Source organism: Taudactylus pleione, unplaced genomic scaffold (assembly GCF_031769625.1).
Source record: "Taudactylus pleione unplaced genomic scaffold, aTauple2 ptg001518l, whole genome shotgun sequence".
Taxonomy (NCBI): domain Eukaryota; kingdom Metazoa; phylum Chordata; class Amphibia; order Anura; family Myobatrachidae; genus Taudactylus; species Taudactylus pleione.
In genome coordinates this window covers 364,671-436,759 of record NW_028285916.1, presented here as the reverse complement: position 1 = coordinate 436,759, position 72,089 = coordinate 364,671, and the positions used below count along the sequence as shown (strand labels likewise).

General features: G+C 47.7%; 1 protein-coding gene across 2 annotated transcripts; it reads left to right on the top strand.

The window, feature by feature from the left end:
- The first annotated feature begins 17,757 nt into the window (after window positions 1-17,757).
- NR1I2 (nuclear receptor subfamily 1 group I member 2) lies at window positions 17,758-65,456 on the top strand. Of its 2 annotated transcripts, XM_088463952.1 has the most exons (9): window positions 17,758-17,894; window positions 32,576-32,854; window positions 40,545-40,675; window positions 43,281-43,468; window positions 46,876-47,018; window positions 47,596-47,741; window positions 52,250-52,366; window positions 54,093-54,201; window positions 60,211-65,456. In XM_088463952.1, the coding sequence occupies exons 2-9, from the start codon at window positions 32,664-32,666 to the stop codon at window positions 60,353-60,355; spliced, it is 1,170 nt and encodes a 389-aa protein (XP_088320078.1). In that variant the 5' UTR covers window positions 17,758-17,894; window positions 32,576-32,663; the 3' UTR covers window positions 60,356-65,456. The 2 variants fall into 2 exon arrangements, with proteins under 2 accessions (XP_088320078.1, XP_088320079.1); XM_088463953.1 differs by lacking the exon at window positions 17,758-17,894 and having other exon boundaries at window positions 32,696-32,774.
- The last annotated feature ends 6,633 nt before the right edge of the window (window positions 65,457-72,089 follow it).

Here is a 72,089-nt window from a genome sequence, read left to right as displayed (position 1 = left end):
GGCCATAGCGTCTCCGTACGTGCCTTCCGGTTCCTGCTGTATGGATTCTGTCTCTGCATTATTGTGTCTTCACCACAGTCACTCCAGGCCACATCAATACCACTGGCTGTACCAGCCGCATCACGGCTAACTTAGCCGCACCACGGTCACTCCAGGCCGACTCAGTACCACTAGCTGTACCAGCCACATCACGGCTAACTTAGCCGCACCACGGTCACTCCAAGCCGCATCATTTCCACTGGCTGTACCAGCCGCATCACGGCTAACTTAGCCGCACCACGGTCACTCCAGGCTGAATCAATACCACTGGCTGTACCAGCCGCATCACGGCTAACATAGCTGCACCACGGTCACTCCAAGCCGCATCAATACCACTGGCTGTACCAGCCGCATCACGGCCAACGTAGCCGCACCACAGTCACTCCAGGCCACATTAATAACACTGGCTGTACCAGCCGCATCACGGCTAACGTAGCCACACCCCAGTCTCTTCAGTCCACATCAATACCCTTGGCTATTTCAGCTACATCACGGCAGACAAAGTCACATCGTGGCATTAGTCACACTCTGGCTCTTTTAGCCATCTCCTGACTCTTTTTAGCCTTACCAGAGCCTTACCAGCAGTTCCTGTTCTCCTGTCACTCCCCTTATAGGTGTCACATATACCTTGGTCTTCCTAGGATTTCTGTGTAAATTGCTACTACCCCGAGATTAAGTCCAGGCGGCCACCTAAGTACCAGTGAACATATTCAGTTCTCAGGGAACAGCAGGTGGCTGTTATTGGCAGGAGACCCCTCCTTTGTGGTTCTGGGGGTTAACACAGTAAGTCCTAGGGGACCGTAACATTATAGCCGGCCAAACAATTGTGACACGAGTGGATCTTTCACAGAATCCAGCTCAGATGCTTGCTGGTCAGATTCAAGTCCTTACTCAGAAGGTGCAGGAACTTTCCCTCAGAGTTGAAGATGTTTGTTCCACTTCAGTTCAGATGAGCCTCAAGGAACCTAAGATGAACCTTCCCAACCGGTTTTCAGGTGATCATGAATAGTATCTCAATTTTTTGGGAGAGCTGTAAACTCTATTTAGATTACGCCCTATTTCTTCCGGAACTGAGATGCAACGCATTGGGTTAGTCATCTCATTACTTCAAGGAGATCCTCAAACCTGGGCTTTCGGATTACTGTCCACTCATGAGGCCCTTCAGTTTGTGGATGCATTTTTTAAAGCGTTAGGTCTTCTTTATGATGACCCAGATAAAGCTGCTATGGCTGAGGCAAGTCTGCGCTCTCTTAAACAAGGACAGAAGGCAGCAGAAGACTACTGCACAAAATTTCATAGATGGGCAGTAGACTCTGGTTGGTATGATCCTGCTCTTCATAGCCAGTTCCGCTTAAGGCTTTCTGAATCTTTGTTCAACATCCTGTTTCTGAAACCCTGGACAATCTTATGCACTTAGTCATCCAAGTAGATCGTCGCTTACGTGAATGTAGACGTGAGAAGGATCTACCCGCAAGGGCTTCTAGATTCTCCACTTGGGTTCCTCCTCCTGAATTAGAAGAACCTATGCAGATAGGAGCCTTTTGTCTGCCTCCAGAAGAAAAACATAGCAGGCGTTCTTTAGGACTTAGCATGTACTGCGGTGGCAAGGGACACTCAGTTAATAATTGTCTTTGAAACCCTGGGAATTCCTCCTGTCCCTCTGGATCACACCATTTGCATTTGTGGTTGGGATGGCCATATCTTCTCAGATGGTGTTGTTGCATTTCGGTCACCACCTTCCCGTTTGTCTATTGGATTATTACATTCTGAGAAGATTTCTTTTTTAGTCATACATTGTCCATTGGCTCCTATCATCTTGGGTCTCCCTTGGCTCAGAGATCACAAGGCCTGATTCAGCAAGAAACACACGCTAGCAGCCGCACGCACCCAGCCGCTGCGGGCATATGCTAATCAATGCGCACACACGGAGACCGCAGCATAAGATGCAGACACCCAGCCCCATATTAAACCGCCCATCTCCCTTTACTCAAAGCCTGATGAGTATGCAAGATAGTGTAAACATTGAGAACCATTGACCACATTTGCATAATAGTGGTTTACCAGACCTCGCGCAGGATCTTGGCAACTTCCTGTGTGCATGGAGTTTCATCACTGCATGTTTCGTCACACTCGCTTAATTATGGACGCCCCTAAAACGGCATCCCAATGCACAGACAGCGTTCGCCCGACCACTCCCCGTCACCACACACAAAACTTCCTGGCATTCAATATAAGAGGGGTCTGCATATACGTTGCATGTATTCTGCGTACGCTTACCCGATCACACTGGCTAGTTCGAGCACGCGCAGTGCGATGCGTGCGCAATATGGAAACCGGCCCAGTGCATGCGTTCTCTCCTGTGCGTTCCTTGCTGAGTCAGGCCCAGAATCCTGTTATTGACTGGCAGACTGGTGAGATCATTAAGAGAAGTTCTAGATGTCATTCTATGTGCCTCTCTGTACCTATTCATATGTTACAACCCTCTGTTTTGGACCCTTCCTCTGAGATTCCTCTTCAATATCGTGAATTCTCCGACGTTTTTTCCAAACAAGGGGCCGATATCCTTCCGCCTCACTGGCCTTATGACTGTACGGTCAACCTCATTCCCGGTGCTAAGTTACCTAAAGGTCGTTTGTATGCCTTGTCCATCCCGGAGAATAAGGTCACGGAGGAATATATGAAGGGTGCACTAGCCAAGGGTTTAATCCGCCCTTCCAAGTCTCCAGTCGGGGCAGATTTTTTTTGGTTGAAAAGACAGACAGGTCGCTTAGACATCGTATTAACTACAGAGGTCTAAACAACGTAACTATCAAGAACTCTTATCCTCTGCCTTTAATTTCTGTTTTTTTTTCACCAGTTATGCGAAGCAACCATCTTCTCCTAAATTAATCTCCGAGGAGTTTACAACTTGATCCGGATTAGAAGAGGAGATGAGTGGAAGACAGCTTTTAATACTCATTCTGGACATTAGGAGTACCAGTCATGCCTTTCGGACTTTCCAATGCCCCAGCTGTCTTTCAAGATCTTATCAATGATGTTCTCCGCAAGTTTTTGTGTATTTTTGCTGTTGTATACCTGGACGATATTCTGATCTTTTCCCAATCTTTGGCTCAACATCTTCAACATGTCCGGCAGGTACTACAAAAGCTGCGAGAAAACCATCTATACGCTAAACTCGACAAGTGCGAATTCGAAGTGACAGAAATTTCCATTCTAGGATATATAATTTCCTCTCAGGGCTTCTGCATTGATCCTAGTAAGGTCAAAGCTATTCTGGACAGGGTTCAACCCACAACCCTCAAAGCCATCCAATGCTTTCTCGGATTCGTAAACTATTACCGGAGGTTCATTGATTCTTTTTCTATTGTGGCCCCGATAGTGGAACTGACCAAGAAAGGAGCTGACACCTCGAACTGGTCCTTCAAGGCTGTGCAAGCTTTTGATAACCTGAAAGTTGATTTCATTCATTCCCCGATCCTTTGGCACCCTAAACTGGATCTACCATTTGTTGTCGAAGTAGATGCTTCTGAGATTGGAACTGGAGCCATATTATCCCAGAAGGATCCCCAAGACAATAAGTTGCATCCCTACACTTTTTTCTCTCGAAAATTTGCTACTGCTGAGAGAAACTACGATGTGGGCAATCGTTAGTTACTAGCAATTAAATGGGCTTTTGAAGATTGGAGGCATTGTTTAGAAGGGGCCAAACATCAAGTCGTTGTTCTTACCGATCATAAGAATTTGGCATACATTGAAACAGCAAAAAGATTAATCTCCAGACAGGCACGTTGGGCTTTATTTTTCATCTGCTTCAATTATATCATTTCTTTTTGTCCAGGGACAAAAATTATCAAGGTAGATGATCTCTCCAGATGTTTTTTTCCAGTCCAACAAACTATGGAATCCGATGAACCTATTGTCCCTAGTTCTCGTATTAATGTGGCTGTTACACATAGTTTGGCTGTTTCCTTCCAAGCTGCTCAGTCGGAAGCTCCATCTGGAAAACCTGCAGAGTTTTGTTCGACTCCGGGAAGCAGTTCTTTTGGACTTCCACTCCCAAAAAGCCATAGGTCATCCTGGTATATCCAAGACGAGGGAATTACTCCGCGTGTATCTCCATCTGGTCTGCTACCTTTATCCATACCCAGTAAACCCTGGACGCACATTGCCATGGATTTTATAGTTCACCTCCCTACTTCTCTGTGGGCCTGATTCAGAGCCGGACGCTCTGAATCAGGGCGTTTTTTTTTTGGTGCGTCCTCCTGGACGCTCGCATAGCTGTGGGTTACCACCCACAGCTTATGTGAGCGTCCATGATGATGGTCGCGATGGTCAAGACCATCGGGCTTCCGACGAGACCCTGCGGTAGGGTCTCGCTGCCGCAAGCCCTGGAGTGATTTTGGCTCTATTAGAGCCAAAATCACTCCCACTGACATCACTAGTGGGAACGCCTCCGTCTGGGCAGGCACGCCCACCAAAGGGGGCGTGCTGTCACTCACCATTGACAGCACGCCCCCTTTGGTGCGAGACCTCGAGCGACGGCTTCCCCGTCGCTCGCCGGGTCTCGCGCATGCGCATGACGGAGCAGCCTCCGTCGTGCGCATGTGCATTTGGGTACCATCGACCCGCTCGCGAGCGGGTCTGAATGAGACCCTATGTTCCGTGATCTGGACTGTAGTGGATCGTTTCATTAAAATGACACATTTTATTTCTTTGCTCAAACTTCCCACTGCCAAGAAATTTTCTACGTTGTTCCTCCAGCATATTTTCGTCTCCATGGGTTACCTTCAGATATTGTATCCGAACGGGGAACACAGTTTATTGCCCAATTTTGGAAGAATTCCTGTTCTTCATTTGGCATTAGTCTCATTCTGTCCTCTGGTTATCACCCTCAGTCTAGCGGCCAGACAGAACGCGTCAATCAGTCCTTGGAACAATATATCCATTGTTACGTTTCCAAATGTCATAATGATTGGGTTACTCATCTGTCTCTGGCGGAGTTTGCTTTCAATAATTTGCGTCATTCTGCTTCCTCAGTTTCTCCATTTTTCTGCATCACTGGACTACACCCCAGAGTTAATTCCTTCGAACTCAATACCAAGGGGTCTGCATCTCCATTTTCAGTCTCTCAGCTGCGCTCCATTTGGAGCAAGGTATACCAGTCTCTTTTTAAAAAAAAAAAAAATACTTTCCCAACAAACCAGGTTCTAGGGGTTCCTTAACCCCTCGTCAAGGTGGGGTACTGTTACAAGTCACCGGCGCGTTTTGTCACTCTCCAACACTACTGTGGTCTCTCCTACTACTTCCATTTGCCGTGCAAGAACTGCACCAACTGTTGTTAGGCAATCTGGATGCCAGATGACATCACGTGTTACTGGGAGCACGGGATGATGGTCCATGACTCTGATTGGTTCCTCACCTTTTTTATGCCTAGCAGCGTCCTCACGGCTTTGCCAGCTATAGCATCTCCGTATGTGCCTTCCGTTTCCTGCTATGTGGATTCTGTCTCTGCATTATTGTGTCTTCACCATGGTCACTCCAAGCCGCATCAATACCACTGGCTGTATCAGCCGCATCATGGCTAACTTAGCTGCACCACGGTCACTCCAAGCTGCATCAATACCACTGGCTGTATCAGCCGCACCACGGTCACTCCAAGCTGCATCAATACCACTGGCTGTACCAGCCGCATCACGGCCACTCCAGGCCGCATCAATACCACTGGCTGTACCAGCAGCACCACAGTCACTACAGGCCACATCAATACCACCGGCTGTGCCAGCCGAATCACAGCTAACTTAGCCGCACCATGGTCACTCCAGGCCGCATCAATACCACTGGCTGTACCAGCCGCATCGCGGCTAACGTAGCCACACCCCAGTCTCTTCAGTCCACATCAATACCCTCGGCTGTTTCAGCTACATCACGGCAGACAAAGTCGCATCGTGGCATTAGTCACATTCCGGCTCTTTTAGCCATCTCCTGACTCTTTAGCCTTACCTGAACAGGTGGGAGATGGAGGGGACAGAGATGAGAGACAGGTGGGAGATGGAGGGGACAGAGATGAGAGACAGGTGGGAGATGGAGGGGACAGAGATGAGAGACAGGTGGGAGATGGAGGGGACAGAGATGAGAGACAGGTGGGAGATGGAGGGGACAGAGATGAGAGACAGATGGGAGATGGAGGGGACTGAGATGAGAGACAGGTGGGAGATGAAGGGGACAGTGATGAGAGACAGTTGGGAGATGGAGGGGACAGAGATGAGAGACAGTTGGGAGATGGAGGGGACATAAATGAGAGACAGGTGAGAGATGGAGGGGACAGAGACGAGAGACAGGAGGGAGATGAAGGGGACAGAGATGAGAGACAGGTGGGAGATGGAGGGGACAGAAATGAGAGACTGGTTGAAGATGGGGGGGGCAGAGATGAGAAACAGATGGTAGATGGAGGGGACAGAGATGAGAGATGGAGGGGACAGAGATGAGAGACAGGTGGGAGATGGAGAGGACAGAGATGAGAGACAGATGGGAGATGGAGGGGGCAGAGATGAGAGACAGGTGGGAGATGAAGGGGACAGAGATGAGAGACAGATGGGAGATGAAGGGGACAGAGATATGAGAGAGGTGAGAGATTGAGGGGACAGATGAGACAGGTGGGAGATGAAGTGGACATAAATGAGAGACAGTTGGGAGATGGAGGGGACAGAGATGAGAGACAGTTGGGAGATGGAGGGGACATAAGAGACAGTTGGGAGATGGAGGGGACATAAATGAGAGACAGTTGGGAGATGAAGTGGACATAAATGAGAGACAGGTGGGAGATGGAGGGGACAGAAATGAGACAGGTGGGAGATGGAGGGGACAGAGATGAGAGACAGGTGGGAGACGGAGGGGACAGAGATGAGAGACAGGTGGCAGATGGAGGGGACAGAGATGAGAGACAGATGGGAGATGGAGGGGACAGAGATGAGAGACAGGTGAGAGATGGAGGGGATAGATGAGAGACAGGTGGGAGATGAAGTGGACATAAATGAGAGACAGTTGGGAGATGGAGGGGACAGAGATGAGAGACAGTTGGGAGATGAAGGGGACTTAAATGAGAGACAGTTGGGAGATGGAGGGGACAGAGATGAGAGACAGTTGGGAGATGAAGGGGACATAAATGAGAGACAGGTGAGAGATGGAGGGGACAGGGATGAGAGACAGATGGGAGATGGAGGGGACAGAGATGAGAGACAGGTGGGAGATGAAGGGGACAGATGAGAGACAGGTGGGAGATGGAGGGGACAAAGATGAGAGACAGGAGGGAGATGAAGGGGACAGAGATGAGAGACAGGTGGGAGATGGAGGGGACAGAGATGAGAGACAGGTGGGAGATGAAGGGGACAGAGATGAGAGACAGGTGGGAGATGGAGGGGACAGAGATGAGAGACTGGTGGGAGATGGAGGGGACAGAGATGAGAGACAGGTGGGAGATGAAGGGGACAGAGATGAGAGACAGGTGGGAGATGGAGGGGACAGAGATGAGAGACTGGTGGGAGATGGAGGGGGTAGAGATGAGAGACAGGTGGGAGATGGAGGGGACAGAGATGAGAGACAGGTGGGAGATGAAGGTAACGATACTTGATCAGAACCTCTATACACACCTTCCTATACCTTCTAATGTCCTGCCTATACCTTCTAAGGATGACACTAATTTGCGTATGCGGTCACACCATAAATAAAGACTTAGACGTGGAATCTGTGGTTCCAAAGCACAAGTGATATTCAGGTAAAAGTTCAGACAGTTACACGCAATTGATCAAGACACAATTTAGGCGCAAAAGGAAATTATACAGACCCAAGTAGAGTATACATAAGCAGGCGCTTCCGGAACCAGAGATAGGCATCATCAAGAGACCCCTCGTCATTCAGCACGAAGACTCCGAATCAGCGTTCGTGCACTTATATTTATACCCCCCCAGAATAAACAGGACAATAGGGAAGTCTGTTGCTGATATCATTGGTTCTCAGGGGTGAAGCAGCTGTTATAGCACATTTAACAGGCTGGTTCAAACAGACTCTCCCTGCCTCTAACAGCTGGGGATCTTCCTCTTCATGCCTCCGGCAGCATCCTAACAGTTGTTTCTAAAATATACATTTTGTTGCTTGTAGGCTCTGCGATCCATAACTCGGGAATGCATGATGCGATCTCCCCACCGATAACACCGGAAAACTGTGAAAAGAGTAGGCATCAGTACAACTCCAAACACGACTGGTTTAGCATGTATAATACCTTAGTTATCAAATATCTTTATTTCTCAGCATTTAAACTAACTGAACCAACTTAAGTCATACACTTTAAAGCTTATTGAACCTTATGTGTGAATAAGTAATGTGTGGGTATCCAGGGTTTGATATAAGGACGCTAGTTATCTTGGGGCAGATGCGTGCGCATAAAGCTAATAAAACCGGTTTCATACAAAGTCCTATGCATTCGCTAATATGCGACTAGTTAACAGCGCTATTGTATGTATTAATGTGCGTATGGGAAATGATAAAAAATGCAATCGCAGAGTGCTATTAGTATTATCGCCACATGTACTAAAATGTGAGTTTACCTAAAATGGCGCTTAGGCGGCCATTCGCAAAATGGCATCTTGTGATCTCATTTTCAAGATGGCGTCTTGCGGCCAGTCGCAAGATGGCGTCGCCACGATTAAAATTCTAAACTGAACTTGTCTTAGCCAATTATTCAGCTTCGACAGGGGACAGAGATGAGAGACAGGTGGGAGATGGAGGGGACAGAGATGAGAGACAGGAGGGAGATGGAGGGGACAGAGATGAGAGACAGGTGGGAGATGGAGGGGACAGAGATGAGAGACAGGTGGGAGATGGAGCGCTCACTCTTTGCGGACTGTTGACGCCTCTATGTCTGAGCGAGCGAACGAAACATGCGCTCGCTATTTTGTAAAGACGCCCCCTGGCCGTTCGCATCACACGTTATCTCCGCTATTTATTAGATTAATCGAGTACATCGAAAGGCGTCTGAATTGCTCGCAGTGCTGGTGGTAGGTTTTTCCTACTGCAATCACTGCGAGAAGTTCAGGCTAAAAGACAACCAAGTGACGTGATCGATGACGCTCCTTTACCAATTATGCACTCCCATTAAACGCCCGTTTTGACCCTTTGGCACACCTGTGTTCGGATCTCCACTCCCCGTTTTCAAGCACCTTCCCCTGTTACCACCCACAAATGGTACATTCTGTCACTCAAATTAGCAGCCCCTCGCTGTTTTGCGAGCGCACGATTTCCGACTGCAATGACTGGTTGGCGCATGCGCAGATGTGCGAACATCGCTCGGAGCGAACGAGCGGCCACTTACGAGCGGTTCTGAATCAGGCCCATAGACTGAAGGGGGGGAGAGACACACTAAGCGTCCCATTTATTAACAATCGCATTTGCAATGCGATTTGGGCATGACATTACCACCCATGATGGGATTGCACAATGTGATCATATCACCTGATTGTACCCTTTGGCACATGCAGGGACAGGGGCTCCGAAAGGATCCCGTTCCTGAGATGTGCCCGGAATGTGCTCCCGGGACTGCTGCGTATGTGGAATCCCACGGACTGCACAAGCACGGTCGCCTTTGCCAGGGGGCTAATTATGGACAGTGTAGCCCATGGGCTATAGCGGCTAACCCAATCTTCAGTTGGCGTTAGCTGCGGGGGACAATATGCGGAATGCATCACATTCCGGATGTTGGTAAATCTGGCAGCATCGATGGGGCTGCCAGCGAGAATGGAGGGAACGGAGATACCTGCTGCCGTCTCCTTCATACATCTAGGGGAAACATAATATATACAGTTATGCATCTATTACAGGTGTTTTCAGGGATTAAACCGCAATATGCAATGATAAATGGTCAGCAGCTACGTAATATACAGTAGTTATCATCACCACAGCAGTATGTACTAGTATAGGGCAGCAGGTATGTAATATACAGTAGTTATCATCAACCCAGCAGTATGTACTAGTATAGGGCAGCTGGTATGTAATATACAGCAGTAGTGTACTAGTATAGGGCAGCAGGTATGTAATATACAGTAGTTATATCATCACCACAGTAGGTATGTACTAGTATAGGGCAGCTGGTATGTAATATACAGCAGTAGTGTACTAGTATAGGGCAACAGGTATGTAATATACAGTAGTTATATCATCACAGCAGTATGTACTAGTATAGGGCAGCAGGTATGTAATATACAGTAGTTATATCATCACAGCAGTATGTACTAGTATAGGTCAGCAGGTATGTAATATACAGCAGTACTATGTACTAGTATAGGGCAGCAGGTATATAATATACAGCAGTAGTGTACTAGTATAGGGCAACAGGTATGTAATATACAGTAATTATCATCACCACAGCAGTATGTACTAGTATAGGGCAGCAGGTATGTAATATACAGTAGTTATCATCAACCCAGCAGTATGTACTAGTATAGGGCAGCTGGTATGTAATATACAGCAGTAGTGTACTAGTATAGGGCAGCAGGTATGTAATATACAGTAGTTATATCATCACCACAGCAGTATGTACTAGTATAGGGCAGCAGGTATGTAATATACAGTAGTTATCATCACCACAGCAGTATGTACTAGTATAGGGCAGCTGGTATGTAATATACAGCAGTAGTGTACTAGTATAGGGTAACAGGTATGTAATATACAGTAGTTATATCATCACAGCAGTATGTACTAGTATAGGGCAGCAGGTATGTAATATACAGCAGTACTATGTACTAGTATAGGGCAGCAGGTATATAATATACAGCAGTATGTACTAGTATAGGGCAGTAGGTATGTAATATACAGCAGTATGTACTGGTATAGGGCAGCAGGTACGTAATATACAGTAGTTATATCATCATCACAGCAGTATGTACTAGTATAGGGCAGCAGGTATGTAATATACAGCAGTATATACTAGTATAGGGCAGCAGGTACGTAATATACAGTAGTTATAGCATCACCACAGCAGTATGTACTAGTATAGGGCAGAAGGTATGTAATATACAGCAGTACTATGTACTAGTATAGGGCAGCAGGTATGTAATATACAGCAGTATGTACTAGTATAGGGCAGTAGGTATGTAATATACAGCAATACTATGTACTAGTATAGGGCAGCAGGTATGTAATATACAGCAGTACTATGTACTAGTATCAGTAGGTATGTAATATACAGCAGTATGTACTAGTATAGGGCAGCAGGTATGTAATATACAGCAGTATGTACTCGTATAGGGCAGCAGGCATGTAATATACAGCAGTATGTACTCGTATAGGGCAGCAGGTATGTAATATACAGCAGTATGTACTCGTATAGGGCAGCAGGTATGTAATATACAGCAATATGTACTCGTAAAGGGCAGCAGGTATGTAATATACAGCAATATGTACTAGTATAGGGCAGCAGGTATGTAATATACAGCAATATGTACTAGTATAGGGCAGCAGGTACGTAATATACAGTAGTTATATCATCATCACAGCAGTATGTACTAGTATAGGGCAGCAGGTATGTAATATACAGCAGTATATACTAGTATAGGGCAGCAGGTACGTAATATACAGTAGTTATAGCATCACCACAGCAGTATGTACTAGTATAGGGCAGAAGGTATGTAATATACAATAGTTATATCATCACCACAGCAGTATGTACTAGTATAGGGCAGAAGGTATGTAATATACAATAGTTATATCATCACCACAGCAGTATGTACTAGTATAGGGCAGCAGGTATGTAATATACAGTAGTTATATCATCACCACAGCAGTATGTACTAGTATAGGGCAGAAGGTATGTAATATACAATAGTTATATCATCACCACAGCAGTATGTACTAGTATAGGGCAGCAGGTATGTAATATACAGCAGTATGTACTAGTATAGGGCAGCATGTATGTAATATACAATAGTTATATCATCACCACAGCAGTATGTACTAGTATAGGGCAGAAGGTATGTAATATACAGTAGTTATATCATCATCACAGCAGTATGTACTAGTATAGGGCAGCAGGTATGTAATATACTGCAGTATGTACTAGTATAGGGCAGCAGGTACGTAATATACAGTAGTTATAGCATCACCACAGCAGTATGTACTAGTATAGGGCAGAAGGTATGGAATATACAGCAGTACTATGTACTAGTATAGGGCAGCAGGTATGTAATATACAGCAGTATGTACTAGTATAGGGCAGTAGGTATGTAATATACAGCAATACTATGTACTAGTATAGGGCAGCAGGTATGTAATATACAGCAGTACTATGTACTAGTATCAGTAGGTATGTAATATACAGCAGTATGTACTAGTATAGGGCAGCAGGTATGTAATATACAGCAGTATGTACTCGTATAGGGCAGCAGGCATGTAATATACAGCAGTATGTACTCGTATAGGGCAGCAGGTATGTAATATACAGCAGTATGTACTCGTATAGGGCAGCAGGTATGTAATATACAGCAATATGTACTCGTATAGGGCAGCAGGTATGTAATATACAGCGATATGTACTAGTATAGGGCAGCAGGTATGTAATATACAGCAATATGTACTAGTATAGGGCAGCAGGTACGTAATATACAGTAGTTATATCATCATCACAGCAGTATGTACTAGTATAGGGCAGCAGGTATGTAATATACAGCAGTATATACTAGTATAGGGCAGCAGGTACGTAATATACAGTAGTTATAGCATCACCACAGCAGTATGTACTAGTATAGGGCAGAAGGTATGTAATATACAATAGTTATATCATCACCACAGCAGTATGTACTAGTATAGGGCAGAAGGTATGTAATATACAATAGTTATATCATCACCACAGCAGTATGTACTAGTATAGGGCAGCAGGTATGTAATATACAGTAGTTATATCATCACCACAGCAGTATGTACTAGTATAGGGCAGAAGGTATGTAATATACAATAGTTATATCATCACCACAGCAGTATGTACTAGTATAGGGCAGCAGGTATGTAATATACAGCAGTATGTACTAGTATAGGGCAGCATGTATGTAATATACAATAGTTATATCATCACCACAGCAGTATGTACTAGTATAGGGCAGAAGGTATGTAATATACAGTAGTTATATCATCATCACAGCAGTATGTACTAGTATAGGGCAGCAGGTATGTAATATACTGCAGTATGTACTAGTATAGGGCAGCAGGTATGTAATATACAGCAATATGTACTAGTATAGGGCAGCAGGTATGTAATATACAGCAATATGTACTCGTATAGGGCAGCAGGTATGTAATATACAGCAGTATGTACTCGTATAGGGCAGCAGGTATGTAATATACAGCAGTATGTACTCGTATAGGGCAGCAGGTATGTAATATACAGCAATATGTACTAGTATAGGGCAGCAGGTATGTAATATACAGCAGTATGTACTAGTATAGGGCAGCAGGTATGTAATATACAGCAGTATGTACTAGTATAGGGCAGCAGGTACGTAATATCCAGTAGTTATATCATCATCACAGCAGTATGTACTAGTATAGGGCAGCAGGTATGTAATATACAGCAGTATGTACTCGTATAGGGCAGCAAGTATGTAATATACAGCAGTATGTACTCGTATAGGGCAGCAGGTATGTAATATACAGCAATATGTACTAGTATAGGGCAGCAGGTATGTAATATACAGCAGTATGTACTAGTATAGGGCAGCAGGTACGTAGTATACAGTAGTTATATCATCATCACAGCAGTATGTACTAGTATAGGGCAGCAGGTATGTAATATACAGTAGTTATATCAGCACCACAGCAGTATGTACTAGTATAGGGCAGAAGGTATGCAATATACAATAGTTATATCATCACCACAGCAGTATGTACTAGTATAGGGCAGCAGGTATGTAATATACAGTAGTTATATCATCACCACAGCAGTATGTACTAGTATAGGGCAGAAGGTATGTAATATACAATAGTTATATCATCACCACAGCAGTATGTACTAGTATAGGGCAGCATGTATGTAATATACAGTAGTTATATCATCACCACAGCAGTATGTACTAGTATAGGGCAGCAGGTATGTAATATACAATAGTTATATCATCACCACAGCAGTATGTACTAGTATAGGGCAGAAGGTATGTAATATACAGTAGTTATATCATCATCACAGCAGTATGTACTAGTATAGGGCAGCAGGTATGTAATATACTGCAGTATGTACTAGTATAGGGCAGCAGGTATGTAATATACAGCAATATGTACAAGTATAGGGCAGCAGGTATGTAATATACAGCAATATGTACTCGTATAGGGCAGCAGGTATGTAATATACAGCAATATGTACTCGTATAGGGCAGCAGGTATGTAATATACAGCAGTATGTACTAGTATAGGGCAGCAGGTACGTAATATACAGTAGTTATATCATCATCACAGCAGTATGTACTAGTATAGGGCAGCAGGTATGTAATATACAGCAGTATATACTAGTATAGGGCAGCAAGTACGTAATATACAGTAGTTATAGCATCACCACAGCAGTATGTACTAGTATAGGGCAGAAGGTATGTAATATACAATAGTTATATCATCACCACAGCAGTATGTACTAGTATAGGGCAGAAGGTATGTAATATACAATAGTTATATCATCACCACAGCAGTATGTACTAGTATAGGGTAGAAGGTATGTAATATACAATAGTTATATCATCACCACAGCAGTATGTACTAGTATAGGGCAGCAGGTATGTAATATACAGTAGTTATATCATCACCACAGCAGTATGTACTAGTACAGGGCAGAAGGTATGTAATATACAATAGTTATATCATCACCACAGCAGTATGTACTAGTATAGGGCAGCATGTATGTAATATACAGTAGTTATATCATCACCACAGCAGTATGTACTAGTATAGGGCAGCATGTATGTAATATACAATAGTTATATCATCACCACAGCAGTATGTACTAGTGTAGGGCAGCATGTATGTAATATACAATAGTTATATCATCACCACAGCAGTATATACTAGTATAGGGCAGCAGGTATGTAATATACAGCAGTATGTACTAGTATAGGGCAGCATGTATGTAATATACAATAGTTATATCATCACCACAGCAGTATGTACTAGTATAGGGCAGAAGGTATGTAATATACAGTAGTTATATCATCATCACAGCAGTATGTACTAGTATAGGGCAGCAGGTATGTAATATACTGCAGTATGTACTAGTATAGGGCAGCAGGTATGTAATATACAGCAATATGTACTAGTATAGGGCAGCAGGTATGTAATATACAGCAATATGTACTCGTATAGGGCAGCAGGTATGTAATATACAGCAGTATGTACTCGTATAGGGCAGCAGGTATGTAATATACAGCAGTATGTACTCGTATAGGGCAGCAGGTATGTAATATACAGCAATATGTACTAGTATAGGGCAGCAGGTATGTAATATACAGCAGTATGTACTAGTATAGGGCAGCAGGTACGTAATATACAGTAGTTATATCATCATCACAGCAGTATGTACTAGTATAGGGCAGCAGGTATGTAATATACAGCAGTATGTACTCGTATAGGGCAGCAGGTATGTAATATACAGCAGTATGTACTCGTATAGGGCAGCAGGTATGTAATATACAGCAATATGTACTAGTATAGGGCAGCAGGTATGTAATATACAGCAGTATGTACTAGTATAGGGCAGCAGGTATGTAATATACAGCAGTATGTACTAGTATAGGGCAGCAGGTATGTAATATACAGCAGTATGTACTAGTATAGGGCAGCAGGTATGTAATATACAGCAATATGTACTAGTATAGGGCAGCAGGTATGTAATATACAGCAGTATGTACTAGTATAGGGCAGCAGGTACGTAATATACAGTAGTTATATCATCATCACAGCAGTATGTACTAGTATAGGGCAGCAGGTATGTAATATACAGCAGTATGTACTCGTATAGGGCAGCAAGTATGTAATATACAGCAGTATGTACTCGTATAGGGCAGCAGGTATGTAATATACAGCAATATGTACTAGTATAGGGCAGCAGGTATGTAATATACAGCAGTATGTACTAGTATAGGGCAGCAGGTACGTAATATACAGTAGTTATATCATCATCACAGCAGTATGTACTAGTATAGGGCAGCAGGTATGTAATATACAGCAGTATGTACTCGTATAGGGCAGCAAGTATGTAATATACAGCAGTATGTACTCGTATAGGGCAGCAGGTATGTAATATACAGCAATATGTACTAGTATAGGGCAGCAGGTATGTAATATACAGCAGTATGTACTAGTATAGGGCAGCAGGTACGTAATATACAGTAGTTATATCATCATCACAGCAGTATGTACTAGTATAGGGCAGCAGGTATGTAATATACAGCAGTATATACTAGTATAGGGCAGCAGGTACGTAATATACAGTAGTTATAGCATCACCACAGCAGTATGTACTCGTATAGGGCAGCAGGTATGTAATATACAGCAATATGTACTAGTATAGGGCAGCAGGTATGTAATATACAGCAATATGTACTAGTATAGGGCAGCAGGTATGTAATATGCAGCAGTATGTACTAGTATAGGGCAGCAGGTATGTAATATACAGCAGTATGTACTAGTATAGGGCAGCAGGTATGTAATATACAGCAATATGTACTAGTATAGGGCAGCAGGTATGTAATATGCAGCAGTATGTACTAGTATAGGGCAGCAGGTATGTAATATACAGCAGTATGTACTAGTATAGGGCAGCAGGTATGTAATATGCAGCAGTATGTACTAGTATAGGGCAGCAGGTATGTAATATGCAGCAGTATGTACTAGTATAGGGCAGCAGGTATGTAATATACAGCAATATGTACTAGTATAGGGCAGCAGGTATGTAATATGCAGCAGTATGTACTAGTATAGGGCAGCAGGTATGTAATATACAGCAGTATGTACTAGTATAGGGCAGCAGGTATGTAATATACAGCAGTATGTACTAGTATAGGGCAGCAGGTATGTAATATGCAGCAGTATGTACTAGTATAGGGCAGCAGGTATGTAATATGCAGCAGTATGTACTAGTATAGGGCAGCAGGTATGTAATATGCAGCAGTATGTACTAGTATAGGGCAGCAGGTATGTAATATGCAGCAGTATGTACTAGTATAGGGCAGCAGGTATGTAATATACAGCAGTATGTACTAGTATAGGGCAGCAGGTATGTAATATACAGCAGTATGTACTAGTATAGGGCAGCAGGTATGTAATATACAGCAGTATGTACTAGTATAGGGCAGCAGGTATGTAATATGCAGCAGTATGTACTAGTATAGGGCAGCAGGTATGTAATATGCAGCAGTATGTACTAGTATAGGGCAGCAGGTATGTAATATGCAGCAGTATGTACTCGTATAGGGCAGTAGGTATGTAATATACAGCAGTATGTACTAGTATAGGGCAGCAGGTATGTAATATACAGCAGTATGTACTCGTATAGGGCAGCAGCCGCCGTCCGTGACCGAAACCTGGGTTATATATCACCTGTGCGTTGGTGACGTCAGTCATATATTTACATAACCCAACCCGAGAGTCAGTGATTGGAAGCTCCCGTTCATTGTCCCGCCCCTTCTCCCCTATGATTGGTTGCAGTAACTACCCGCTGCCTCACGGTGCTGTCCGCTGTCAGTCAGGGGATCCGGGCGGCTAGGGGAGATCCCAGGTGGGAGGCAGCCGGCAGCCCGGGGTACGGAGACCCGACCGCCGCCACCCTGAACTGGAAGGTGAGTGAGGAAGTCAGGAGCCTGCTTACCTGTACTGTAACTACCTGTGTCACCCCTACCTGACAGCGCTCCCTGCATCCGGGGCCACACTCCTACCTGACAGCGCTCCCTACATCCGGGGCCACACTCCTACCTGACAGCGCTCCCTACATCCGGGGCCACACTCCTACCTGACAGCGCTCCCTACATCCGGGGCCACACTCCGACCTGACAGCGCTCCCTACATCCGGGGCCACACTCCTACCTGACAGCGCTCCCTACATCCGGGGCCACACTCCGACCTGACAGCGCTCCCTACATCCGGGGCCACACTCCTACCTGACAGCGCTCCCTACATCCGGGGCCACACTCCTACCTGACAGCGCTCCCTACATCCGGGGCCACACTCCTACCTGACAGCGCTCCCTACATCCGGGGCCACACTCCTACCTGACAGCGCTCCCTACATCCGGGGCCACACTCCTACCTGACAGCGCTCCCTACATCCGGGGCCACACTCCTACCTGACAGCGCTCCCTACATCCGGGGCCACACTCCTACCTGACAGCGCTCCCTACATCCGGGGCCACACTCCGACCTGACAGCGCTCCCTACATCCGGGGCCACACTCCTACCTGACAGCGCTCCCTACATCCGGGGCCACACACCTACCTGACAGCGCTCCCTACATCCGGGGCCACACTCCTACCTGACAGCGCTCCCTACATCCGGGGCCACACTCCGACCTGACAGCGCTCCCTACATCCGGGGCCACACTCCTACCTGACAGCGCTCCCTACATCCGGGGCCACACTCCGACCTGACAGCGCTCCCTACATCCGGGGCCACACTCCTACCTGACAGCGCTCCCTACATCCGGGGCCACACTCCTACCTGACAGCGCTCCCTACATCCGGGGCCACACTCCTACCTGACAGCGCTCCCTACATCCGGGGCCACACTCCGACCTGACAGCGCTCCCTACATCCGGGGCCACACTCCTACCTGACAGCGCTCCCTACATCCGGGGCCACACTCCTACCTGACAGCGCTCCCTACATCCGGGGCCACACTCCTACCTGACAGCGCTCCCTACATCCGGGGCCACACTCCTACCTGACAGCGCTCCCTACATCCGGGGCCACACTCCTACCTGACAGCGCTCCCTACATCCGGGGCCACACTCCTACCTGACAGCGCTCCCTACATCCGGGGCCACACTCCTACCTGACAGCGCTCCCTACATCCGGGGCCACACTCCGACCTGACAGCGCTCCCTACATCCGGGGCCACACTCCTACCTGACAGCGCTCCCTACATCCGGGGCCACACACCTACCTGACAGCGCTCCCTACATCCGGGGCCACACTCCTACCTGACAGCGCTCCCTACATCCGGGGCCACACTCCGACCTGACAGCGCTCCCTACATCCGGGGCCACACTCCTACCTGACAGCGCTCCCTACATCCGGGGCCACACTCCTACCTGACAGCGCTCCCTACATCCGGGGCCACACTCCTACCTGACAGCGCTCCCTACATCCGGGGCCACACTCCTACCTGACAGCGCTCCCTACATCCGGGGCCACACTCCTACCTGACAGCGCTCCCTACATCCGGGGCCACACTCCTACCTGACAGCGCTCCCTACATCCGGGGCCACACTCCGACCTGACAGCGCTCCCTACATCCGGGGCCACACAACTACCTGACAGCGCTCCCTACATCCGGGGCCACACTCCTACCTGACAGCGCTCCCTGCATCCGGGGCCACACTCCTACCTGACAGCGCTCCCTGCATCCGGGGCCACACTCCTACCTGACAGCGCTCCCTACATCCGGGGCCACACTCCTACCTGACAGCGCTCCCTACATCCGGGGCCACACTCCGACCTGACAGCGCTCCCTACATCCGGGGCCACACTCCTACCTGACAGCGCTCCCTACATCCGGGGCCACACTCCTACCTGACAGCGCTCCCTACATCCGGGGCCACACTCCTACCTGACAGCGCTCCCTGCACCCGGGGCCACACTCCTACCTGACAGCGCTCCCTACATCCGGGGCCACACTCCTACCTGACAGCGCTCCCTACATCCGGGGCCACACTCCTACCTGACAGCGCTCCCTACATCCGGGGCCACACTCCGACCTGACAGCGCTCCCTACATCCGGGGCCACACTCCTACCTGACAGCGCTCCCTACATCCGGGGCCACACTCCTACCTGACAGCGCTCCCTACATCCGGGGCCACACTCCTACCTGACAGCGCTCCCTGCACCCGGGGCCACACTCCTACCTGACAGCGCTCCCTACATCCGGGGCCACACTCCTACCTGACAGCGCTCCCTACATCCGGGGCCACACTCCTACCTGACAGCGCTCTCTACATCCGGGGGCCAATATCTGTGTACACTGCTACTACTCCTATCCTGTCATATCTGTGTACGCTACTACTACTACTCCTGTCCTACCTGTGTACACTACTACTCCTGTCCTGTCATATCTGTGTACACTACTACTCCTGTCCTGTCATATCTGTGTACACTACTACTCCTGTCCTGTCATATCTGTGTACACTACTACTCCTGTCCTGTCATATCTGTGTACACTACTACTACTACTACTCCTGTCCTATCTGTGTACACTACTACTACTCCTGTCCTGTCATACCTGTGTACACTACTACTACTCCTATCCTTGCATACCTGTGTACACTACTACTACTCCTATCCTGTCATATCTGTGTACACTACTACTACTCCTGTCCTATCTGTGTACACTACTACTCCTGTCCTGTCATACCTGTGTACACTACTATTCCTATCCTGTCATATCTGTGTACACTACTACTACTCCTGTCCTGTCATATCTCTGTACACTACTACTACTCCTGTCCTGTCATATCTGTGTACACTACTACTACTCCTATCCTGTCCTATCTGTTTACACTACTACTACTCCTGTCCTGTCATACCTGTGTACACTACTACTACTACTCCTGTCATATCTGTGTACACTACTACTACTACTCCTGTCCTACCTGTGTACACTACTACTACTCCTGTCCTGTCATACCTGTGTACACTACTACTACTCCTATCCTGTCATATCTGTGTACACTACTACTACTACTCCTGTCCTGTCATACCTGTGTACACTACTACTACTCCTATCCTGTCATATCTGTGTACACTACTACTACTACTCCTATCCTGTCATATCTGTGTACACTACTACTACTACTCCTGTCCTGTCATATCTGTGTACGCTACTACTACTACTACTACTCCTGTCATATCTGTGTACACTACTACTACTACTCCTGTCATATCTGTGTACACTACTATTCCTGTCCTGTCATATCTGTCTACACTACTATTACTACTGCTCCTGTCCTGTCATATCTGTGTACACTACTACTCCTATCCTGTCCTGTCATATCTGTGTACACTACTACTACTCCTATCCTGTCCTGTCATATCTGTGTACACTACTACTACTACTACTACTACTACTACTACTCCTGTCCTGTCTTATCTGTGTACACTACTACTCCTATCCTGTCCTGTCATATCTGTGTACACTACTACTACTCCTATCCTGTCCTGTCATATCTGTGTACACTTCTACTACTACTACTCCTGTCCTGTCATATCTGTGTACACTACTACTACTCCTGTCCTTTCATATCTGTGTACACTTCTACTACTACTACTCCTGTCATATCTGTGTACACTACTACTACTACTACTCCTGTCCTGTCATATCTCTGTACAGTACTACTACTACTACTACTCCTGTCCTGTCATATCTGTGTACACTACTACTACTACTCCTGTCATTTCTGTGTACACTACTACTACTACTCCTGTCATATCTGTGTACACTACTACTACTTCTCCTGTCATATCTGTGTACACTACTACTACTACTCCTGTCATATCTGTGTACACTACTACTACTGTCCTGCCATATCTGTGTACACTACTACTACTCCTGTCCTGTCATACCTGTGTACACTACTACTACTCCTGTCCTGTCATACCTGTGTACACTACTACTCATGTCCTGTCATATCTGTGTACACTACTACTCCTCCTGTCATATCTGTGTACACTGCTACTACTACTCATGTCCTGTCATATCTGTGTACACTACTACTACCCCTGTCCTGTCATATCTGTGTACACTACTACTACTCCTTTCCTGTCATATCTGTGTACACTACTACTACTCCTATCCTGTCATATCTGTGTACACTACTACTCCTGTCCTGTCATATCTGTGTACACTACTACTCCTATCCTGTCATATCTGTGTACACTACTACTACTCCTATCCTGTCATATCTGTGTACACTACTACTACTACTCCTCTCCTGTCATATCTGTGTACACTACTACTACTCCTGTCCTGTCATTTCTGTGTACACTACTACTCCTATCCTGTCATATCTGTGTACACTACTACTCCTATCCTGTCATATCTGTGTACACTACTACTACTCCTATCCTGTCATATCTGTGTACACTACTACTACTACTCCTATCCTGTCATATCTGTGTACACTACTACTACTACTCCTATCCTGTCATATCTGTGTACACTACTACTCCTGTCCTGTCATATCTGTGTACACTACTACTCCTGTCCTGTCATATCTGTGTACACTACTACTCCTATCTTGTCATATCTGTGTACACTACTACTCCTATCCTGTCATACCTGTGTACACTACTACTACTCCTATCCTGTCATATCTGTGTACACTACTACTACTCCTATCCTGTCATATCTGTGTACACTACTACTCCTATCCTGTCATACCTGTGTACACTACTACTACTCCTATCCTGTCATATCTGTGTACTACTACTACTCCTATCCTGTCATATCTGTGTACTACTACTACTACTGTCCTGTCATATCTGTGTACTACTACTACTCCTGTCCTGTCATATCTGTGTACTACTACTACTCCTGTCCTGTCATATCTGTGTACACTACTACTCCTATCCTGTCATATCTGTGTACACTACTACTACTACTCCTGTCCTGTCATATCTGTGTACACTACTACTCCTATCCTGTCATATCTGTGTACACTACTACTCCTGTCCTGTCATATCTGTGTACACTACTACTACTCCTGTCATATCTGTGTACACTACTACTCCTATCCTGTCATATCTGTGTAAACTACTACTCCTATCCTGTCATATCTGTGTACACTACTACTACTACTCCTGTCCTGTCATACCTGTGTACACTACTACTCCTATACTGTCATATCTGTGTACACTACTACTACTCCTATCCTGTCATATCTGTGTACACTACTACTCCTGTCCTGTCATATCTGTGTACACTACTACTCCTGTCCTGTCATATCTGTGTACACTACTACTACTCCTGTCATATCTGTGTACACTACTACTCCTATCCTGTCATACCTGTGTACACTACTACTTCTCCTATCCTGTCATATCTGTGTACACTACTACTCCTATCCTGTCATATCTGTGTACACTACTACTACTCCTATCGTGTCATATCTGTGTACACTACTACTCCTATCCTGTCATATCTGTGTACACTACTACTCCTATTCTGTCATATCTGTGTACACTACTACTACTCCTGTCCTGTCATACCTGTGTACACTACTACTACTACTCCTGTCATACCTGTGTACACTACTCCTATCCTGTCATACCTGTGTACACTACTACTACTACTCCTATCCTGTCATACCTGTGTACACTACTCCTATCCTGTCATACCTGTGTACACTACTACTACTACTCCTATCCTGTCATACCTGTGTACACTACTACTACTCCTATCCTGTCATACCTGTGTACACTACTACTACTCCTGTCCTGTCATACCTGTGTACACTACTACTACTCCTGTCCTGTCATACCTGTGTACACTACTACTACTCCTGTCCTGTCATACCTGTGTACACTACTACTACTCCTGTCCTGTCATACCTGTGTACACTACTACTACTCCTGTCATACCTGTGTACACTACTCCTGTCCTGTCATACCTGTGTACACTACTACTCCTGTCCTGTCATACCTGTGTACACTACTACTCCTGTCCTGTCATATCTGTGTACACTACTACTACTCCTGTCCTGTCATACCTGTGTACACTACTACTACTCCTGTCCTGTCATACCTGTGTACACTACTACTACTCCTGTCATACCTGTGTACACTACTCCTATCCTGTCATATCTGTGTACACTACTACTACTACTACTACTCCTATCCTGTCATACCTGTGTACACTACTACTACTCCTGTCATACCTGTGTACACTACTCCTATCCTGTCATATCTGTGTACACTACTACTCCTGTCCTGTCATACCTGTGTACACTACTACTACTCCTGTCCTGTCATACCTGTGTACACTACTACTACTCCTGTCCTGTCATACCTGTGTACACTACTACTACTCCTGTCCTGTCATACCTGTGTACACTACTACTACTCCTGTCCTGTCATACCTGTGTACACTACTACTCCTATCCTGTCATATCTGTGTACACTACTACTCCTGTCCTGTCATACCTGTGTACACTACTACTACTCCTATCCTTGCATACATGTGTACACTACTACTACTCCTATCCTGTCATATCTGTGTACACTACTACTACTACTCCTGTCCTGTCATACCTGTGTACACTACTACTCCTGTCCTGTCCTATCTGTGTACACTACTACTCCTGTCCTGTCATATCTGTGTACACTACTACTCCTGTCCTGTCATATCTGTGTACACTACTACTCCTGTCCTGTCATATCTGTGTACACTACTACTCCTGTCCTGTCATATCTGTGTACACTACTACTACTACTACTCCTGTCCTATCTGTGTACACTACTACTACTCCTGTCCTGTCATACCTGTGTACACTACTACTACTCCTATCCTTGCATACCTGTGTACACTACTACTACTCCTATCCTGTCATATCTGTGTACACTACTACTACTCCTGTCCTATCTGTGTACACTACTACTCCTGTCCTGTCATACCTGTGTACACTACTATTCCTATCCTGTCATATCTGTGTACACTACTACTACTCCTGTCCTGTCATATCTGTGTACACTACTACTACTCCTGTCCTGTCATATCTGTGTACACTACTACTACTCCTATCCTGTCCTATCTGTTTACACTACTACTACTCCTGTCCTGTCATACCTGTGTACACTACTACTACTCCTGTCCTGTCATACATGTGTACACTACTACTACTCCTGTCATACCTGTGTACACTACTCCTATCCTGTCATATCTGTGTACACTACTACTACTACTACTCCTATCCTGTCATACCTGTGTACACTACTACTACTCCTGTCATACCTGTGTACACTACTCCTATCCTGTCATATCTGTGTACACTACTACTCCTGTCCTGTCATACCTGTGTACACTACTACTACTCCTGTCATACCTGTGTACACTACTACTCCTGTCCTACCTGTGTACACTACTACTACTCCTGTCCTGTCATACCTGTGTACACTACTACTCCTGTCCTACCTGTGTACACTACTACTACTCCTGTCCTGTCATACCTGTGTACACTACTACTACTCCTGTCCTGTCATACCTGTGTACACTACTACTACTCCTGTCCTGTCATACCTGTGTACACTACTACTACTCCTGTCCTGTCATACCTGTGTACACTACTACTCCTATCCTGTCATATCTGTGTACACTACTACTCCTGTCCTGTCATACCTGTGTACACTACTACTACTCCTATCCTTGCATACATGTGTACACTACTACTCCTGTCCTGTTATGGCTCATGCTCTGATCTCGTTCTCTTTTATCCGCTGCTTATGCGCCATTTGCCCTCTATTTCCTGGTAACTGTGGGCCTGATTCACTACGGATCACAATTCTGCTTTTACGCACGCAGCACAGTTGCTAATAGCGGTGATATGTAAATGTTTCTATTCGCAATGCGATCGCAGCCTGACATTAGGACGCCCACTTCCCCTTACATCCGTATACTGCGTTCGCCTGGCCATCACCCCCTCCCCACCACCCACAAACGGCACTTCCTGTCATTCATTCTGCCATGGGTCTGCGTGCACACTGCGAACTCACTCCCGATCGCAGTGACTGGCTCGCGCACTATAATGCATGCGTAGTTCGCAACTGTCGGCCGATGGTGTGCGTCTTAGCACTTGCAATTCGGAGTGATTCAGGCCCTGTATTAGTAATAATTATAATGATGATGATAGGTTTTTGTGCTGATGCATCTACCAGCAATGTGACGTGGTGGTGCCATAGGAGGCTGTTCTACTTCCTAACAGTCCCCATTGTACGGTTCCCCCTGCCTGGCGGGGCTTTCCTGTCTCTGCAGAGATTCCTTCCTGTGTCTGAGAGCAGCACAGCGTTCCCTGTGATCAGGGGGTGATCCTGTAACACAGAGTCCCCTCATGTGATGGCGAATGGGTGGGCTGCAGTTCCTGTGCTTCGTATAGGTCAGAGTCATGTGATAAACCAGTCACATGATGTATATACCGCCTGCAGAGATCCCTGGCTGCTCTGTGTGTATACACTACAGTGTAATAACTCGTGTCTGATACATGTATGTGCCCAGGGATAGTGATTGGTAGATCTATAGACAGCTGGCAGAGTGTAACTGGGGCTTATTCACGTTGGCATGCCACCATTAGTCCAGCATCTAATTATAGTACAAGAAGCGCTGTTGCCTATACATGTGTGCTTATTGTATACTGTATGTGACCAGTGTGAGCGGATGCCCGCCAGCTGGGCAGTGCCAGAGATCTGTACATACAGTGGTCAGCGCTATGTGATATTGGTACCTATAGTCTGCTTTCTTGCTGGAAATGTGCATTGACGCAAGTTCCTTTTATTCTTTGGTTCAGAGTCCCTACTCTGAGAGGGTGGGGGAGGGGAGGTATAATCTGCTGTAGACGATGGGAAGGTATATAATGGTCTACATTGGGGCTGAGAGTTGTTAGAGGGGATGTCGCCCATGGACGGGTCCTCTTCGCCTAATCACCAACCTATACCTAGATCATATGGGAAACATACTGTACACCTGTTATAAGACAGATGGGAGAAGTACGTGTGTGACCTGTACAGGGACTGTTCTCCCTTACTCCTAGGTAATGGGGGCTCCAGGGAAATAGTGTCAGGATCTGGTTAGTGTCCGACCGTACTGCTATATACAGAGAAATGAGACCACCTTCAGTGAGGGTCCGGCTGAGAAAACGGACTCATTATCATCATTTTATAAAGCACCAACGTAGTACTGAGCGCTGTACATTGACTCACTGTGACGTCCTCCCGTCTGGTGTGAGGTGTGAGGCATATCGGAGAGGTGTGAGGCATATCTGAGAGTTCCATGTGGAATGCAGACTCCCCAGTGATGACCCTCGTATTACACCAATAATAATGACTTATTTAGGGGGCTGTTTCTAGGGGTGGCTGCAGCCACAGAACATGATTTCTACAGGCCGGAGATTTGATGTGAATGAGACGCTGTTTGCACCATCCAGTCTCACGTTATACAGGAAAACACATTCATAGACACACACAGGTAACGCCATCATAGACACACACAGGTAACGCCATCATAGACACACACAGGTAACGCCATCATAGACACACACAGGTAACGCCATCATAGACACACACAGGTAACGCCATCATAGACACACACAGGTAACGCCATCATAGACACACGCAGGTAACGCCATCATAGACACACACAGGTAACGCCATCATAGACACACACAGGTAACGCCATCATAGACACACACAGGTAACGCCATCATAGACACACGGAGGTAACGCCATCATAGACACACACAGGTAACGCCATCATAGACACACGGAGGTAACGCCATCATAGACACACACACAGGTAACGCCATCATAGACACACACACAGGTAACACCATCATAGACACACACAGGTAACGCCATCATAGACACACACACAGGTAACGCCATCATAGACACACGCAGGTGACCCCATCATAGACACACGCAGGTGACCCCATCATAGACACACGCAGGTAACGCCATCATAGACACACGCAGGTGACCCCATCATAGACACACGCAGGTGACCCCATCATAGACACACGCAGGTAACGCCATCATAGACACACGGAGGTAACGCCATCATAGACACACACAGGTAACGCCATCATAGACACACACAGGTAACGCCATCATAGACAAAGTGGTATATGAGAAATCCGCCATCACCCGGCATTATGTATCTTTATTACATTACACCGCGATATAAATGCACTATATGGTGAGTAACGGTTGTCAGACCCTTTTCGTTACTAGCATAAATGGGACCCCTGGAATAAAGACGTACCCCTCCCCTGACTTATGTAATTGAGGCTCCTACAAGTATTCTGTTAGTAGATAAATGTAAAGTCATCCAATGATCCGGTACTGAAGGGATCAATTCCAGGACTTAAAACTGCTACGTACGGTTCCATCTGAGGCCGCGATCTCGCTGGAAAATCTGCACAGACACTATTTGTGCGCTGCGGCCAGATTGACGCATTTCCATAAGAATGATTCACCGCGTGTTCCCATGAATTCTCCCTCATGTCATTATAAGTTTCTGTTTTATAACTCATCTCTATTTTGGTAACTCTCTGCCGGTGTTATGTTATTGGGTTTGTTTTTGTTGGGTGTAAAGTTTTATGTTACTGGTTCCAAACTAGCGAAGGCTCATTGCAGCGTCGGTGTTGTATATGGTAAGCGTACGGTAAGGGAGTTATGGTGGGGAAATGAGAGCGTAAAATCGTTTGCAGGTAGTTACTGTATTTTATGCTTCTGCTACAATCATTAATTCCATTGTTACATTTTACGAATATTATATTGTAACAATAAAGCAGATTACAAAGACATAAATTGTACATTCTACACTTGTGCTCTCCAATCCTACCCCCAGGAATGACCTGTGTTCTGCGTTGGGAAAGGCTGAGGCTCTATAGTAAGTCACACCTGCTTTTGCAGTAGTCAGCGAGTAAATCAACCGCCGTGTCTGACAGACGTCTCCACCAGTTGGACTTGTTCCCTTGTATTCCCCAAAGGTCACTTGTATTCCGGCTGTAGTCCTCTTCCCGCAGAGTAACCTGGATAACAGCTATATGGTGCAGCTTGTGAGATAATTGTATGTGTAACCGGATACACGCAGAGTTTACAGGTTATTACATAGAACATAGAAACTGTGCAACCTGTCTTGAGCTGAGGTGACAGACTGGCAGGAGCGGAGAGGAGGGTTGGTGAGATAGATCTTTCAGGGTGGGATTTGGGAAGATAGGTCCTGACACGGGGATTGATGTTGGAGAGGAGCTGGCATGTAGGGCTGGTGAAGAGTTTCATGTTTGAAGAGAGGTGCTAGGATGGTTGGTTGGTGTGTGAGGCCGAGGGCATCCTCTGGCAGGGAGGGTTAATGAGAGGATATGCTGGCAGGGTGGGAGTCGGGGAGAGGGGATGTGCTGTCAGGGGGGGTGGGGGTTGCGGAGCCAGGCAGCAGGGATGTGCTGGCAGGGTGGTGGTTGGGGAGAGAGGCAGAGGGGATGTGCTGGCTGTGTGGGGGTTGGGGAGAGAGGCAGAGGGGATGTGCTGGCTGTGTGGGAATTGGGGAGAGAGGCAGAGGGGATGTGCTGGCTGCGTGGGGGTTGGGAAGAGAGGCAGAGGGGATGTGCTGGCTGCGTGGGGGTTGGGAAGAGAGGCAGAGGGGATGTGCTGGCTGCGTGGGGGTTGGGGAGAAAGGCAGAGGGGATGTGCTGGCTGTGCGGGGCTTGGGGAGAGAGGCAGAGGGGACGTGCTGGCTGTGTGGGGGTTGGGGAGAGAGGCAGAGGGGATGTGCTGGCTGTGTGGGGTTTGGAGAGAGGCAGAGGGGATGTGCTGGCTGCGTGGGGGTTGGGAAGAGAGGCAGAGGGGATGTGCTGGCTGTGTGGGGGTTGGGGAGAGAGGCAGAGGGGATGTGCTGGCTGTGTGGGGGTTGGGGAGAGAGGCAGAGGGGATGTGCTGGCTGTGTGGGGCTTGTGGAGAGAGGCAGAGGGGATGTGCTGGCTGCGTGGGGGTTGGGGAGAGAGGCAGAGGGGATGTGCTGGCTGCGTGGGCCTTGGGGAGAGAGGCAGAGGGGATGTGCTGGCTGCGTGGGCCTTGGGGAGAGAGGCAGAGGGGATGTGCTGGCTGTGTGGGCCTTGGGGAGAGAGGCAGAGGGGATGTGCTGGCTGTGTGGGGAGAGAGGCAGAGGGGATGTGCTGGCTGCGTGGGCCTTGGGGAGAGAGGCAGAGGGGATGTGCTGGCTGCGTGGGGCTTGGGGAGAGAGGCAGAGGGGATGTGCTGGCTGCGTGGGGCTTGGGGAGAGAGGCAGAGGGGATGTGCTGGTAGAGGGTGAAGGTTGTGGAGAGAGGGGACGTGCTGGAGTACCCAGAGGAAACCTACGCAAACCCTTTGGAACTGAGTTGGATGGAGAGTTCCCGCATTGTGACATGGATATATTCCTGCATTGTGGCATGGATATATTCCCGCATTGTGGCATGGATATATTCCCTCATTGTGGCATGGATATGTTCCCGCATTGTGGCATGGATATGTTCCCGCATTGTGGCATGGATATGTTCCCGCATTGTGGCATGGATATATTCCAGCATTGTGGCATGGATATGTTCCCGCATTGTGACATGGATATGTTCCCGCATTGTGGCATGGATATATTCCCGCATTGTGACATGGATATATTCCCGCATTGTGACATGGATATGTTCCCGCATTGTGGCATGGATATATTCCCGCATTGTGGCATGGATATATTCCCGCATTGTGGCATGGATATATTCCCGCATTGTGGCATGGATATGTTCCCGCATTGTGGCATGGATATGTTCCCGCATTGTGGCATGGATATGTTCCTGCATTGTGGCATGGATATATTCCAGCATTGTGGCATGGATATATTCCCGCATTGTGGCATGCAAATGCGTATATATGCATGTATGCAGGGTTGTATTCATCTTGCACCTGGCCCCACCTGTACGCTTGGATCGCTGCTTTAAGTGTGCCCCGTACACCAGCCCTTGGTACACAAGATGGCTCTAGAAAGAGGTGTATGTACACTTTGCACGCCATCACTGGTCTCTGCCTGTATGAGGACGCCCTGTCACAGCCCAGGTACACAGAAGTGGTGATGAGACTGAAATGTGTAGGACTCTGCATCATTCATACTTGTGTGCGCTCAGTTCTGGAGAATGCGCAGTGTGAAAAGCTCGCAAGATATGCTCCGCCAAGCAGGCATTTGCTCAACTCTGCATCAGTCCCAGAATCGCCAGTGAAGTAATTAGCTCCACCTGTGGATCTTTTAAAATGTGTCGGTGAGTAATGAGTACACCTGTGGACCTGCTAGGTGATCTGGAAAACATGACCTGTTAGTAGCTCTGGAGGACCGAGGTTGGTTCCCGCTGATATAGAGCATCAGTGTACAGGCCGCCCATCTGACGGTATATATAGTGTGACTATCAGTATCCCTTTCTGCCATGTCACTTATTTACTTCCCATAATACTTGTTTTCTCCTCCTGATGGTATCTAATGCCTGTGAGCCATTATGTAAATGAGAAGGAGGAGACTCGTTAAGCGTGCATTATTTAATAATACGGGGTATTGGTACGTAATCAGATTTTCTTGGTGAACGGGGCAGCTACTCTGTGGGGTGGGGGGTTCTGGATCAATGAAATAAGAACATAGAACAGGGGCTCCCAACCACAGTCCTCAAGGCACACTAAGGTTTTAAAGATAACCATACTTGAGCACAGATGACTTAGAAGCTCAGTTATTTTGATTTAACCATCTGTGCTCAATCATGGATATCTCCAAAACCAGGACTGTTAAGCTGGCCACACACTAGACCAACTTTCATCCAACTAGTTGGCTGGTTGGAATGAGAATCTGGTGACGTATGGGAGTAACTGATGATCAGCAATTTGCTCCTAAATGCCAGAAAACAGATGAAAATGGCGTCAGACAAGTTTGTTCAAACAGTTTTGGTCCGTTTTCCGGCGTTTGGGAGCAAATTGCTGATTGTCATTTGCTTTCATCCCTTACCAGATCTCCATTCCAACTAATCAACTAGTTGGCTGGTTGGATGTAAGTTGGTCTAGTGTGTGGCCAGCTTTAGTGTACCTTGAGGACCGAGGTTGGGAATCACTGACATAGAGGGTTGTACTTAATGGGTCATTTTCTTTCTGTTTTGTTTCTCTGAGTTTTCTATGGGAAACAAAGTAGAGTGTCTTAGTGTAAATTAAATACTCCAATAAATTGTATTTAATTCTAATTTAGCACATAGGCATGCAATGCAACGTTTACATTGTTTTTACCAGACCTCATCAGGGTCTACACTGAAATGTTACCCCACGTGCCTATGTCCTACGTAACATTTCTGTGCGTTTTCGTGCTGTGTTCGGTTCACGCGCACGTAATATACTTTGATGTCTGAGAGCGCTCGCGTTCGTCCCTGCACCGTCAGGGTAGTTTGTCTTTATGCCGTCGCTGTCTCTTCTATAGAGCGGCCTAGGACTCGGTGTGGAGAACGACTGGCGGCAGGGACCTTGTGCTAATACGCTGCCCTTATTTCTTGCAGTACCTGCGGGGTCCGTGACCGCTCACGGAGCCGGTCTGTCGGGACGAGAAGTGGCCGTCCTCGGGGGCCAGGCCTTCGTGACCAAGCCATGTCCGAGGTCCAGGAAGCCTGTGTATTGGAGGAAGAGGAGGAGGAGGAGGATGAAGATGCCTCGAACAGCTGTGGAACAGTGGATGATGAAGAGGACGATGAGCCCAAGGTGTGCCGAGTGTGTGGGGACAGAGCCACGGGTTATCATTTCAACGTCATGTCGTGTGAAGGCTGTAAAGGGTTCTTCAGGTGAGCTACATCCTGGCACTTGGGACCTTATTCTGAGTCGCGCACACAAGCGCACGCGGCAGGGTCTGTTGGCGGTCGCCCATCTTAGACGCCTTCCCCTGCGTACATCCGTACGGCCGAATAGGCAAGGACCGAGACGCCCGCTTTTAGCGCCCATACACACTGTAGTACTGACCGGTGCGTCCGTATTTGCCAACAACGGTCGTACCACAAATAAAATTGCACCAGATCTGTGGCAGGTGCAGTTTCTCCGTCTGTGGATGGCCGCTTGTGTCTGTGACCGCGGCCGCTTGTAGTGAAATGTCCACGACGGTCCCATAACACGCCCACTGAACAGTCCATATATGCGCGCACTACTAGCCACCGCCCAGGAACACCACCTTTCTGATACAGTCTGTCCCGATTGCAACAGCCAATCTGTGCATACACTCTGGACCTCATTCAGAGTTGGTCGTGGCGGCCACTCGGTCGTAAGGGAAAAGGGGCCGGATATGCAAATGAAGCGCTCGCAAGTTGCGCCATTAAGATGGGATCGTTAGCTGGACGAGCGAGGGGAGGATGCGGCCGTAAGACTAAAAACACGTGGTGTACCTGGGTGGTGCAATTTTATTCGTGGTAAAGTCGCAGGCGAATCTTCTGGCGACTCGGAATCAGGCACTAATTATCTTCCGAAGATGTCCCATTAGTACAGTCTCCGATTCATGTACTGTTCGCTGATGTCTGTCTTCTTCATGGGTCTTACCAGTAAGCCATCAAAGTATTTTTACTATACAGAGTTTGCACCCGTCTGACAATTACATTAAACCGATCATCTCCGCTGGTTATCTCGTTAATGAATCCCGTCTGTGGACCGTTTCTATCAATTTACCAATTTGTACATCTTTCCCTAGGGCAGACGCTTAATCTGTGTTTATGTGATATAGAGCACTAATATTGATATAGTAATTCAGCACCAGCTGGGGCTAATTCTAACCTATTACGTGACAGCGCAGACATTGCCGACAGGAGATGGAATCTATAATCATCCAACAAAGCTCTGTGGTGTCACCGTGGTAATGACAACCCAGCCCCCCCCCTCCCGCCACCTTATGTTTGTGACCCCCCCCCCCCTTCCCCCACGGTTCCCAGTTATGAAACCTTGGTAACAAATAATAATAGAGGTATTTGTATTGGGCTTTTCTGTCGGAGGAAGGTTAGAGCGTCTCGCTGACATCCATGTATCTCCATGGCGACGCTGGGCAGCCGACCCTCCAATGCTTTTGTGCATCACACATAATGACCTGGTCCAATTATCCTGTGGAGAGGATGTAGTGTGGCACTGAGCAGCCATAGGCGAGTGACATCATTACAGCCCCGCACCTGTCTTCTGGTTTCTTGGACAACATGGAGGACGCTGGTTGCTAGGTGACCATGGAAACTCCATTCTATCTAGGCCTAGGAGAGAGATGATCCATTAATGCCGCAGAAACCCTCCAAGGTACATTGGGTGCAACCAGCACTACTGAGGATTCATTACATGTGAGAGCATGGAATAGATTACAGCCCCCGTACCGTACCCCATACCGTAGCCCATCTTTTGTGGCACGGCTGGCATTATAATCACACTCAGGGATAGATTTACTAAAGCTTCTAAACCAGACTAGTTGAGGTGTTTCCCGTAGCAACCAATCAGATTTAAAAACTTTCTAGGATGCAACATAGAAAGGATAGCTAGAATCTGATCGGTTGCTATGGGCAACACGGGATGTAGTCTGGAACTCGACGGTCTAAATGCCGACCGCCGGCTTCCAGACTGCTTTATCCCGACTAGGGACGGATGACAGGCGTCTAAATCTAGACGCCTGTCATTTCCCCGACGTCTGGAGATTGGCGCCCGGCATCCTGATCGAGCGGACGCCGGGCGCCGCAGTGGACAGCCGCGGGGGGGGGGAGGGTTAGGTTTAGGGATCCCGGGGGGGGGATTTAGGGTTAGGCACCCCCCAGGGAGGTTACGGTCAGGCTAGGGGGAGGGAGGGTTAGGTTTAGGGCTCCTGGGGGGGACTTAGGTTTAGGCAGCGGGGAAGGGGGGGTTAGGGTTAGGCACAGGGGGGAGGTTAGGGTTAGGGGGGGTTAGGTTAGACAATACTTACCTTTAGGACGATCAGGATTTCCTCCTTTGTCGGGCAGCCGCTGTTGGGAATTGAACTTCCGGCCATGCGGTAATACACATCACGGAATGGGTATGATATACCTTCGGCCGCATGGCCGGCGGTTCGATTCCCATCAGCGTCAGCCCGACAGGAGCAGAGTGCGATGCAGCGGAAGCCCAACAGCACTGGAAATCCCGATCGTGGATAGGTAAGTATCCACTAACCTAACCCCCCTAACCCTAACCCTCCTTAGGGGTGCCTAACCCTAACCTCCCCCCAAGTGCCTAACCCTAACCACCCCCTTCTCCGCTGTCTAAACCTAAGTCCCCCGGGGGGGTGCCTAACCCTCCCACCCCCTAGCCTAACCCTCCCGGGGGGGTGCCTAACCCTAAGTCTCCCCCGGGAGCCCTAAACCTAACCCTCCCCCCCCCCGCGGCTGTCCGCTCGCGGCGCCCAGCATCACTACGATCGTGATGCCGGGCGCCGGTCTCCCGGCGTCGGGGAAATGCGGGCGTCTACATCCAGACGCCCGGCATTTCACCCTTGCCGGGATAAGACAGTCGGGATGCCGGCTGCCGGTATATAGACAGTCGGCTTCCTGATTGCTTCCCCATATCACACCCAGGCAACACCTCCACTTTACATATTTAGAAGTTATAGTAAGTCTATCCCTCAGTATGGGCTTTGTCTCTGTCAGATCTTCTATATTGCAGAGCCGCGCATCTTCTAGCGGCATACGGGGGAGGGAGCGCATCTTCTAGGGGCATACGGGGGAGGGAGCGCCTCTTCTAGGGGCATACTGGGGAGGGAGCGCATCTTCTAGGGGCATACGGGGGAGGGAGCGCATCTTCTAGAGGCATACGGGGGAGGGAGCGCATCTTATAGCGGCATACGGGGGAGGGAGCGCATCTTCTAGGGGCATACGGGGGAGGGAGCGCATCTTCTAGAGGCATACGGGGGAGGGAGCGCATCTTCTAGAGGCATACGGGGGAGGGAGCGCATCTTCTAGGGGCATACGGGGGAGGGAGCGCATCTTCTAGGGGCATACGGGGGAGGGAGCGCATCTTCTAGGGGCATACGGGGGAGGGAGCGCATCTTCTAGCGGCATACGGGGGAGGGAGCGCATCTTCTTGCGGCATACGGGGGATTTTCCAAAAGCAGAACCGCTCATAATACCACATTGCCCATAGCGGCTTGATCAGGTGGCAGGTATACAGACCGTGCGATTTCTGCCTCTGATGGGCGAGATACCACCATATCGTGCCATGCAGAACGGAAGTCCATTGAGCATGTTAATAATAATAATAAGCACCACGAGCGAGTATTATGTAGTAATAAATGTTGTAGCCTTACTATAGTAATATGTGACTACATTACTGATAATCGCATGCGAGGCGTGGCGGCGGCGTTAGAGTGCGCTCAGATCTGCCATCTGATGAAATTCTTCCCCAGGAGCTTAGATTTAGCTCCAGAAATCTTATAAATTCTATATTGTCCCTGATACATCAACGTTGTGTGGGCTGAGAGATGTCCCTCGGACTTTGTGTTACCTGTGTACACCGCGCATAGCAAATCCCGCACCTGTCATCAGCCTTCTCTTTCTCAGCTGCTGTTTTTCTCTAAGGGTACGACCATAATACAGGGGGTATACAGGGGGTAAGGCCATTATACAGGTGTCATACAGGGGGTATACGGGTGTCATACAGGGGGTATACGGGTGTCATACAGGGGGTAAGGCCATTATACAAGTGTCATACAGGGGGTAAGGCCATTATACAAGTGTCATACAGGGGGTAAGGCCATTATACAGGTGTCATACAGGGGGTAAGGCCATTATACAGGTGTCATACAGGGGGCAAGGCCATTATACAGGTGTCATACAGGGGTAAGGCCATTATAAAGGAGTCCGTCAACAAAGCCGCTATCTGGGAAGGTTACACAAGGCTGGGGGAAGGTGCGAGGGTCCGGTGAGCAGAGTTGTAACTAGACTGTTTTTGGTGCCGTGTGCCAGAGAGAGCATTGGCGCCCCCCCCCCCCCCCCCCCCATTTTTTGAATAGGGACCTAAGAGAGTGCACCTGAAAAAGGGCCATGGCCTCATGGGGAAGGGCCAAGGAATATATAGGGGAGGCCAGGAGATGCTGGGGATAAATAGGGACATAATATAGTGCACCTGAGAGAGGGCCATGGCCTCATGGGGAAGGGCCGGGGAAGAGATAGGGGAGGCCAGGAGATGCTGGGGATAAATAGGGGCATAATATAGTGCACCTGAGAGAGGGCCATGGCCTCATGGGGAAGGGCCGGGGAAGAGATAGGGGAGGCCAGGAGATGCTGGGGATAAATAGGGACATAATATAGTGCACCTGAGAGAGGGCCATGGCCTCATGGGGAAGGGCCAGGGAAGAGATAGGAAAGGCCAGGAGATGCTGGTGATAAATAGGGACATAATATAGTGCACCTGAGAGAGGACCATGGCCTCATGGGGAAGGGCCAGGGGAGAGATAGGGGAGGCCAGGAGATGCTGGGGATATATAGGGACATAATATAGTGCACCTGAGAGAGGGCCATGGCCTCATGGGGAAGGGCCGGGGAAGAGATAGGGGAGGCCAGGAGATGCTGGGGATAAATAGGGACATAATATAGTGCACCTGAGAGAGGGTCATGGCCTCATGGGGAAGAGATAGGGGAGGCCAGGAGATGCTGGGGATAAATAGGGACATAATATAGTGCACCTGAGAGAGGGCCATGGCCTCATGGGGAAGGGGCAGGGAAGAGATAGGGGAGGCCAGGAGATGCTGGGGATAAATAGGGACATAATATAGTGCACCTGAGAGAGGGCCATGGCCTCATGGGGAAGGGCCAGGGAAGAGATAGGGGAGGCCAGGAGATGCTGGGGATAAATAGGGACATAATATAGTGCACCTGAGAGAGGACCATGGCCTCATGGTGAAGGGCCAGGGAAGAGATAGGGGAGGCCAGGAGATGCTGGGGATAAATAGGGACATAATATAGTGCACCTGAGAGAGGACCATGGCCTCATGGGGAAGAGATAGGGGAGGCCAGGAGATGCTGGGGATAAATAGGGACATAATATAGTGCACCTGAGAGAGGACCATGGCCTCATGGGGAAGGGGCAGGGAAGAGATAGGAGAAGCCAGGAGATGCTGGGGATAAAAGAAGAGGAAGCTACAAGTGAGAATGATAATAAACAGGAAAATTGACAGTGCCAAACAGCGCCCCCTGCCCTGCGGTGCCCTGTGCCATGGCACTGGTCGCACTACCCTAGTTACGGTCCTGCCGGTGAGGGACGGAGACCATTATGCTACACAGGAGCCTTGTCATACAGAGGTGGTGTCCTTGTGGTGGTCACAAGTCAGGAATATTGGGGCGGGGGGTGGAGTTTGTTTATTTTTAGTAGAAATGAAGGAACGTCTGTGAGGTATTGGAAGCAGAGCTGTTAGTGACCTGGGAACTGTTCCCAGCGGACTCTGCTGTTCTATAGGTGATTGTCCCTGTATAATAGAAGCCAGCATTATCCCACAGGAGCCCTGTGACCCCTCCAGAAGACAGAATCCTCACCCACATTGTTCTGGAGAGCTGAAAATCCCGAATACTCGCCTCTCTGTCCAGCTCCTTATGCGGAAGCGATGTTTTCCCAGCTGTTAGAGGGTCTTGTTCCACAGTATGTTTTATCGTTGTTTGCTGATCGGAAGCTCGGGAACGGCAGTCATTCCTCCTAGGGGTCCTGTCCCCAAATCCTAATGTCTGTCTGCACAGAGAGTGTACCCATCCAGTTTCCTTTATACCAGAAATAAACGTTTAGAAGAACCTTCGGCGATACTAGGGTTCCCAGATCACTAATTAGACGTCTTAAGGTCATTCAATAGACAGAATATCATAAAGTTACTGGTCTTTAGATGAATTCCTCTATTTGCTGTGAGACGTCCTCTTAATCCGAATGGACGGAGCTCACATGGGATTTCATATAAAGGAAAGAAAAAACTCGTATAGTGCAGTACTTCTTACACATTCTGTACATTTATTCACAAGAGAAAAACCAACATACATCCAAATAATAAATGTTCCAAGACTTTGGTAATATGGGGAACCGTACCGTGTGTGGCTCCAAATGAGGAGCAAGAAGGCGAGTTTACAGGTAGGAAGCGCCGAAGGTTAGTTTATTTTCGGTTACTGTTATTGTTTTGGTGGTTTGGTACCACCTAGAACTACCTAGGCTCGGTGCGCCTCTGCATATTCCTATATATTCATTTCCTTTATACCAGGGCTAGGCAACCTGTGGCCCTCCAGTCACTAAGGAACTACACGTCCCAGCATGCCCTGCTACAATTTTCCTGTGGCAGGGCATGCTTGGATGTGTAGTTCCACAGTAGCTGGAGGCCACAGGTTGCCTGTCCTGGCTTTACACCAGCCAGCCATACATATTAATGTGCTGCGTACAATGGGAGCGCTATTCTTGGTGATAAGTGCGTTTCACTGTAGTTTTCTTTATATTTCCCATTCTGTGAGCCCTCAGGACAGAGCCTGACTGACTTACATGTGTACCCGGGATAGCGATCAATGCGTCTCTCCTCGCCATGTGCCGCTCACACACATTGTCACTGTACGTATCGGGGCTGATTGTGTGTCCGACGCACCTGTGACAGGCTATTTACTAAGGGGGGGTTGGCTTTAGGCACTTACAGGAGGGTTAGGTTTAGGCTGCGGGGAAGGGGGGGGTTGGGTTTAGGCACTTACAGGGGGGTTAGGGTTAGACACTTGGGGGGGAGGTTAGGGTTAGGCACCCCTAAGGGAGGGTTGGGGTTAGTGGGGGGGGGAGAGGGTTAGTAATAGTAAAAAATCTTACCTGTCGGGATCTTCTGTTGCCGGTCTTCCGGCATCGGGATTTGAACATGCGTCCGGCGGTATTTCATAAGACAGCTACGACATAAGGACCTCGGCACACCAAGAAGGGCTATTTGCGCTTAGAGGAAAGATGTACGAGGTCACATCTGTACATCACTTGTAGAGGCAATGCCGTTTGCTTGGTTTGCGGGAGGGGGAGGGAAGGTAGCTGAGAGAGTCAGAGGGTGGGTATAGGAGTGTATCTATATTGTCCAATTTTTCATTTCATCTTTATTCAGATATATATACATATATTATACAATCACATACGTCATCTATTGCTTTCTCCATTCAGAATGATCTTTAATTCATATTATCACTATATTGGCCAAAAGCATTTTCCATAACATAAGTGCCTACAATCAGTACAATGGGCTGTCTCTATCTCTGTGTGTTGTCCATATGTATTCTCGATGAGCAGCAGGTTTTCGCTAGATTGTTTGGGCTGCCACGTGTGCCTGGTGCACAATGTAGTCCCAAAGTAAAGTGAAACGCGTTGGGTCAGTAAAAGGATTAAAGTTACAATGATTAGAGTAACCGTCTCTTATCAGCCAGGTTTGTGTTGTGTTCTGATGTTAAAGCACTTTTGTTACATTTATAGAATATTTGACACTTTAGACTGTCCATTCCCGCCAGGTCATGTGATCTCGTCTCTTTCCAGGCGCGCTATTAAACGGAACTTGCAGCTCAGCTGCCCCTTCCAGAACTCTTGCGTCATCAACAAGAATAACCGCCGCCACTGCCAGGCCTGCCGACTGCAGAAATGTCTGGACATTGGGATGAAAAGGGAGCGTGAGTTCTTATAGCGAATTCTGCTTTTCACTGACGCCTGAGAGTCCTTTCCTCTGTATCGTTATTAACAAGATCTTATAGGACGACACCTGAGTAGAGTCGTTTCTCATTGGTCGTCCTTTTAGGAAGCCGACCAGCAGTGCTGACGCCCCCGAGGCACAAATGTAAAAGCCTATTAATATTTGGCACTTGGATGTATAACATAAAAAGATTTAAGCGGCTCTAAAAGGGAGGAAGCAAATCTCCATCTGATGAAATGACAATTTAGTACGGAATGTGAAAGGGGGTTATATAATTTATTTATATATATATATATATATATATATAATTAGTTTTTTTTAGATGAATAAACATTTGATGCAGGGATTTGTGATTTATAATACATTTATTTTAAGATCGTTCATAACCTGTAGCACTGTACTTCCTATTTTATTTTATTTTTATAATGTATTCTCTGGCCTTGCGTATGTTCCCACATACAATGAGCAAATCGTACTGATAGATAATGTATCCCTTGTAGATGTACGAGTAATGAGAAATAAAATCAGGTTTATTCTCTGTCCCTGTAATGCCCATCTTCTGTCTGTGCCATGTTCGGGTTCTCTTGCCCTGTAATGCCCATCTTCTGTCTGTGCCATGTTCGGGTTCTCTGTCCCTGTAATGCCCATCTTCTGTCTCTGCCATGTTTGGGTTCTCTGTCCCTGTAATGCCCATCTTCTTGTCTGTGCCATGTTCGGGTTCTCTGTCCCTGTAATGCCCATCTTCTGTCTGTGCCATGTTTGGGTTCTCTGTCTCTGTAATGCCCATCTTCTGTCTGTGCCATGTTCGGGTTCTCTGTCCCTGTAATGCCCATCTCTTGTCTGTGCCATGTTTGGGTTCTCTGTCCCTGTAATGCCCATCTTCTGTCTGTGCCATGTTCGGGTTCTCTGGCCCTGTAATGCCCATCTTCTGTCTCTGCCATGTTCGGGTTCTCTGGCCCTGTAATGCCCATCTTCTGTCTGTGCCATGTTTGGGTTCTCTGGCCCTGTAATGCCCATCTTCTGTCTGTGCCATGTTTGGGTTCTCTGTCCCTGTAATGCCCATCTTCTGTCTGTGCCATGTTTGGGTTCTCTGTCTCTGTAATGCCCATCTTCTGTCTGTGCCATGTTTGGGTTCTCTGTCCCTGTAATGCCCATCTCTTGTCTGTGCCATGTTTGGGTTCTCTGTCCCTGTAATGCCCATCTCTTGTCTGTGCCATGTTTGGGTTCTCTGTCCCTGTAATGCCCATCTTCTGTCTGTGCCATGTTTGGGTTCTCTGTCCCTGTAATGCCCATCTTCTGTCTGTGCCATGTTTGGGTTCTCTGTCCCTGTAATGCCCATCTTCTGTCTGTGCCATGTTTGGGTTCTCTGTCCCTGTAATGCCCATCTTCTGTCTGTGCCATGTTTGGGTTCTCTGTCCCTGTAATGCCCATCTTCTGTCTGTGCCATGTTTGGGTTCTCTGTAATGCCCATCTTCTGTCTGTGCCATGTTTGGGTTCTCTGGCCCTGTAATGCCCATCTTCTGTCTCTGCCATGTTCGGGTTCTCTGGCCCTGTAATGCCCATCTTCTGTCTCTGCCATGTTTGGGTTCTCTGTCCCTGTAATGCCCATCTTCTGTCTGTGCCATGTTTGGGTTCTCTGTCTCTGTAATGCCCATCTTCTGTCTGTGCCATGTTTGGGTTCTCTGTCCCTGTAATGCCCATCTCTTGTCTTTGCCATGTTTGGGTTCTCTGTCCCTGTAATGCCCATCTTCTGTCTGTGCCATGTTTGGGTTCTCTGTCCCTGTAATGCCCATCTTCTGTCTGTGCCATGTTTGGGTTCTCTGTCCCTGTAATGCCCATCTTCTGTCTGTGCCATGTTTGGGTTCTCTGTCCCTGTAATGCCCATCTTCTGTCTGTGCCATGTTTGGGTTCTCTGTCCCTGTAATGCCCATCTTCTGTCTGTGCCATGTTTGGGTTCTCTGTCTCTGTAATGCCCATCTTCTGTCTGTGCCATGTTTGGGTTCTCTGTCTCTGTAATGCCCATCTTCTGTCTGTGCCATGTTTGGGTTCTCTGTCTCTGTAATGCCCATCTTCTGTCTGTGCCATGTTTGGGTTCTCTGTCTCTGTAATGCCCATCTTCTGTCTGTGCCATGTTTGGGTTCTCTGTCCCTGTAATGCCCATCTCTTGTTTGTGCCATGTTTGGGTTCTCTGTCCCTGTAATGCCCATCTTCTGTCTGTGCCATGTTTGGGTTCTCTGTCCCTGTAATGCCCATCTTCTGTCTGCCATGTTCGGGTTCTCTGTCCCTGTAATGCCCATCTTCCGTCTGTGCCATGTTCGGGTTCTCTGTCCCTGTAATGCCCATCTTCTGTCTGTGCCATGTTCGGGTTCTCTGTCCCTGTAATGCCCATCTTCTGTCTGTGCCATGTTCGGGTCCTCTGTCCCTGTAATGCCCATCTTCTGTCTGTGCCATGTTTGGGTTCTCTGTCCCTGTAATGCCCATCTTCTGTCTGTGCCATGTTCGGGTGTTCATGTGACTTAGAATGCTCCCTTTAGATCTGGAGGTGAGACCCTCTCGTGTGTTTACCGGCTGTCTTTTGCTTGCAGTGATCATGTCTGACGAGGCAGTAAAGCTCAGGCGTTCTCTCATTAAGAAGAAACGAAAGTTATCCCAATTACCGCCCTTGTCTCCCCTCAGCAGCCTGACGGAGGAGCAGCAGACAGTGGTGGAGCATCTCGCAGAAGCGCACAAGAAGACCTTTGACTACAGCTTCACTTACTTCAAGAACTTCCGGGTACCAGTCTGAGAGAGGGGGGAGGCCTGTGGATGGGGGGAGAGGGAGGCCTGCGGATGGGGGGAGAGGGGAGAGGGGGGAGGCCTGCGGATGGGGGGAGAGGGGGGTTGGCCTGTGGAGGGGGAGAGGGGGGCGGCCTGTGGAGAGAGGGGAAGCCTGGGGAGAGGGGGGAGGCCTGCGGATGGGGGGAGAGGGAGGGAGGCCTGCCGATGGGGGGAGAGGGGGGAGGTCTGCGGATGGGGGGAGAGGGGGGAGGCCTGCGGATGGGGGGAGAGGGGGGTTGGCCTGTGGAGGGGGGAGAGGGGGGCGGCCTGTGGAGAGAGGGGAAGCCTAGGGAGAGGGGGGAGGCCTGCGGATGGGGAGAGAGGGAGGGGACCTGCGGATGGGGGGCAGAGGGAGGAGACCTGCAGATGGGAGAGAGGGGGTAGGCCTGCGGATGGGGGAGAGGTGGGAGGCCTGTGGATGGGGAGAGGGAGGAGGCCTGTGGATGGGGGGAGAGGGAGGAGGCCTGTGGATGGGTGGAGAGGGAGGAGGCCTGTGGATGGGTGGAGAGGGAGGAGGCCTGTGGATGGGGGAGAGGGAGGAGGCCTGTGGATGGGGGGAGAGGGAGGAGGCCTGTGGATGGGGGGAGAGGGAGGAGGCCTGTGGATGGGGGGAGAGGGAGGAGGCCTGTGGATGGGGGGAGAGGGAGGAGGCCTGCGGATGGGGAGAGGGGGGGAGGCCTGTGGATGGGGAGCGGGGGGGTGGCCTGCGGATGGGGGAGAGGGAGGAGGCCTGCGGATGGGGGAGAGGGAACATGCCGACAACTGTGACGTTCTGTTTTTTTTTTATATTGTGAATCAAACAACATTTAGGACAACATAACAGAAAACTTCAGCGTGCATAACTATTCACCCCCCTAAAGTCAGTACTTTGTGGAGCCATCTTTTGCGGCAATTACAGGTGCAAGTCACTTTGGATAAGTCTCTATGAGCTTGCCACATCTTGCCCCTGGGATTTCTGCCCATTCCTCAAGGCAAAACTGCTCCAGCTCCCTCATGTTGGATGGTTTCCGCTTGTGAACAGCAATCTTCAAGTCTGACCACAGATTCTCCATTGGATTGATATCTGGGCTATGACTCGGCCATTCCAACACATTTACATGTTTCCCCTTACACCACTGGAGTGTTGCTTTAGCAGTATGCTTCCGGTCATTGTCCTGCTGGAAGGTGAACCTCCGTCCCAGTCTCAAATCACAGGCAGACTGACACAGGTTTTGCTGAAGAATATCCCTGTATTTAGCACCATCCATCTTTCCCTCGACTCGAATCAGTTTCCCAGTCCCTGCTGCTGACAAACAACCCCCCAGTATTATGCTGCCACCACCATGTGTCACTGTGGGGATGGTGGTCTTGGGGTGATTGAATGTGTTGGGTTTGCACCAGACATAGCATTTTCCTTGGTGGCCGCAAAGTTCACTTTTAGTCTCATCTGACCAGAGCACCTTCCTCCATACATTTGGGGAGTCGCCCACATGCCTTTTGGCAAACTCAAATCGTGTCTTCTTATTTTTATCACTAAGTAATGGCTTTTTTCTGGCCACTCTTCCATAAAGCCCAGCTCTATGGAGTGTACGGCTTATTGTGGTCACAGGCACAGATACACCAGTCTCTGCTGTGGAACTATGCAGCTCCTTCGGGGTTACCTTTGGTCTCTGTGCTGCCTCTCTGATTAATGCCCTCCTTGCCCGGTCTGTGAGTTTTGGTGGGCGGCCCTCTCTTGGCAGGTTTGTTGTGGTACCATGTTCTCTCCATTTGATGATGATGGATTTGATGGTGCTCCGGGGGATCATCAAAGATTTTTTTTTTATAACCCCAGAATTGTACTTCTCAACAACTTTGTCCCTGACGTGTTTGGAGAGCTCCTTGGTCCTCATGGTGTGATGCCTCTTGCTTAGTGGTGTTGCAGCCTCTGGGCCTATCAGAAAAGGTGAGTTTATACTGACAGATCATGTGACACTTAGATGTCACACAGGTGGGCTTCATTTCACTAATTATGTGACTTCTGAAGGTAATTGGTTGCACCAGAACTTTTGAGGGGTTTCATAGCAAAGGGGGTGATTACATATGCACATGCCAATTTTCAGAATTTTATTTATAAAGATTCTTTTTTTAGATATATTTTTCTAATTTCACTTCACCAAATTTAGACTATTTTGTGCAGATCCATCACATAACATTCAGATAAAAAAGAAATAAATAAATTACAGGTTGTAATGGAACAAAAAAGGTAAAAATCCAACAAGGGGGGTGAATACTTTTGCAAGGCACTGTAACTGAATGTATTGTATGAATAGAGGAAGCGCAGGCAAGAGATGGATTTATATTTATATACGGATTGTAGTGTGATATTACCGAATGAATTGGCATTGCGAATTCAGGCAATATCACAGGGATTTACTATAAATCCCTTGCAGGGACAGAGCTTGCGATAAAGCTCCGTCCCTGCGGATCCCATCCGCACTCTAGTCGCGGTATTTTCTGAAAAAATACCGCGACTAAGAGCCCGCGCATGCGCTGGTTGACCACCGCTACTGCCCCCCCACTGGCGCTAAGCCCCGCCCCCCGCGATCGCGGACCCCCCCTTTCCCTTCATTACTTACCTGCATCCTCCAGGCCTCCGGTGATCTTCTCCGGGCTTCCCGATCAGGTGATCTCCCATACTGCACTGGGGCCCGATCACCTGATCATCGGGCCCCAGTGTACTATGGGAGGCCAGCTGACCGGAGAGGAGCCATCACCGGAGGCCCGATCACCGGTCCCTGGATTCAGGTAAGTAAAACAAACAAAAAAATGTTTAATTTTTTTTTTCTTTTTTTTTACAGCAATCAGCTTGCGGTCTGCTTAGACCACACAGCTAATTACTGGTACCGGCTCCCGCCTCTGCTCTCCCCGTCAGAGCAGAGTGGGAGCCCGGCAACCGAGGGAGACCCTGGATAACTCCACCTCCAGGTGGCGTTATTATCACAGGGCTTCCCCCGGTATTTTTTTACAATTTATTTTTAGTAACTCTGGTCGGATCACATTTCCCATTACAATTATGGGAAATGCGATCTGCTTTACTAAAAATAAGTGATACTGGGGGTTGGAGTAGAATTTTACTAATTCTACTCCAATTGCCCTGTAATAACTACAGGTGAAACTAAAATAATGTGAAAAGGGTGTGAAAACACAAAACAGCCTTTATCACTTTATTTTAGTACAAATAATGTTAATAAATAGAGCCCTAAGGTTGTTACCCCAGCAAATGTGGATTCATTAAGTCGTGAGTGTGGACCTGCAAACTCTCTCTATCCATATATATCTATATGTGTGTGTGTATATATATATATATATATAATAAAAAAAATTCTCATCCCGTGCTTCCAGCCAATCAGGCGGCACTCGGAACCAGCAGACCTCAGCCATCAGTCCTCTTCCAACGTCTATTTGATGCTACCTCATATATCTGACCTCTTCACCTACATGATCAAGGGCATCATCAATTTCGCCAAAATAATTCCCTATTTCAGGTACAGCAATCTCCCCCTCTGCCCATCACTGTGCCTGGTGTTTGCTATCCATGATACTTATGTTACTTATACAGTTTGTACTGGGATGCAGACTCCTCTCACTGCAGTCCTCCACTCCAGGCCCCTCGTCTGTGTGATCCCTATATTTAGCCCCCCCCCCCATCTGTGTAATTCCTATATTTAGGCACCCTGTCTGTGTAATCCCTGTATTTAGGCCCTCTGTCAGTGTAATCCCTATATTTAGGTCCCCTGTGAGTGTAATCCCTATATTTAGGTCCCCTGTCTGTGTGATCCCTATATTCAGGCCCCTACATCATGTGTGATCCCTATATTTAGGCCCCCAACCTGTGTGATCCATGTATTCAGGCCCCCCTGTCTGTGTGATCCCTATATTTAGTCCCCCCCGTCTGTGTGATCCCTATATTTAGGTCCCCTCTCTGTGTGATCCCTATATTTAGGTCCCCTCTCTGTGTGATCCCTATATTTAGGTCCCCTCTATGTGTGATCCCTATATTTAGGCCCCTGCCCCTGTGTGGCTGCAGTTACAGGCTGAGCCGCCTATGTGTGTAACCTACAGAGATCTGATCATCGAGGACCAGATTACTCTGCTGAAAGGTTGCGCCTTCGAGCTGTGTCTGATACGATTCAACACTGTGTTCAACTGTGAGACGCGCACCTGGTCGTGTGGGAATATCACGTATAATGTTGATGATATCGGCTTGGGTGAGTCTGAGCGCAGGTAACACCAGATGTATAGATGCATCAGGTTATTATCACATTATCTGTAAATGATCAGCAATATAAAACGCATACCCTGCTCCCTCCGCGGGCATCACGGAGTCCTTATCCGCTTTACTGATATCAAATAGTTACACACCCTAACGGATCCTGCCCCCTAGTGCCCCAATGACTTACTCCCCTAATACCTCATTGCCCCATCTGTCACTGTCCTCCCTCTTAAACTTTAATTTCCACCCTTAGCCTTGTGGCTCTCCCCCCGGATCCCACCTACTGCAGCAATATCTCCACCCCCCTAATCTTCCTGTATTCTGCATTTCTGTCCTTGTGGTGGTCTTCTCCTTATTTACTACCTGTAACTGTGCCATCACCCCACTGCCCTCCCGTTCCTCTGTGTCTCTCTGTCTTACCTCTCCCTGCTCTTATCTCTCACCATAACGTTACTTCTCCATTCAGCCACCTCTACTTCCTCCTCACCAGCCCTGGTGCCTACTCCTCCACATCTCCCATTTCACCCAATCCTTTCACCTCCCTCCACCCACAGCTCCCCTCCCTACTGTGCCCCTGGTCACCATACTAGCTATCATTCTAGCTCTGACACTTCCGCTTACCCTGTCCCTCCAATGACTCTCCCACTATTCCCACAGATGTTGCTGCTTCTTGATTTCTCTCACACTCTTCCTCCCTGAATGGACCTCTTCCCCCTTCTCACTCCAGTGGTCACGCTATTGTCCACCACCGTGACTTCCCTTCCCTCTCTCTGCTCATCGCCACATCTCCCCCTCCCGCTGCAATTACCCCTTTCCCAATACTACCCTTGTGCCCACAACCTTTGTGCCCTGGACCCTGGCAATTTATTCTGTCTTCCTTGACTGGCTACTATGCCCCATCTCCATCCTCTCCTGTCCTGACAAAGCTGTTTCCCTCCATAACTCCACCTTTTACTGCTGCCCTCGATTCTGTTGCCCCTGTGGTTACACTGCCCATCCTCAACCAATCCCGACAATCTAGGAAGACCTAAAAATGTTCCCGGACTGCAGAACAGCATTGGAGAAAATCCTGTTCACTCACTGTAATGATTGTCTCTCACAGCTTTGCTCTAGCTCCCTCCATACAGTCCTATATCTAATCTCTTGACTCCTCCCAGTCATCCCTTACCTCTGCCTCTACATGCTGTCCTCTCACTGTACTCTCTTACTGACCTGTGTTCTACTCACTCTACTCTTACCAGCTTACATTCTAACCACTGTACTCTCTTACTGACCTGTGTTCTACTCACTCTACTCTTACCAGCTTTCATTCTAACCACTGTACTCTCTTACTGACCTGTGTTCTACTCACTCTACTCTTACCAGCTTACATTCTAACCACTGTACTCTCTTACTGACCTGTGTTCTACTCACTCTATTCTTACCAGCTTACATTCTACCCACTGTACTCTCTTCCTGACCTGTGTTCTACTCACTCTACTCTTACCAGCTTACATTCTACCCACTGTACTCTCTTACTGACCTGCGTTCTACTCACTCTACTCTTACCAGCTTACATTCTAACCACTGTACTCTTACTGACCTGTGTTCTACTAACTCTACTCTTACCAGCTTTCATTCTAACCACTGTACACTCTCTTACTGACCTGTGTTCTACGCACTCTACTCTTACCAGCTTACATTCTACCCACTGTACTCTCTTCCTGACTTGTGTTCTACTCACTCTACTCTTACCAGCTTACATTCTAACCACTGTACTCTCTTACTGACCTGTGTTCTACTCACTCTACTCTTACCAGCTTACATTCTACCCACTGTACTCTCTTACTGACCTGCGTTCTACTCACTCTACTCTTACCAGCTTACATTCTACCCACTGTACTCTCTTACTGACCTGCGTTCTACTCACTCTACTCTTACCAGCTTACATTCTAACCACTGTACTCTTACTGACCTGTGTTCTACTAACTCTACTCTTACCAGCTTTCATTCTAACCACTGTACACTCTCTTACTGACCTGTGTTCTACGCACTCTACTCTTACCAGCTTACATTCTACCCACTGTACTCTCTTCCTGACTTGTGTTCTACTCACTCTACTCTTACCAGCTTACATTCTAACCACTGTACTCTCTTACTGACCTGTGTTCTACTCACTCTACTCTTACCAGCTTACATTCTACCCACTGTACTCTCTTACTGACCTGCGTTCTACTCACTCTACTCTTACCAGCTTACATTCTAACCACTGTACACTCTCTTACTGACCTGTGTTCTACGCACTCTACTCTTACCAGCTTACATTCTACCCACTGTACTCTCTTCGTGACCTGTGTTCTACTCACTCTACTCTTACCAGCTTACATTCTAACCACTGTACTCTTACTGACCTGTGTTCTACTCACTCTACTCTTACCAGCTTACATTCTACCCACTGTACTCTCTTACTGACCTGTGTTCTACTTACTCTACTCTTACCAGCTTACATTCTACCCACTGTACTCTCTTACTGACCTGTGTTCTACTTACTCTACTCTTACCAGCTTACATTCTACCCACTGTTCTCTCTTACTGACCTGTGTTCTACTCACTCTACTCTTACCAGCTTACATTCTAACCACTGTACTCTCTTACTGACCTGTGTTCTACTCACTCTATTCTTACTAGCTTACATTCTACCCAATGTACTCTCTTACTGACCTGTGTTCTACTCACTCTACTCTTACCAGCTTACATTCTAACCACTGTACTCTCTTACTGACCTGTGTTCTACTCACTCTATTCTTACTAGCTTACATTCTACCCACTGTACTCTTACTGACCTGTGTTCTACTCACTCTACTCTTACCAGCTTACATTCTAACCACTGTACTCTCTTCCTGACCTGTGTTCTACTCACTCTACTCTTACCAGCTTACATTCTACCCACTGTACTCTCTTACTGACCTGTGTTCTACTCACTCTATTCTTACTAGCTTACATTCTACCCAATGTACTCTCTTACTGACCTGTGTTCTACTCACTCTATTCTTACCAGCTTACATTCTACCCACTGTACTCTTACTGACCTGTGTTCTACTCTCTACTCTTACCAGCTTACATTCTAACCACTGTACTCTTACTGACCTGTGTTCTACTCACTCTATTCTTACTAGCTTACATTCTACCCCTGTACTCTCTTACTGACCTGTGTTCTACTCATTCTACTCTTACCAGCTTACATTCTACCCAATGTACTCTCTTACTGACCTGTGTTCTACTCACTCTACTCTTACCAGCTTACATTCTAACCACTGTACTCTCTTACTGACCTGTGTTCTACTCAATCTACTCTTACCAGCTTACATTCTAACCCCTGTACTCTCTTACTGACCTGTGTTCTACTCATTCTACTCTTACCAGCTTACATTCTAACCACTGTACTCTCTTACTGACCTGTGTTCTACTCAATCTACTCTTACCAGCTTACATTCTAACCCCTGTACTCTCTTACTGACCTGTGTTCTGCTCAATCTACTCTTACCAGCTTACATTCTAACCCCTGTACTCTCTTACTGACCTGTGTTCTGCTCACTCTACTCTTACCAGCTTACATTCTACCCACTGTACTCTTCCTGACCTGTGTTCTACTCACTCTACTCTTACCAGCTTACATTCTACCCACTGTACTCTTACTGACCTGTGTTCTACTCACTCTATTCTTACTAGCTTACATTCTACCCACTGTACTCTTACTGACCTGTGTTCTACTCACTCTACTCTTACCAGCTTACATTCTAACCACTGTACTCTCTTACTGACCTGTGTTCTACTCAATCTACTCTTACCAGCTTACATTCTAACCCCTGTACTCTCTTACTGACCTGTGTTCTACTCATTCTACTCTTACCAGCTTACATTCTACCCAATGTACTCTCTTACTGACCTGTGTTCTACTCACTCTACTCTTACCAGCTTACATTCTAACCACTGTACTCTCTTACTGACCTGTGTTCTACTCAATCTACTCTTACCAGCTTACATTCTAACCCCTGTACTCTCTTACTGACCTGTGTTCTACTCATTCTACTCTTACCAGCTTACATTCTAACCACTGTACTCTCTTACTGACCTGTGTTCTACTCAATCTACTCTTACCAGCTTACATTCTAACCCCTGTACTCTCTTACTGACCTGTGTTCTGCTCACTCTACTCTTACCAGCTTACATTCTACCCACTGTACTCTCTTACTGACCTGTTGTACTCACTCTATTCTTACTAGCTTACATTCTACCCAATGTACTCTCTTACTGACCTGTGTTCTACTAATTCTATTCTTACTAGCTTACATTGTACCCACTGTACTCTCTTACTGACCTGTGTTCTACTCACTCTACTCTTACCAGCTTACATTCTAACCACTGTACTCTCTTACTGACCTGTGTTCTACTCACTCTACTCTTACCAGCTTACATTCTAACCACTGTACTCTCTTACTGACCTGCTCTTTTCTGTTCCATCAGCCGGATTCCATCAGCTGTTTGTGGAGCCGTTGGTTCGGTTTCATTGTATGCTGAAGAAGCTGAATTTGCACACGGAGGAGTATGCCCTGATGCAGGCCATCTCTCTCTTCTCGGCAGGTAACATCTGGCCCGGTCTATGATTTGGGCTCAGCCTATGTGGAGAGTCTGTGGAAATGAGGTGGCTGTGGGACATGTAACCATAGATCTGCCCTTACAGACCTCTCAGAATCTGCTTCTGCAGCTGAACATCCATAATGGTCACAGACAGAAGCAGATGGGAGACTCTCGTGTGTTCCCTGTGTGACCGGAGGAGACGCTGACACTTTGACTTGTGCTAAGAGATCCCATTAAGTGAATTTCAGAAACTCCATTATACTGTAAATGTAACAGGACAATGTTGTGTTGCACCTACAGGGAGTTATTTACACTCTTTGCGTCCTGTCCCATCTGTGCTCCCATGATCTGTAGACTGGTATTCACTCATCTGTGGTGAGAGGACACGTGAATTACATGCGTGCTATTATAGCATACCTGTATAATCACATGTTTAGGAGTCTCCACTCCGGAGGGGCTCAGAGCCTTTATTTCATGTTAGAGGGCAGAACCTCTTTTGTCTTTGTTATCAGATAGCCTCAGCCTCCACTTTTAATCACAGATTGTTAGACCCCCACTGTGGCTTGGGGTATCAGGCATTCCCTCTTACCGTTAGTGACCGCCTGTCACTGTCTCCAGCCACTGCGCAGTGGGCGGGTATGTAGCTGCCACCACTAAACTCCTACCATCGGCATTTGGAACCGCTTACTGCTGTGCATGCGTCGACCAGCTGTGGCCACACCTCCTGTTTGGTGTCGGCTTATATACACCGATCCCTCACAGTGGAGCAGGCTCTGTGCGGTAGCTGGCAGAGGGCTTGAACTTGGAGACCCTTGGCTCAATCCAGAACAGCCGGAGAACTGAATAGCGTTTCACGCAATTCTGTTGGTCGCAGGATTCAGATGCAGTCGTAAGGCAAAGATGTTTATTGCTCAATTGTCTTTAAAAAGACCCTTCCCCTTAGCTTCAAGGGGTACAGCATACAGAGATGTTACAGCAGTCTTGTTAAAAAGATACACACAACCCAGGCTGGCAGGCCTGGTATATATGTCACTCTAATACACATTACCACAGGGGGTAAATCCGCCCTGTGTTCCTTTTAGCCAATCATGTTGGCTCACAAAATATAAATAAACACATCTTACATTTTAAAGATACATAATTTCCTCTTCACCACCCAAAAAACTGTTGGTTTTAGCATATACTGTTTCTGAACAGGTAAATATAATGCACATTTTCAATGGCACTCGTCCTCCCACATGTCTATGACTAAACCAGTTTGGACTTTCCGAGTCTTAAAACCTTCTAAGTTCTTACACACAAACACATGGCTTTCCCCACACTTGCTGGGTATTGTACATAGACACACACAGGAGACCTCTGCATTACACATCAATGACAGTGCTGTAAACGAAGGTTTGGTCACTACATCAGGATAAGTAACATATCACTAGGAGGTGAGAGTAACACAAAACAGCTTATAAAGGTATAGCCTATGCACTTATAAGCAATGTATAAGTACATTTCCACATCTGCGCACAGCACATTGAATGACATGTTCTCGAACACATTACTTATACATTCGCAGTACGTGGCGCACTGCGCCTTAAGGTCCCTTTTAAAAATGGTGCCGCGGCATGAGGGTTAATCCCTTCAGTGCCGCGGCAGCCATTTTAATCACGTGTGGTCGGGCTCCGGCCACAGTCTATAAATGGTGACTTGTGTCTTATCGCTTCTCTCTGTCTTCCAGACCGGCCGGGGGTCTGCGACCACAAGACCATCGACAGATTCCAGGAGCACTTTGCGTTAATTCTCATGTCTTACATAGAGAGTAAGCGAACGCCGCCCTGTGAAAGCAGGTGAGTCTGGTGATGGGTGTCTGAGCATAGAGAGCCATTTCCAGCAGAGCTTGCGATCTAAGTGACGGCTGGCGAGGCAGATATAAAGGATAGATACTTGTGATATATAGCTAGATGTAATATAATCCTATATAGACCAATTTCACCTCTGTTTACATAGTGAATTAAACATGAGCAGACTGTCCTGGTTCTCCATATACCAGCACCTGGCTGGTATACGGAGACCATATACCGTATACGGAGACTGTATACCGTATACCAGCACCTGGCTGGTAAGGAGCCGGCAGCAATCATTGTACCGTACAGTAAGTAACTAGGATCTGCCGCCATACAAAGTCTAGCACCTGTCAGACCTTATGGCCCTAATAATGGGCTACACTATGCTTCTCCCACCGAGGGTTTTAGGTCTTACCGTATATTGTCCCGAAGTGATATTCCTACCAGCGCACGGAGACGCCGCAGATCCGGCTAACTGCAGCCCAAAACTTTCCATGTTTACCAGAAATAAAATTCCCATAGAGAGTAGAACTGGCGGCCCGCGCGGGTACTGGGGACATTTACAGCTGGATGTATTTGCGTTTAAAATATATAATATGATGAGTGGCGTGTATTGGCGTATCTACAATTTGGAATTGCATACGTGTTACGGTGCCCGTGTTCTGAGCACCACAACTAGTACTGCAGGACTGATTTCTTAATAAACATGGCGGGGGACGGAACAGGACATACGAGATGTGACCGTCAATGAAAGACTGGTGGCGGTCACATTCCATACGGCAACGTAAGGTAACTGGTTAGAGGATAATTAAGGGTTTATTTACGAAGCGTCGGAGTGTAAAACACGGAGCTTCTGATCGTGTTTATACCCGGTATTTAAAAGGGCAAAGCATTTGCTAGCAAGAGACTGCTTGGAAAAGTATTGCCCTTTTGATCATGGCCATTCCCAATATTTAAAAGCACCAGGTTTTACAATCCAACGCTTCGTAAATGAGCCCCTTAAAGTTTACCAAAGGTTTACAATGCGGTACCCTGGACAGCAGCGCCAGGCCGTACCCTGGACAGCAGCGCCAGGCCGTACCTTGGACAGCAGCGCCAGGCTGTCTGCCTCTCTTCTGCACCACGAGTGGTTTTGGGGGAGCCGTAATTGTTTCTTCAACTTTTGCTGGATTGTAAAGTCTTTACCAAGGCGATAGATACACAATAATGTCCCCCAAACATACAGACACACACTCACACGGGCTTTATTTTCCCACGTTCCCTGTGGAAAATATTTTACATTGTTGTATCACTTGTGGCCTGTACTGGTTCACATGCGGTCTAAACTGGTTCACGTGCAGTGTATACAGGTTAGTGTATGTATGTATATATATATATATATATATATATATATATATATATATATATATATATATGGAAAGTATTCACAGCGCGTCACTTTTTCCACATTTTGTAATGTTACAGCCTTATTTCAAAATGGAATAAATTCTTTTTTTGTCCTCAAAATTCTACACATAATGACAATGTGTAAAAAGTTTTTTTGAGAATTTAGCAAATTTAAGAAAAAACACACTAAGAAATCACATGTACATAAGTAATCACAGCCTTTGCCATGAAGCTCAAAATTGAGCTCAGGTGCATCCTGTTTCCACTGATCATCCTTGAGATGTTCCTACAGCTTAATTGGAGTCCATCTGTGGTGAAGTCAGTTTATTGGACATGATTTTGAAAGGCATACACCTGTCTATAAAAGGTCCCACACTTGACAGTGCGTCAGAGCACAAACCAAGCATGAAGTCCAAGGAATTGTCTGTAGACTTCCGAGACAGGATTGTCTCGAGGCACAAATCTGGGGAAGGGTACAGGAAAATATCTTCTGCTTTGAAGGTCCCAATGAGCACAGTGGCCTTCATCATCCATAAATGGAAGACGTTCGGAACCACCAGAACTCTTCCTAGAGTTGGCCGGCCGTCTAAACTGAGCGATTGGGGGAGAAGGGTCCTAGTCAGGGAGGTGTCCAAGAACCCGATGGTCACTCTGTCAGAGCTACAGCATTCCTCTGTGGAGAGACGAGAACCTTCCAGAAAGACACACATCTCTGCAGCAATCCACCAATCAGGCCTTTATGGTAGAGTGGCCAGACGGAAGCCACTCCTTAGTAAAAAGCACATGGCAGCCCACCTGGAATTTGCCAAAATGCACCTGAAGGACTCTCAGACAATGAGAGACAAAGATTGAACTCTTTGGCGTGAATGTCAGGCGTTTTGTTTGGAGGAAACCAGGCACCGCTCATCACCAGGCCAATGCCATCCCTACAGTGAAGCATGGAGGTGGCAGCATCAGGTTGTGGGGATGTTTTTCAGCGGCAGGAACTGGGAGAATAGTCAGGATAGAGAGAAAGATGAATGCAGCAATGTACAGAGACATCCTGGATGAAAACCTGCTCCAGAGCGCTCCTGACCTCAGACTGGGGTGACTGTTAATCTTTCAGCCGGACAACGACCCTAAGCACACAGCCAAGATATCATAGGAGTGGCTTCAGGACAACTCTGTGAATGTCCTTGAGTGGCCCAGCCAGAGCCCAGACTTGAATCCGATTGAACATCTCTGGAGAGACCTGAAAATGTCTGTGCACCGACGCTTACCATCCAACCTGATGGAGCTGGAGAGGTGCTGCAAAGAGGAATGGCCGAAACTGCCCAAAGATAGGTGTGCCAAGCTTGTGGCATCATATTCAAAAAGACTTGAGGCTGTAATTGCTGCCAAAGGTGCATCAACAAAGTATTGAGCAAAGGCTGTGATTACTTCTGTACGTGTCATTTCTTACTATTCTTAGTTCTGTTTTTTTTTAATTTTTTTAATATTAAATTTGCAAAAATCTCAAAATTTTTTTTACACGTTGTCATTATGTGGGGTATTGTGTGTAGGATTTTGAGGAGAAAAATGAATTTATTCCATTTTGGAATAAGCCTGTAACATAAAATGTGGGAAAAGTTACACGCTGTGAATACTTTCCGGATGCAGTATATATATATGCTGCTTCTGGAGCTCTGAGCTCCATGTGTGCGCTGTGCAGGTTGCTGTTGATGCTGCCACTATGAAGGATAAGGTGATGTTAACACGTCCATATCCTCATTGTGCCAGGCAGCGTTTCTGATACAGTATGTTGAACATACATATGATTTTGACATCTATAAACTTGTGATTTGAAAGACACCAGTCTTGAAAAAGGTCATAAATTGGACCGAAACGTCGACACAACCAAATACGGTGTCTGACTTTAACGTCTAAAAGTTTTTTGAAGACAAAAGGTCTCAATAAAATCAATAATTTTTAAGTGAGTGCCTTCATCTGAGAAATTCACAGATATTTCTTATATTTTGGAACCCAAGGGTTTGGAGAGCACCCTGAACATATAACTTTTTAAGGTGTGAGTGCAGTATATATATATATATATATATATATATATATATATATAATTAGATTAATTAAACCGCAGGACCTAAGTAGTAACGCCATGTTATGTCGAGAACGCAACTTTATTTTGTGTGTTTGTATAATGGTAATGTGGCAGGCTGTGTGTGTGTGTGTGTGTGTGTATAATGGTAATGTGGCAGGCTGTGTGTGTGTGTATAATGGTAATGTGGCAGGCTGTGTGTGTATAATGGTAATGTGGCAGGCTGTGTGTGTGTGTGTGTGTGTGTGTGTGTATATAATGGTAATGTGGCAGGCTGTGTGTGTGTGTATATAATGGTAATGTGGTAGGCTGTGTGTGTGTGTGTGTGTGTGTGTGTATGTATAATGGTAATGTGGCAGGCTGTGTGTGTGTATATAATGGTAATGTGGCAGGCTGTGTGTGTGTGTGTATAATGGTAATGTGGCAGGCTGTGTGTGTATATAATGGTAATGTGGCAGGCTGTGTGTGTGTGTATAATGGTAATGTGGCAGGCTGTGTGTGTGTGTATATAATGGTAATGTGACAGGCTGTGTGTGTGTGTGTGTGTGTATAATGGTAATGTGGCAGGCTGTGTGTGTGTGTGTATATAATGGTAATGTGGCAGGCTGTGTGTGTGTATATAATGGTAATGTGGCAGGCTGTGTGTGTGTGTATAATGGTAATGTGGCAGGCTGTGTGTGTGTGTATAATGGTAATGTGGCAGGCTGTGTGTGTGTGTATAATGGTAATGTGGCAGGCTGTGTGTGTGTGTATAATGGTAATGTGGCAGGCTGTGTGTGTATATAATGGTAATGTTGCAGGCTGTGTGTGTGTGTATAATGGTAATGTGGCAGGCTGTGTGTGTGTGTGTGTGTGTGTGTATATATATATAATGGTAATGTGGCAGGGTGTGTGTGTGTGTGTGTATATAATGGTAATGTGGCAGGGTGTGTGTGTATAATGGTAATGTGGCAGGCTGTGTGTGTGTGTATATAATGGTAATGTGGTAGGCTGTGTGTGTGTGTGTGTATAATGGTAATGTGGCAGGCTGTGTGTGTGTGTATAATGGTAATGTGGCAGGCTGTGTGTGTGTGTATAATGGTAATGTGGCAGGCTGTGTGTGTGTGTATATAATGGTAATGTGACAGGCTGTGTGTGTGTGTATAATGGTAATGTGGTAGGCTGTGTGTGTGTGTGTGTGTGTGTGTGTGTGTGTATAATGGTAATGTGGCAGGCTGTGTGTGTGTGTGTATAATGGTAATGTGGCAGGCTGTGTGTGTGTGTATAATGGTAATGTGGCAGGCTGTGTGTGTATATAATGGTAATGTTGCAGGCTGTGTGTGTGTGTATAATGGTAATGTGGCAGGCTGTGTGTGTGTGTGTGTGTGTATATATATAATGGTAATGTGGCAGGGTGTGTGTGTATAATGGTAATGTGGCAGGCTGTGTGTGTGTGTATATAATGGTAATGTGGTAGGCTGTGTGTGTGTGTGTGTGTGTATAATGGTAATGTGGCAGGCTGTGTGTGTGTGTATAATGGTAATGTGGCAGGCTGTGTGTGTGTGTGTGTGTGTGTGTGTATAATGGTAATGTGGTAGGCTGTGTGTGTGTGTGTGTGTGTGTGTGTGTGTGTGTGTGTGTGTGTGTGTGTATAATGGTAATGTGGCAGGCTGTGTGTGTGTGTGTGTGTGTGTGTGTGTATATACCATTATATACACACACAGCCTGCCACATTACCATTATACACACACACACAGCCTGCCACATTACCATTAATGTGGCAGGCTGTGTGTGTGTGTGTGTGTATAATGGTAATGTGGCAGGCTGTGTGTGTGTGTATAATGGTAATGTGGCAGGCTGTGTGTATATAATGGTAATGTGGCAGGCTGTGTGTGTGTGTATAATGGTAATGTGGCAGGCTGTGTGTGTATATAATGGTAATGTGGCAGGCTGTGTGTGTGTGTGTGTATAATGGTAATGTGGCAGGCTGTGTGTGTATATAATGGTAATGTGGCAGGCTGTGTGTGTGTGTATAATGGTAATGTGGCAGGCTGTGTGTGTGTGTATAATGGTAATGTGGCAGGCTGTGTGTGTGTGTATAATGGTAATGTGGCAGGCTGTGTGTGTGTGTGTGTGTGTGTGTGTGTGTGTGTGTGTGTGTGTGTGTGTGTGTGTGTGTATAATGGTAATGTGGCAGGCTGTGTGTGTGTGTGTGTATAATGGTAATGTGGCAGGCTGTGTGTGTGTGTGTGTGTGTGTGTGTATAATGGTAATGTGGCAGGCTGTGTGTGTGTGTGTGTATAATGGTAATGTGGCAGGCTGTGTGTGTGTATAATGGTAATGTGGCAGGTTGAAAAACCTCTCCCTAACGCCAAGTTTGCACTGCAGCGTTCTGTAGTTTGTGTGTGTGTTGGGGGAGGGTCAGTAGTAGGAATGGGTACTTTGGATCTCCTCGCTCTCTGTGGATGGAATCTGGTCCTGGCGCATGCTTAGTTTACTATGTAATAGAATATTTGTACCATGTTACTGCCTCTGCTTTTGTTTTTTATATATATATTTCTTTTTTATTATTCCAGGTTCCTTTATGCGAAGATCATGGAATGTCTGACGGAGCTGCGCAGCATAAACGACGAGCATAGTAAGCAGCTCCTGCAAATCTGGGACATTCAGCCGGACTACACCCCCCTAATGCGGGAGGTCTTCAGCAGCCTGCCCGAGTGACTCCGCCTACAGGCTTTCCTACAGTACAGTAGTCATTCCAGCAGCCTGCCCGAGTGACTCCGCCTACAGGCTTTCCTACAGTACAGTAGTCATTCCAGCAGCCTGCCCGAGTGACTCCGCCTACAGGCTTTCCTACAGTACAGTAGTCATTCCAGCAGCCTGCCCGAGTGACTCCGCCTACAGGCTTTCCTACAGTACAGTAGTCATCTCAGCAGCCTGCCCGAGTGACTCCGCCTACAGGCTTTCCTACAGTACAGTAGTCATTCCAGCAGCCTGCCCCAGTGACGCCGCCTACAGGCTCTCCTACAGTACAGTAGTCATTCCAGCAGCCTGCCCGAGTGACTCCGCCTACAGGCTCTCCTAGAGTACAGTAGTCATCTCAGCAGCCTGCCCGAGTGATGCTGCCTACAGGCTCTTTTACAGTACAGTAGTCATCTCAGTAGCCTGCCCGAGTGACGCCGCCTATAGGGTCTTTTACAGTACAGTAGTCATCTCAGCAGCCTGCCCGAGTGACGCTGCCTACAGGCTTTCCTACAGTACAGTGGTCATTCCAGCAGCCTGCCCGAGTGACGCTGCCTACAGGCTCTCCTACAGTACAGTAGTCATCTCAGTTGTTCTGCCATCTCATCTCGGTATCAGCCCAGCTAAGTGTCTGTCCATTCAGGGAGTGTTATGCTGGGTGTATGGAAGTTTAGGTCCCCTGGCCAGTTGATGGATTTGCATACCGGCACCAGGGAACGTCCAGCTGCTGCTGACACTACAGGTTCTGATAGATGAACGCTGTAGCTTTCTGGGGTCGGGTTCTGGAACAGGATGTTTACAGACATTTCACAATTTCAGATTTAATTGTCATTTACAACAAAGAACAGGGAGCAAAATCTCAGGACAGACATATATCAGGGAAACACAGGATCCACCCCAGTCTGGATCTACAGGGACTAATCCCATCTTCACTGACTCTACCACGTGGTAATAACTTAAGACACCTCTTCAGGGACCACAAGTAATCAGCGGTCTCACGTATGGGACATATAGAGCCCGTGACCATAAAATGCACATAAACCGACCGACCAAGATGCAGATCTGACCCAGTTCAGGCGCCTGGCACTGTGCGCTCCCGATACAGGCGCCTGGCACTGTGCGCTCCCGATACAGGCGCCTGGCACTGTGCGCTCCCGATACAGGCGCCTGGCACTGTGCGCTCCCGATACAGGCGCCTGGGAGCTATATAGGGACCAGTTCCAGTAGCGTTGTCCTTACTGAGGAGTATTCTCAAAACTGGTGACGATGGTCCTATCTGTGTAAGAAAACCTATATTTCTCAGAGAGCGCTTAATTATCTTATTTATTTAAAGATTTAAGAACATCACACGGTAAGATACCAGCATTAGAAATCATCAAATGTTAAAACATTCTCATATAAATCAGACAAACTCCCGTAATAGCGTTTTTAGGAATAGGAAATAATGTGTCATTATTGTATCGGTTCATTACATCGCTCGTAGCAGCTAATACACCATTAAGGGAGTTTGTCTGATTTATGTAAAGAGAATGTTTTCACATTTGATGATTTCTAATGCTGATATTTTACTATGTGTTATTATTAAATCTTGAAATAAATCTGATAACTAAGCGCTCTCTCTGAGAACTATATACGTTTTAGTGTATGTATAAGTAACCAGCGCTTTCATTGGGAGCGGCTTTTTTGATAAGTGATCATTTAGCCGAATTCAATTCAGTGCGATGTTGAATAGTCGCGGCAGGAGCTCCCGCAGCTATCCAATAACCTGCGCTGTTTGGGCGGCTTAAGGATTTTCTCTGACAAAAGGGCTGGGTGCGCAGCTGTTAGCACCGCGCTAAGCTGGAAAACAGCTGCGCGTCCGGCACTTTAATCGGAGAATGCTGGCTACCGCGCCTTAACAACCGGTATTCTCAGACTTAACCAATTCCTGACAACGCTAACAGCGCTTTGATTTGAACAGCGGCTATTCAACATCGCGCTGAATTGACTTCGGCCCATCGAGAGTTAAGAATGACTGATTACTATTTGTGCGCCTGAGTTTATATAATTTGTATATTCAGTAAGGAAACAAAATACAAAACTAAACTCTTCTATATTATTTATTCTACTTTTTACCCTCATTTCTCAGAGCAGAACGGTAAATGTCTGAATTTCCCATTCTTGATGATTATCTAACGGTTTTATGTATGAAACGCAGAATTATATGTAAAAAAAATAAGCTAGGACTGATTTCTTATAATGTTCTGTCTCGTTTCCAACTATCCCTCGCTGTAATGTGGTGATCTGTGACTCTTCTCCGCCATGCTCAGTAGGATATCTTTGTGCAGGAACAGAGAAGGGTTTATGGACTCCTGGTCGGGGTCCCACCAATGTACAACTGAAAGGAAGAAACCAGTTTGTGTATCAGCAATGGGGCAGGTATGCGTCCTATATTTGTGTTACAATTATCTTACCTCATCCATTACCTCTACCTCAGGAATAGGAGCTCCAGCCCAGACATGGCCCCTGCGTCGTGTGAGCAGGGGGCCGGCCACTGGCTGGAGATCCCAAAGTCTTACCGACAGGGAAACCAGCCGACCGTTGCCAAACGCATTTCTCCTGTTTTTAGCTTTACAATAATTATATATTATATAGTGTAATGTGTGTGTCTGTGTGTGTGTGTATATACACATAGACAAACACATTACTATACATGTATGTATGTGTGTGTGTCAGCAGGTCCATGCTTAGGGCAATGTAGGCCGCTACGGTCCACGTCAAGATGTGTGTGGTGATTTTTTGGTTTTGCGTGTGAAACAGAACGGTGTGCGTCTTGCGCAAATGACAAAGGCAGCACTAAGCACAGGTTACCTTTACACCCTATAGCTCCATCATTACCGCTGCCCCTCGCGGTTCTCTCCCTCGTTTACTCCGTTGTGACCCCCTTTTCACGTATCATACAGCGGGTGACAGGGAGCGTGGGGGCTGCCTGTATCTAATGTGCCAAATATGTTTTAATGAAATCATTGTAAAATGCATTTTAGGCGCACAAATATATATAATATGGATTACGGCGTAGTTGAATCCGCTACAATCTCATGACGCCGCCTCATTTCCGCCACCTCTGCCGCGCTGTGAGTGTCCTTTTATTTTGTGCTGCTAAAGTTCTCGGAGGCCTCGGACAAGTTAGTGGTCACCGTCCTGTATGCGCCATCTCCACCCCCTTCCTGGTGATGGCGTTCTCCTGCCATGTTTGCCTATAGGAACCCCTCACACACACACAATCCCATGGAGCAGAAATGCGCTTCTGTCAGCTCGCCGTACAATTACATCCGCCTCCTACACATGTGCGCAGGGCAGGCAGGAGTACCGCTGGCATGAAAGTGCACCATCGCCTACATAGAGCAGAGACGCCATTCTGTGCCTCGTGCCTCATGGATGTCTCTAATTCCGGGGGAATTGATGGCCTGCATTCAGCTCGTACCATGGCGGCATCTACGGTGCGTAGGTGACGGGTAACCGGTAGATGCCTCTTTGCGTATGGCTGAAATCTCTTCCCCGGTGGAACTGGCTGGAGATCTGTGAGGGATCTTTGCAGATCAAGTTTATGTTTTATTTTGTACTGTTCCAGATGGAGATAAATCTCAGGAATATTAATGTCACCGAGCGCAGGACACGCAGTGTTACATAGCCAGATATGATTGTACGTACGTATGTGTGTGTATATGTGATGTATAGAGGTCAGAGCACGGCTGTGATTGTCATTATAGTGGTGTTATATGTAGTGACTCTGGCAGGAGGCCTGTTGGTTGCATATTGTGACTTGTTATATTGTGATATTGATTTAATCATCATTGAGGTGATGACAGACACAGGCGGCCGCGTCCACATCCTACTGAGAATATGGCGCAGGGATTGGCTGAGCAGAGTTAAATATTGCGCAAAAATAAGACTCCCCGCTAATACCCATATCGCGGCTTACACTGCTGTGCTCCAGATCTACTTACAGACCGCGACGTTACTGCGCTGTAATACGGGGGAGGAAACCGGTTTGGGGAAGGACTTGTCTATATTGGCTGCTCTGTGTTTAGAAGTGGATTTTGGTTGCTCTGTTGTTTTCCCCCATGTGAGTGTGTTGTGGGACCTAGATGTGATAGATATATGTGTAATGTATATTTCTTAGGTGACTCTGAGAACGGCCGCAGAGATAGGAGCTTCCCAATGAGCCTATCCCTCCGACGCAGTGTCGCCATCGTATAGTACAATAAAACGCTGTATTGTGCGGGTGCAATAATCCTCATTTCTTTAGTAGAAAGGGCAGATCTCCCCCACTCTGGCGCACTGAGCCGTAACGCAGAAACGCCTGTCCCTGGCGTGCGGGAACCTCATTTACGCCTTCACTTTTACGCTTTATTTCTAGGTTTTGTATTTTAACGTCTTATTTTTAAACCAGAATATTTAATGCTTTTTATTTTTTTGTATCCGGTTGATACTGTGACAGTAAATGCTCCTATAGATTCAGTGCTCTGAGTATATATTTACTGTGCCCTATATACCTGGCCAGACATTTCTCTGCTGATTGCATCGGAGTGAGGAAAACCTGATATACTGTACGGTTCTACCACAGAGATTCCCTTTCACCATGAGAAGCATTATATAAATATATGAACGTAACATGAAATATTTTTAAAGGCGATACTGTAATATAGGATGAGCCATACGGCGCTGGAGGGATTATATGTATATTCTGTATTGTATTAGGGACTAGGATGCAGAAAGTGCCTCATGCCTCAGTGACCCCGCTGCTTCCATGTGCACTGGGAGGCTGGATACTGGGTCAGGCATGATTGGAGGGAAGAGTCTCCAGTCTCTGGGCAGTGACCAGACGTAGCCCAATCACATCAGCAGATGTTAGTACATAACGCTCTCCGCAGACGCATTGGGGGAAATAAGAAATGAAAGTGATGTAAACAGTCGGTGATATAATAATAATAAGTACAATACATGGAATCTCAATGTTCTCTCCCAGTAACATTTATTTTATATTTCTGTCATTGTTAATAAAAGCTCTGTGTGTAATCCAGACGTTCTGTGCATCACATTGTAATAACCAAGGGCGCCGGTGCTAGCTCTGTAATAACCAAGGGCGCCGGTGCTAGCTCTGTAATAACCAAGGGCGCCGGTGCTAGCTCTGTAATGACAACCAAGGGCGCCGGTGCTAGCTCTGTAATAACCAAGGGCGCCGGTGCTAGCTCTGTAATGACAACCAAGGGCGCCGGTGCTAGCTCTGTAATGACAACCAAGGGCGCCGGTGCTAGCTCTGTAATGACAACCAAGGGCGCCGGTGCTAGCTCTGTAATGACAACCAAGGGCGCCGGTGCTAGCTCTGTAATGACAACCAAGGGCGCCGGTGCTAGCTCTGTAATGACAACCAAGGGCGCCGGTGCTAGCTCTGTAATGACAACCAAGGGCGCCGGTGCTAGCTCTGTAATAACCAGGGGTGCCGGTGCTAGCTCTGTAATGACAACCAGGGGCGCCGGTGCTAGCTCTGTAATGACAACCAAGGGCGCCGGTGCTAGCTCTGTAATGACAACCAAGGGCGCCGGTGCTAGCTCTATAATGACAACCAAGGGCGCCGGTGCTAGCTCTATAATGACAACCAAGGGCGCCGGTGCTAGCTCTGTAATGACAACCAAGGGCGCCGGTGCTAGCTCTGTAATAACCAGGGGTGCCGGTGCTAGCTCTGTAATAACCAGGGGTGCCGGTGCTAGCTCTGTAATGACAACCAAGGGCGCCGGTGCTAGCTCTGTAATGACAACCAGGGGTGCCAGCTCTGTAATGACAACCAGGGGCGCCGGTGCTAGCTCTGTAATGACAACCAGGGGTGCCGGTGCTAGCTCTGTAATGACAACCAGGGGCGCTGGTGCTAGCTCTGTAATGACAACCAGGGGCGCTGGTGCTAGCTCTGTAATAACCAAGGGTGCCGGTGCTAGCTCTGTAATGACAACCAAGGGCGCCGGTGCTAGCTCTGTAATAACCAAGGGCGTCGGTGCTAGCTCTGTATTGACAACCAGGGGCGCCGGTGCTAGCTCTGTAATGACAACCAGGGGCGCTGGTGCTAGCTCTGTGTTTTTGGAATCAAGATAATAAAAGTGATCACTGATAAAAAAAAATGTGGTCATTGCATAGGTCAGACCTTATGTGCACAGGGCACGCACCTGCTCCTGACAGTGCCCGGTGTCACTGGTCACGTGTGGTGAGCGTTAATACAGACAGTCCCGGCGTCCCCTCACTCTCAGGACACGTGTAATACAGACAGTCCCGGTGTCCCCTCACTCTCAGGACACGTGTAATACAGACAGTCCCGGCGTCCCTTCACTCTCAGGACACGTGTAACACAGACAGTCCCGGCATCCCCTCACTCTCAGGACACGTGTAATACAAACAGTCCCGGCGTCCCCTCACTCTCAGGACACGTGTAACACAGACAGTCTCGGCGTCCCCTCACTCTCTGGACACGTGTAACACAGTCCCGGTGTCCTCTCACTCTCAGGACACGTGTAACAGACAGTCCCGGCGTCCCTTCACTCTCAGGACACGTGTAACACAGACAGTCCCGGCATCCCCTCACTCTCAGGACACGTGTAATACAAACAGTCCCGGCGTCCCCTCACTCTCAGGACAGGTGTAACACAGACAGTCTCGGCGTCCCCTCACTCTCAGGACACGTGTAACACAGTCCCGGTGTCCCCTCACTCTCAGGACACGTGTAACAGACAGTCCCGGTGTCCCCTCACTCTCAGGACACGTGTAACACAGACAGTCCCGGCGTCCCCTCACTCTCAGGACACGTGTAACACAGACAGTCCCGGTGTCCCCTCACTCTCGGGACACGTGTAACACAGACAGTCCCGGCGTCCCCTCACTCTCGGGACACGTGTAACACAGACAGTCCCAGCGTCCCCTCACTCTCGGGACACGTGTAACACAGACAGTCCCGGCGTCCCCTCACTCTCGGGACACGTGTAGCACAGTCCCGGTGTCCCCTCACTCTCAGGACACGTGTAACAGACAGTCCCGGTGTCCCCTCACTCTCAGGACACGTGTAACAGACAGTCCCGGCGTCCCCTCACTCTCAGGACACGTGTAACACAGACAGTCCCGGCGTCCCCTCACTCTCAGGACACGTGTAACGCAGACAGTCCCGGCGTCCCCTCACTCTCAGGACACGTGTAATGCAGACAGTCCCGGTGTCCCCTCACTCTCGGGACACGTGTAACGCAGACAGTCCCGGTGTCCCCTCACTCTCGGGACACGTGTAACGCAGACAGTCCCGGTGTCCCCTCACTCTCGGGACACGTGTAACGCAGACAGTCCCGGTGTCCCCTCACTCTCGGGACACGTGTAACACAGACAGTCCCGGTGTCCCCTCACTCTCGGGACACGTGTAACACAGACAGTCCCGGTGTCCCCTCACTCTCAGGACACATGTAACAGACATTCCCGGCGTCCCCTCACTCTCAGGACACGTGTAATACAGACAGTCCCGGCGTCCCCTCACTCTCAGGACACGTGTAATACAGACAGTCCCGGCGTCCTCTCACTCTCGGGACACGTGTAATACAGACAGTCCCGGCGTCCCCTCACTCTCGGGACACGTGTAATACAGACATTCCCGGCGTCCCCTCACTCTCGGGACACGTGTAACACAGACATTCCCGGTGTCCCCTCACTCTCGCGACACGTGTAACACAGACATTCCCGGTGTCCCCTCACTCTCGCGACACGTGTAACACAGACAGTCCCAGTGTCCCCTCACTCTCGGGACACGTGTAACACAGACAGTCCCGGCGTCCCCTCACTCTCAGGACACGTGTAACACAGACAGTCCCGGCATCCCCTCACTCTCAGGCCACGTGTAATGGGGAACGCAAAATTATTATTCCGGAGGAGGCATTGCCTTACTGTAGCCATATTGTATAGAATAAGTGCATTAGTTTCATCATACAAATCAGGGTCTTTATAAACTCAAAATGTTAAATTTTCACTTAGGGGCCCATTTACTAATAACTGCGTATTCCTGATCTAAGGGCCTGATTCGCTACGGAGCGCTATTCTGCTTATACGCACGCTACTGCATTGCTAATATCAGCGGTGATATGTAAATGTTTGCATACGCATTGTGATTGCAGCCTGACATAAGGACGCCCACTTCCCCTTACCCCCCGATGAAAACCGGGTGTGCCGCATGTGTGGTACAAGTTTATAGGGTGAGACATAAGTAGGTTCCCTGGGGGCTCAGTACGTGTTGTGCCGGGTCTGGCGGCCATGCTGGGACATGTAGCTCTGCAGATTCCCTTCATAAGCTGTAAGGACGCCCAGTCTGCTGTCACACGGAATACAGAGCGTTGTTTGGAGAACTTATTCTTATTATGGCTGCAAACTGGAATGACAGGAATGTCTGATGCGTCCAGGAGGATTCCAGCGCTGGGGAGGCCCCGGCCTGCGTGTATTGTGCAGAATGAGACCAACCAGGCGCCAACAGCTCTATGGAACATTCACAGGGACATGAAAATAATAAAGAGATGGAACAAGTGTTATCACGCCAGCCCCCGCCCTTGTGCGCATTATAAACTCGAATGTATAGCAAACGTAGGGACGGGCGCCGAATCAGCGCTCTCTTCACTCCTCTAATCGGGCTCCTGTACATGTGCGGCTACTGACCACATTCTTATTATATAGCATTGCAACAACTGTAATCACCACAGCTCCGTCAGGTGTGAGGTAAATCTGCAGGTGCCTCCCTTCTGATGTGAGGTAAATCTGCAGGTGCCTCCCTTCTGATGTGAGGTAAATCTGCAGGTGCCTCCCTTCTGATGTGAGGTAAATCTGCAGGTGCCTCCCTTCTGATGTGAGGTAAACATGCAGGTGCCTCATGTCTGATGTGAAGTAAACCTGCAGGTGCCTCATGTCTGATGTGAGGTAAACCTGCAGGTGCCTCCCTTCTGATGTGAGGTAAATCTGCAGGCGTCTCCCTTCTGATGAGAGGTAAATCTGCAGGTGCCTCCCTTCTGATGTGAGGTAAATCTGCAGGTGCCTCCCTTCTGATGAGAGGTAAATCTGCAGGTGCCTCACGTCTGATGTGAGGTAAATCTGCAGGTGCCTCACGTCTGATGTGAGGTACATCTGCAGGTGCCTCACATCTGATGTGAGGTACATCTGCATGTGCCTCACATCAGAAGTGAGGCACCTGCAGATTTACTTCACATCAGATGTGAGGTAAATCTGCAGGTGCCTCACTTCTGATGTGAGGTAAATCTGCAGGTGCCTCACATCAGAAGTGAGGCACCTGCAGATTTACCTCACATCAGATGTGAGGTAAATCTGCAGGTGCCTCACTTCTGATGTGAGGTAAATCTGCAGGTGCCTCCCTTCTGATGTGAGGTAAATCTGCAGGTGCCTCCCTTCTGATGTGAGGTAAATCTGCAGGTGCCTCCCTTCTGATGTGAGGTAAATCTGCAGGTGCCTCCCTTCTGATGTGAGGTAAATCTGCAGGTGTCTCCCTTCTGATGTGAGGTAAATATGCAGGTGCCTCATGTCTGATGTGAGGTAAACCAGCAGGTGCCTCCCTTCTGATGTGAGGTAAATCTGCAGGTGCCTCCCTTCTGATGTGAGGTAAATCTGCAGGTGCCTCACTTCAGAAGTGAGGCAGCTGCAGATTTACTTCACATCAGATGTGAGGTAAATCTGCAGGTGCCTCCCTTCTGATGACAGGTAAATCTGCAGGTGCCTTCCGTCTGATGTGAGGTAAATCTGCAGGTGCCTTCCGTCTGATGTGAGGTAAATCTGCAGGGCCTCACTTCTGATGTGAGGTAAACCTGCAGGTGCCTCCCATCTGATGTGAGGTAAATCTGCAGGTGCCTCCCTTCTGATGTGAGGTAAACATGCAGGTGCCTCATGTCTGATGTGAAGTAAACCTGCAGGTGCCTCATGTCTGATGTGAGGTAAACCTGCAGGTGCCTCCCTTCTGATGTGAGGTAAATCTGCAGGCGTCTCCCTTCTGATGAGAGGTAAATCTGCAGGTGCCTCATGTCTGATGTGAGGTAAATCTGCAGGTGCCTTTCCATCTGATGTGAGGTAAATCTGCAGGTGCCTCCTGTCTGATGAGAGGTAAACCTGCAGGTGCTTCCCCATCAGGTGTGAGGTAAATCTGCAGGGGCCCCTCTGTTTTACATCAGAAGTGAGGCACCTGCAGATTTACCTCACATCAGATGTGAGGTAAATCTGCAGGTGCCTCACTTCTGATGTGAGGTAAATCTGCAGGTGCCTCCCTTCTGATGTGAGGTAAATCTGCAGGTGCCTCCCTTCTGATGTGAGGTAAATCTGCAGGTGCCTCCCTTCTGATGTGAGGTAAATCTGCAGGTGCCTCCCTTCTGATGTGAGGTAAATCTGCAGGTGTCTCCCTTCTGATGTGAGGTAAATATGCAGGTGCCTCATGTCTGATGTGAGGTAAACCAGCAGGTGCCTCCCTTCTGATGTGAGGTAAATCTGCAGGTGCCTCCCTTCTGATGTGAGGTAAATCTGCAGGTGCCTCACTTCAGAAGTGAGGCAGCTGCAGATTTACTTCACATCAGATGTGAGGTAAATCTGCAGGTGCCTCCCTTCTGATGACAGGTAAATCTGCAGGTGCCTTCCGTCTGATGTGAGGTAAATCTGCAGGTGCCTTCCGTCTGATGTGAGGTAAATCTTCAGGGCCTCACTTCTGATGTGAGGTAAACCTGCAGGTGCCTCCCATCTGATGTGAGGTAAATCTGCAGGTGCCTCCTGTCTGATGTGAGGTAAATCTGCAGGTGCCTCCTGTCTGATGGGGAGGCACCTGCAGGTTTACCTCTCATCAGGTGTGAGGTAAATCTGCAGGTGTCTCCCTTCTGATGTGAGGTAAATCTGCAGGTACCTCCCTTCTGATGTGAGGTAAACCTGCAGGTGCCTCATGTCTGATGTGAGGTAAATCTGCAGGTGCCTTTCCATCTGATGTGAGGTAAATCTGCAGGTGCCTCCTGTCTGATGAGAGGTAAACCTGCAGGTGCTTCCCCATCAGGTGTGAGGTAAATCTGCAGGGGCCCCTCTGTTTTACAGGAAGAGGCAGGTGACTGGCCAGCAGCTCCCACAGGGTTAGCCAGGTCCCCAGCGTGGTGTGTACAGGGCGTAATACATGGTCACACCTCCAAAACGTCACATCAGGGAGCATGACCTTGTGGGCACATCCCATTGTGACAACACTGGGCCAAACCGATATATTATGACCTGATAAGGGTCATAATTAGTCTCTGTGCCAAAATGTAGCATAAATATTCTCTCTTAGTAAATGGTCCCAATTGTCTGTCCCGGCAAACTCACTGCTAGTTTTGGAAATTAGGACAAATCAGGCCACACCCATATCTGCCCAAACTCCCCCCCACCCCCATATCTGCCCATACTACCCCCCCAATAATTGCCCTTACACCCCCCCCCCCCGCCCCCCCACAAGTAACTATACAGTCAGGTGCATAAATATTGGGACATTGACAGAATTTTCATATTTTGGCCTCTATTCACCACCACAATGGCTTTGAAATGAAACAAACAAGATGTGATTTACCTGCAGACTTTCAGATTTAATTTGAGGGTAATTACATCCAAATCAGGTGAACGGTGTAGGAATTACAGCGGTTTCTATATGTGCCTCCCACTTTTT

Bases quoted from the DNA above. Each gene is read 5' to 3' on its own strand.
- NR1I2 (XM_088463952.1), top strand. From the start codon at position 32,664: ATGTCCGAGGTCCAGGAAGCCTGTGTATTGGAGGAAGAGGAGGAGGAG. The intron at 32,855-40,544 runs GTGAGCTACATC...GTCTCTTTCCAG, and splicing joins GGCTGTAAAGGGTTCTTCAG to GCGCGCTATTAAACGGAACT. The intron at 54,202-60,210 runs GTGAGTCTGGTG...TTATTATTCCAG, and splicing joins ACGCCGCCCTGTGAAAGCAG to GTTCCTTTATGCGAAGATCA.